The 72,089-nt window shown below is 37.6% G+C and overlaps 3 protein-coding genes, 1 non-coding gene and 2 pseudogenes across 5 annotated transcripts in view; 2 read left to right on the top strand and 4 right to left on the bottom strand.

Annotated features, from left to right (window-relative positions):
• Nucleotides 1–1,312: 1,312 nt before the first annotated feature.
• Nucleotides 1,313–1,423, top strand: LOC137746354 (small nucleolar RNA R71). Its single transcript, XR_011069825.1, has one exon. It is a non-coding gene; the product is annotated as a small nucleolar RNA R71 (small nucleolar RNA).
• A 23,742-nt stretch (nt 1,424–25,165) lies between these two features.
• Nucleotides 25,166–30,713, bottom strand: LOC137746114 (uncharacterized). 2 transcript variants are annotated; one of them, XM_068486183.2, is made up of 5 exons: nt 30,148–30,713; nt 29,335–29,423; nt 26,952–28,907; nt 26,421–26,607; nt 25,166–25,939 (listed from the first exon to the last, which is right to left on the bottom strand). In XM_068486183.2, exons 1-5 carry the CDS (start codon nt 30,245–30,247, stop codon nt 25,320–25,322), a joined length of 2,952 nt encoding a protein of 983 aa, XP_068342284.2. In that variant the 5' UTR covers nt 30,248–30,713; the 3' UTR covers nt 25,166–25,319. The 2 variants fall into 2 exon arrangements, with proteins under 2 accessions (XP_068342284.2, XP_088538188.1); XM_088682062.1 differs by having other exon boundaries at nt 26,964–28,907; nt 30,148–30,538.
• An 11,445-nt stretch (nt 30,714–42,158) lies between these two features.
• LOC137744099 (LRR receptor-like serine/threonine-protein kinase EFR) lies at nt 42,159–45,697 on the bottom strand. The gene is made up of 2 exons (XM_088681793.1): nt 42,932–45,697; nt 42,159–42,739 (listed from the first exon to the last, which is right to left on the bottom strand). Exons 1-2 carry the CDS (start codon nt 45,648–45,650, stop codon nt 42,318–42,320), a joined length of 3,141 nt encoding a protein of 1,046 aa, XP_088537919.1. The 5' UTR covers nt 45,651–45,697; the 3' UTR covers nt 42,159–42,317.
• Nucleotides 45,698–52,595: 6,898 nt separating this feature from the next.
• LOC137744339 (uncharacterized) lies at nt 52,596–60,852 on the bottom strand (annotated as a pseudogene).
• Nucleotides 60,853–61,840: 988 nt separating this feature from the next.
• LOC137744180 (uncharacterized) lies at nt 61,841–65,319 on the bottom strand (annotated as a pseudogene).
• A 5,369-nt stretch (nt 65,320–70,688) lies between these two features.
• Nucleotides 70,689–72,089, top strand: part of LOC148692295 (uncharacterized) — a 3,219-nt gene continuing 1,818 nt past the window's right edge. Inside the window, exons 1-2 of the mRNA XM_088680905.1 lie at nt 70,689–71,415; nt 71,630–71,819. Coding sequence (XP_088537031.1) covers nt 70,689–71,415; nt 71,630–71,819 — 917 coding nt within the window. The remainder of the gene's footprint in view (nt 71,416–71,629; nt 71,820–72,089) is intronic.

The following is a 72,089-nucleotide window of genomic DNA, read 5'->3' as shown; positions in this document are numbered from 1 at the left end:
CGAATCCCTAGCTTCATCTCCATTAGTACTATTCCATTTTATTAGTTGTTGATTCGTTTATTTGTGTTTACTTCATTTCCTTATGCTTTCAAGTTACAACAACAAATCTGCCTACATTGATTAGTTTTATTTCTCTAGTAAAGAGTTCTTGCAAAACAAGTGATTATATAGGTCCAATTAGTCCCTGTGGATTCGACACCCTTACTTGTGCCATTATACTAAACATATTCTAGCACTAGGAAGGAAGACAACAACCAAATTTGGCGTTTATATCAAAAATTTAACATTCATGCATTTAACATTCCTAATGACATCAAGCAAAGGTAAGTTAACATTCACCTTACTTAGAATATCAAAAATTTCCTTAAATGACTTATCCTGCTTACTCTTGGTAAGTCTTCCAGGGAATGGTATTGGTGGAGTGTAAGGTTTCTCGGCCTTATGAAGATTTGGTGCTTCAAATGAGGAGGTAGCATGGCTTGGTTCCTCATTTGGTTTCTCATTTTCTCCTTGAGTAACCCCTGCATTCACATGATCAGATTCATTAGTAACTTCATTGCCAACTCTATTATTGATAACCTTACCACTTCTAAGTGTAGTGATTGCTTTGGCTTGCTCTTGGTTCCTTTGGAGTATCACGGGTTGGCTTGGAAACTTTCCAACCTCTCTTTGGTTCAAGGCATCTGCAATCTGCCCCAATTGTGTCTCCATTTTGGTTAGAGCCGCCGAATGTTGTTGGAGAGTGCTATTTGTGGTATGTTGGAATTGCAAGGTATTCTGGGCTAACAACTTAACCGTATCCTCAAGAGTAGTGGCAGGTTTTGGTTGGAAATTTTGGAATTGATTGTTGTTCTTCCATGAAAGGTTGGGATGATCTCTCCAACTTGAGTTATATGTATTGGAATACACATCATTCCTTGGCCTTTGATTGTAAGAATTCATGAGGTTCACTTGCTCTTGAACATACTCGGGGTAAGCCTCCCTAGATGGACATTGATGAGTAGGATGGCTTGGTATGTTGCAAATGGCACACACTTCATTTGCTTTTGGCACCATGTTGAGCACGGATTCAAGCTTCCTTTCTAGGTTAGCAACCTGCAACAAAAGATCATGATTAGAGCTTGTTTCATAGACTCCAACTTTCTTACCCCTTAAATCTTTGTGTTGAGCATTAGACCCCAACATCTCATAAATGTTATATGACTCTTGAGCATTCTTTTTCTTCAAAGCTCCACCTGCTGCATTATCAACAGTTGATTGACATGTTTGGGTTAGTCCATCATAGAAAATTTGCATTTGTAAGTGAAAAGGTAACCCATGGTGTGGACATTGCAGCAAAAGGCCTTTAAAGCGCTCCCAACACTCATTGAAAGGTTCTCCATCATCTTGTTTGAAGTTGAAGATTTGTCCCCTTAATGTGGCTGTCTTTTGAGTGGAAAAGAACTTCTCCAAAAACTTCTTAGCCACGGCATCCCATGTGGTGAGGGAACCTGGTGTTAGAGTCATCAACCAACTTTTGGCCCTATCTTTCAAGGTGTAAGGAAACACTCTCATCCTCAAATTTGCTTCACTTACTCCCTGCAAAGGTAAACCACTCACAACATTGTAAAACTCTTTAATATGAGCTAAAGGGTCTTCATTAGGTAAGCCATAAAAAGAGGGAAACATATGGAAATGTGAAGATTTAAGATCATAGTTTCTAGCTTCTGTGGGCAGCAAGATGCATGAAGGTGAATTTGGTATGATTGGTTGAGCAAAGTCCTCCAAAGCTCGAAGCTCATCTTGGTTGCCCGCCATATCTTCTTCTCTTTCCCAATTAAAGTGCTCAGATCCTTTACTTGTTGAACTAGGTGAATTCTCTTCCTCTTCTTCACGGATAATGGAGAAACTTGATGGCACAAAGTTGTCCAAAGTGTTGCCCTTTAACTGTTCAATTATTTGGCCTAATTCAACAAGTCTATTTGACATATACTACAAGAAACAAAATAAAACAAGTTTGAATAAAAATTAGAAATCTACTTAAAATGAAAAGAACAAAGTTTAATAGCAAACAAGCAATTACAAGGGACTGAAATCAGTCCCCGGCAACGGTGCCATTTTGTTGTTGTCTTCCTTCCTAGTGCTAGAATATGTTTAGTATAATGGCACAAGTAAGGGTGTCGAATCCACAGGGACTAATTGGACCTATATAATCACTTGTTTTGCAAGAACTCTTTACTAGAGAAATAAAACTAATCAATGTAGGCAGATTTGTTGTTGTAACTTGAAAGCATAAGGAAATGAAGTAAACACAAATAAACGAATCAACAACTAATAAAATGGAATAGTACCAATGGAGATGAAGCTAGGGATTCGATTTAACCATTGCTAACCCAAGGCCATGTTTGTTAAATCAGTTTATACTCAGTCATCTACCTATTTCTTGAGTTTGTTTCACTTAGATATGATCAACCATATGATGTGTGGAGTTGATCAAATGTCTCTAATCATGAGCCTAATTTTGATGTGCAACTTTGGTTCCTAATTAAGAATATGTAGTGCACAAGAAACTTTCATAAAACCAAAGGGAACACTCGGCAGAATGTTTGCAAAACATTCCCTTCATTCATTCACATATCCACCAAGATTATGCATGATGTGTGCTTTAATCTTGGCTAAACAACCTGTGGTTAATTCAAATGATGATCAACCATTAAAATCAACACACTAAGTCACAATTAAATCGGAGAATGAAACAAGAAATAGATAGATTAAATGAGAATTCTGAATTAACTACATGGCACTCTTGCAAGGATACATCGAATCCCTAGAGAGAGATTAGTTACACTTCATGTTTACAAAAGGTTTGACATAAAAATATATAACATGAGTGAACATAGGATTAAAAAGAAGAAACCCTTGAAGCAAAACTGATGTCGAAATCCCTTAAGAGTGGTCTTCGGTGTTGGTTCTCCAAGTGTGATGTAAATGAAGGTAGATGGGCTATGGTTGAATGGTTTCTGCAAATGGGAGAGCAAATGGACAGAGATGGAGCGGCTATGTGTGTGAATAATGGGATGATGGGAGAGCAAATGGACAGAGATGGAGCGGTTATGTGTGTGAATAATGGGATGATGGGAGAGAGCCAGAGAAGTGATTTTGCATGGTTTTATATAAGGGGAATGTGGCTGCCAACATTAAGAATGGAGCTGGAAATGCAAATGTGAGCTGGAATGAGTGGGTTTCTGGGATGGTGAATGCACGGCACTAGGGCAATATGCATGCATATTGCTATTTAATTCAACATGCATGTGTATTGGCTGCAAGGATGAAATGGACAACCTGGAATTGGTTGTACAAATCTAGAAAGGGAATGAAAGTGCACGGCATGGTTGTGTTTGTTGGTGTAAATGTGGCTGAATGGTTTAATTAATGTGAGTGGATGTTTTTGGTGCAAAAGGGAGCTGGACAAGGCAAGGGAATACACGACACAAGTTGTGTGTTCCCTTGCCTTGTCCAGCTCCCTTTTGCACCAAAAACATCCACTCACATTAATTAAACCATTCAGCCACATTTACACCAACAAACACAACCATGCCGTGCACTTTCATTCCCTTTCTAGATTTGTACAACCAATTCCAGGTTGTCCATTTCTGGAAAGGGAATGAAAGTGCACGGCATGGTTGTTTGAATATGCATGTGAATGCATGTTTTGGTGTTGGAACCACCCAATCTGACTTCAATGTTTTTGCCTTGTTTAGATTCACCCAATATGGCCGAATTGCACCACTTTCCTTCCACATCATTTCATGAAATTCCAGCAGCCAAATGTCTCCTAGATTCTTCTTCAAATTAACTCCCTAGAATCCTCTCCACGCTTGGAATAATGCTCAACTACCAAAAGGAATGTTTTTCCTTCATTTGCCTTCCAATTGATCTTATTACACACGGCTGCACACTAACACCAAACAATGTAAAATGCAACTAGCTTAATCCAAAACATCACAAAGACGCCAAATATGGAAGATATAAATGCATGCAAAATGTGACTTATCAGTCTTAGAACCCCGAATATTCTAAACTTTGATGCTTATGGATGATTCATTCCTATAGCACCAATCACAATCTTGTTCCCTCCATTCAGTGGATTGTCGTACCATAACGAGTTTGATTTTCCTGATTTGGACATTTCTAATAGAAACCACTTTATGTGGGGTATAAGACGTGAATCTTCACTTGATTATCAAGGAAGCTAAGAAACCTTTGTAGCCAACAATGGCATGGAAGAGCTGAATAAGTCTCCACCATGATCTTCATTCGAAGACTTATGACCGAAGCACTACAAACGGAAATACCTCCTGAACGAGGATTCCATGGCTCATTTGGCTCGCTCCTACGGACCATTTAATCATGAAAGATATTGCGTGAAACACACCATGATTACGTCCATGAATGAGTACGATTCTGAAGTTTATAAATCCGATTGAATTTTGACTAGAGAATACTTTTCTCATCCTTCCTTGTTTCTAGCTCGCTCCTAAAATAACACTGTAGAAAGTGGAAGTTTATCAAATTCTCGGATTTGATTACTACCACAAATTTGAGAGAAAGGCATAAACTCAGCTTCGACTAGAGTTTACCGAATAGTACGACTCAGTTCGGCTGGAGTATACCAAATGGCTCAACTCAGCGTCGGTTGGAGTTTACCAAATGGTGGTACCCTGTTTAGGCAGGGATGTACCAAATGGCATGCTTTTCTTCGACACAAATTGAAGGAAAATTTGTGAAAAACAAGTTCATTTGAGCAACATCAACAACATGCAATTAACAATTAAAAGGCGGAATCATGTTTATATGCACTCAAAAACAAAACTTAACCCATGAACTTCAAAGCCTAGTAGATAGGTGAACCAAGACTCAACTCAAAACAAAGTGAGTTGAGAAATCAATACCTTTGTAGATTCCTCTTTGCATAAGCAAAGGCTAATCACCCAAAGAGAGGGCCTTCATTCCTTGCATCTTAGATCCATGGATTTGGATGGATGAAAAGGTTTCTCCAAGTTCCCAAAATTGAAAACCTCTAAGTCTCCACACCAAGGCATATTGTAGAAGAAATGAGTGACCTTGGAGGAGTTTGATTGCTAGATGATCCCTCCAAGGTGGCTGAAATTTTAGAGAGAAAGGAGAGCTTATGTTCTCATCCTTTCCCCAAAAATTACCCTTAATGAATTTTGGCTATAAAGTCATACTTATTCCTTAATTCATTTGAGTGGCAAACTTGTAAATAAGTCCAAAACCACTCATTCTTTAACATGGGATTTATTGGGCTATTTGGGCCTTTGTGAATCATTATTCATTAAGTTGTCACACAACTTAAGTCAATGGACTTGACGTTCGAAGCCCATTGGGCCTTAATGTCCAAAACTATCCCGTGGTTTTTTAACGAACTTATTCGTTTGATTAATAATCATATTAATTAATCATTGCCATAAATAATTAAACCATTTAATTATTCTAACTCATCTCCGTTGAATCTTCAATCTCTACCTTACACGGTGTACGATCCATTAGGTTCCTTTTAGCGAGGCAGTGGGCGATTCAAACTCTTTCAAATCAATTGTGAATTGAAACTTACTTTCAATTCTCCCGTTAGTGATAATACACTTTTAGGGCTTCCACAAACCATGGTTGACGCCTAGCAGCATGTCATGGTTACCCAAGCTAATCAGAAGAGGTGGAGAACCTATTCAGTTTTAGGATTACAAATGCAATACGGTCTTTCTCTAATACAATACTCTTGACCACATTGTTTGGTTTGATAGTTTATTCATGTCTACTATCCAATGTGAATCTTGTGCTTATATGATTACCTTGAATGTGATCTGGAACGCATTCCAACATCTCATTCATACTCTGGCCAGAGATTCTAAATCATATCATAGAGTATTCTCCCTCAAACAGTTTGAAGGTTAGAGATCCCTTGTTGCGCATTCACTTGCCTCCATGGCTAAGTGGCTTAACCCCAACGATGCCGTGGACACCCTCCTGATGGAGTGACTTTGACATAATCAAAGATTAAGGACCTAACCACAAGACAACTGTGATGCCTCAGGTCAAAAGACTAATTTGCATTATCCCAACCATGAGTTCTCATGTGACATGAATATGAGAACTCTTCGTTGATCGTGTTCAGTGAACTCATTCTCTATTGAGCACCTACGTACTTGTCTTGATGTCACACACACCAATGACTCGAGACTAGTCACTCTCCCTGAGAGAAGACATAGCACGTACTGATCTTAACGGACTGTCAATGCCCAATTGACAATCCTATGATCAGGAACGTTTAGGATGTGTCAACGAAAGAATGGTCTCATGAATCTAACTTCTTTAGATCGCATTCTTCCAATCACATATTCCTTGGACTTATCGTTTAAGCATATAACATTTATACGAGACGGCTCAAACAATAATGTTTGCCCTTAATATTAAACTATATTAGTTTAACATGTGAAATGTCCATAAAGTATCATCATATGATTGGTTTTAGGGCACATTTCCAACACAAATGCCTACCGAACAGACCTCTTCAGCTTCGACTGAAGTCTACCGAACCCAAGCCTGGGTCTGTCTCTCTCAAAATCCAATTTCGAGTTTGTTTTTACAACATATGATAAAATCAAGGCCTGCCAAGGCGTGGCATCATGCCCGAAGTATGATCCTTGGCACCTAAGACCTAAAACTTCAAGCATAAGGGATATTGTTCCCGAAAATAAGTTAATTGAATCATGTTTCTTGCATACATGTGACTGAATTCAATATGTGCTTAGGTACGAATATGGGAAAGTTAGTTGTTTGGATGAATGCGATACCACACACACTAACTTTACATCTAAATCACATCTCTAACAACGACTTCAGGTCTATCCAACTTGATTAAGAGCATTGGCACGCTCCTCGTTGTATGAATGGTACTAAATTACCATGTCAAAGACCTTATATTCTCCCCGTTCCGAAAGAATGTCGTTGAGTTTTAAGGATATTTGAGATGACAACGATCATAAATGAAACCACTTTGAAAATAGAGTTAAGTATCTTTGCACCATCTCCAAAAATGAGCCTGAAGCTTTGCTTTAGGGCCAATAGGCTATCTCCTAACTGGGAACATACTATATATGCCCAGCCTGAAAATGGGTGATTCGAGCAGTTTACTTGCTTTGGCATGACCATTTGGGACACTTTAGTCAAACAATGATGCCACAACGCATCTCCTTACTCCAAGTAAGGATCTTGTGTCTACAAGCACACTTTGCCAAATCTGCTCATTAGGAAATTGATTTTCTAAATCATCCCTAGCAAAGATACGAAACAACCCTCTTTTCACAGTGGATTCAAGGGAATATATGTGGACTAATCCAACCAAAATGTGGACCATATAAATATTTATGGTTTTAGTTAATGAATCGACAAACTAGTCACATGTTTGTCCACACACATTGCTGCTAAACCTCCTGGCCGATTTTAAGGGTTCACCACCCTACTTATCCCATAATGTCTGGGAAACTGGATAATGTGAGAGTTTATATCGACGGTTTTCGATAAAGTATTGCATGTCTCTTCAATTTATAATTGGACATCAAATTCCCATGTTCACCCCAAAACAACCTCGCAGAGCAATCATAAAGCACAATTTAATTGATCCCTGGACCTTGGTGGACGCACCAAGTTTTCGATTTTTACCGAGGGTTATGCAATCTTGTACGCAGCTATGTTGTTCCGCCTTGAGGCCCATTGCCACCCAACCTATTTGATGTTAAAGTTGGTTACTTGGTATGAACCTGACGCTTCGTATTTACGCATTTTGGGTGTGCATTCTATGTGCCAGGTTGCGCCGCCACAACGTACCAACATGGGTCCTCAAAGAAGGATGTGAATCTTTGTCGATTATGATTCTCCTTCACTAGCTCTCTTAGAGCTCTTTACAACTCATTTGCGAATTGTCACTTTAATGAGATAGTCTTCCCGCCGTTAGGGGGAGATAAGAACATCAACGTTTCTATAAAACGACACAAATTTGCGTGGATGTTACCTACTATGTCTCATCTCGATCCTTGTACCGCACAAGTGTGATAAGCAAGTGCTATGAATTCTAGCTTTCAAAACGTTGCTCTAGACGCATTCCTCTGATCTAGCTAAAGTGACAAAATCATATACCAACTACAAAGAAGCCTACATGGATAGATGTACTTAACGGACGTCGGGTAAACATTCTCGAAGGGTGCGCCGCCCCTGTTAAACAATTTGGCTGCCCTTGTTGGACGGTCCAGTACACCGGCGGATAGCCAATCAATCTATCTTGGCCTGGCGCACGACATATCACTTAATTCATAGGATTCACTTCCCTAGAAAAGGAAGGTCATGCTACAAAATGAATCCATACTCGAGCGTTGTCTCAAATCATTTTCATCTTATAAGATTAATTCGGATTACCCCCAAGACTTGAAGTTCTTGGTCCAGTCTACTAGTTTGGATGAGAAAATGGAGTTGAAATGAGATTACCATTGATGATGTTTTCACTTATATGGTAGCTACCAACATAAATGAAAAGTGATGTTATCGAACCGTGTTCCATTGATTAGTGACAACGTAAAACTGATTGGATAACTGAAATTACAATCCAGGATAAATTCCTTACCAGAGTGTGTTTACAACTATCGTTCCTACACTGCCTAAGGTAACCCTGTTGTGTTACAAGTGGGAAAGGAAGCGTAATGAGATGAATGAAGCAGTATGATATGATGCATGCCTTACGGTGCAAGATTTCTCTCAAATGCCATGCGATTGAATTCAGCATTATGAAATGTGGTTAGTGTTTCTCCATGGGGATATAGATATAGAGATTTACATGTAAGCTCCCGAAGAATTACATAGATTGGTTCAAAAAGTTCCAAACCATGGAACACCCTCTTAACTTGTTTGAGATGTTCACTTATGGATTAAAGAAATCCGGCGAATGTGGTATACCCGTCTAAGTGATTATTTGATCAGTTAAGGATATGAATTATGCCCTTGTGTGTTAAGCTATGAAGTCTTATTCCGAATTGCTAGAGTTACAGTTTATGTTAATGACATGCATCTCAGTAAGACTCTGGAAGAGCTTAAGAAAACTGTCTCGCACCTGAACATGAAATTTGAGATAAAGGATCTTGGGAAAACTCGTTTATGCCTTGACATAAAGTTCAAAGCGTTGTTTTGACGGTACTTTGGTCTACCAGTTGAACTACACCCCGAAGGTGTTACCTTTGAGTATACATATGATCTTTCATACGCTATATGCAAATGAGACCCTTAAAGAGGTTATGGAATCTGAAGTTCCATATCTGAGTTCAACTTTGCTCTTGTTATACTTAGCTCATTGTAATTAGAAATGACATCTCATTCACTGTTGATCTATTAGTAAAGATGTAGTACTGCGCCTACACGCAACCACTGAATTGGTATTAAAGACGTTTTCCGCCACCTTAAAGGTACTACGGATTTAGGCAAATCCCAATGCATCCAACCCCCATGATCCTCGAAATGATGCTTGCCTTGTTTGTTGTGCTCACGCAGGTTACTTATTAAACCCGCACAAGGTACGTCCCTAAATGGTTATATCTTTACCGTTAGGGATATCGTAATATCTTGGAGGTCCATGATATGACCTTAGTTGTGAAATCTTCGAATCGTTCCAAGACTCACCTCACTTCACTATACCACACGTGAGACATGATTGAGAGCTCTTATTGAGCATATTGTACCAACTTTGTTATTAATTAAATACTTTTTTTTAATATTCTCATATTAATATAATACTATTTAATTAATTATTACATTTGAAAAAAAATTATTTATATCTTGCCCGGCACCGTCGGGTAACAAAATCAAGCAAAACATTTAAAGGTCGACTAACCCTACGACAAGTCGTCGGGCAAAATTAAAAAAAAAAAAAAATCTATTTTCAAAATCAATTTAATTTTTGCACATCCACATGTTTTCGTCGAGTGAAACGCTTTCCTGGCCTCAACGGCCAACGCATACTTTACCGACGGAGGTTCGTCGCATGTTTTGTCGGGCATTGTGTTTTACCTGACGATTAATCTTACCCGTCGACAAAAACTTGTTACAATGGCTTTCACGCTACGACTATTACCCGACAAAATTGGCCGCACTGTACTTTTCGCGACAACTTTGATTCTAGGAGACAAATTCTGATCGGCTCCTAAGTTGTTTTTTTTTATATATATATTTTTATAGTGATAGGCTATTTGCCAATAAATTAATGAAATACTATGACATCAATGAAATTCGACAGTTGAAAATGAAACTTCTTCTTTGCTATCAAAGAATGCAGTGAAGAAAGACGCATGTACACAATCATGCATTATTTCCAAATTGACATTATTAAATGGTGGTTGAAATTGAAATTAAAAATTAGCAATTCCACAATTTGGGTGCCGTAGCAACATCATAATTTCATTCTTGCTGGTGGAAGATTGCCACCTCCCTTGCCAGGACTTGATGGTGGTTGATCATTACCTCCTTTACCAGGACCAGATGGTGGCATTGGAGTGGCCTTTGGCAACATACCAAAATAGATTCCTCTTGATGATATTTTGGGAAGAGGTGGTGAACTTACACCAATTCCCTGTTCTTCACCTGCTGCACCAGATGTCTGAATTGGAGAGCCCTTTGATAGGATGTGGCCAAATGTTGCCCATCTTCCATGCAATTGATTATACTTCTCTTTGCCATCTGATGAGGAAGAGGAGGCAATGCCAAAGGCTAGCACAAGCAGCAAGGCCAACCATGGCAAGTTTTGGTAGGAAAGTCCCATTCCCATATCGTATGCTTTTCTATGTTTTTTGGGTTTCTGAATGAAAATTGTGCTATGTTGTTGTGCTTTATATAAGAATTAGGTGAATCTTTGCTAGGAAACTGTTTACTAAACGGTTTCTGTGTTTTTCTCATATAGTTATATGCAATCATCTAGATTAATTATTTGGATACTGCAATTCTATGTAATTCCTTTCATGTATTATCACTATTTTATTGTTTTATTAAGCGGTGGAATAGTGTTCCTTTTGTATTCACATTGTCTGAGATTTGGTTTGATTTTGCTATATGGAGTAATTGATACTGTGATTTTAATACTTAATAGAAAATTTCTAGGATCTGTGATTTTGTTTTCTCATCTGTGTGTTCACTTTATAAGAAACGTTTTGTACCATTCTATAATAGGGAAGATAATCCAACCTGTTAAATCCGATAACCATAGATAACCATCCAAATAAGGTGAATTTGAGAATAAAGACGTTGCACAAATGGTAACAAGAATTGACCACAGATTTATGTATTTCAAGTAGTGGTGATGCAGGACTACTAGAGGATTTGTACAGAAAACAAAAAGGTAACATTGGATTTGAGCATAAACAAAAAAGACATTAATTGGATATCGCTTGATCTATATATGCAATATTATTAAAAAATATATGGTTTTTAAATTCCTAATGAAATATCATCTAGTTATTGTATAAGCCAAAAAGGAGAAGCATGAATAGGGAAAATGTGAAACCCCACCTTAAATTAATTGTAATTTCATATTAACAAATTTATGAAATTACCTTTTAGTCCTTGAGTTTATTTTATTTGACCGTCTCGATGAAACCCGAAGTTATAAATTAATTATGTTATTTGTATCGTACGCATCGCTGCGAATGCGTAAGCACGAACAGATTCGAATTCGGATTTATAACGAAGGTTTTACATTCGAACGTCAAATGTTTTCGAATATTTTTTACGTTTCATCTTTAGTGACATTTTTATGTGAGCCATTAAGGCCCACATGTCCCTTCCTTGTTCCCTTGCACCCGTAAGTCCCCTCCCCTTTTCTGAAAATATCAAGCTCTCCTTCTCTTTCTCTGAACACTCTCACTCTTTCAAACTCTCTCCCTCTCCTCTTGGCTCTTCTCTTCCCCACTGTTGAAAACTACCCTTCCCGAGGGTACTACACCAACAACCACAACAGACAACAACCTTGGCACCACCACCATCACCCATGTGTTTTCAGAAACGAAGGAAACCCCCCCCCCCAAACCTTCCTCTCCTTTTCGGTCGACATTATTCATCGTCTTCCTCAACGAGTTTCTTGATGTTCCGACGGGTAAGCTTCTAAAAACCCTTAGGATGTGTTTTAGGGTTAGATCGAAGCTTGTTTTAAGTTGTGCATACGTGTGAATTGTAGAAGATAGCTCGGGGTAGCTTTTCCAAACTTTCCGACAAGCACAGCCCTTTTCGAGGCGTTTTTCGACCAAACCATGGTGAGTTGACCATCGTGCAAGGTACCAATCTCTTCATCTCATCGAGTACTATAACTTTCATGTTTGAATCACTTGATTTGAATGAGTAACGAAGAAGTTATGAGCGTTTGAAAACTAGCCCAGAAACCGGCCAAAGTGTGGCCTAAAAACTGGTCAACCCGACCTGGGGTCCTGAGACCCAGATCCAAACCAACCCTAAACCCAACCCTAGCCTTGGGGCCAGGCTGCTGAGCCCAAAACCTTTTCAAAGTCCAAGCCCAACCCCCAGGAGCCCCTAACCTAAACCCTTATGACCCCAGGCCTTGGGCCTTAGAACTCAAGCCCAACCCACAAGCCTTCAACCCAACCCACTATAACCCAAAAACCCATTAAACCCTTAACCCAAAAGCCCTAGGCCGGAACCTTGGACCCTAGGCCTTTGGGCCGTGAGAACCTGGGCATTTGGCCTGTTGACCTTAGGCCCATAAGGCCCAAAACCTTTCAGCCTAAACCCAACCCAGAACCCAAGCCACGCTTGGGCCTGCTCGTTGGTGCGCGTAAGGCCAAGCTAGTGTTGATGCATGGAGCACACGCGCCACCATCCACGGCGATGCCGACGACTTTTTCAGCCAACTTTCCAATGACTTTTCCTGGCGCATGACTGTCGGAGCCGCCACTTTGCTGCGGAGCGTGGGGGTGCCTGAGGTCCCCCTTTATGTTTTTAGACGTTCTGAATCCGGTTATGACTTCTTTTTTTTTCTAAAATTCAATCGTTATGATAGAGTTTTATTAATTGGACCCTCTATGTGCTTAGGTGCAATTACTAGCGGCGTTTCTGTCCCTTCTTTTTCGTACGGCTCTTCTATGATGGAATATCTGTGAGTGGACCCTTCTAAAATGCATGTTTTAATAGTAGAAATGCATACATGAAAAGCATGATTTAATGGTTACATTTATGAAACGTTTTACGAGTAAATTAGATTTACACTTTATGATTATCATGTTTTACTGAGAATATTTTGGAATACAATACTTTATCAAATCTTTGTTCTTTGTAGTATATATGATGGATGGCTATATACCATGAGAGTTTTGAGATATATGTACTTATGTTTGGAAAGACTATATTCAATGTTTTAGTGCGTATCTAGTGGTCACTGTCCTGCCTTCGGGTGTATGTTTTGCCTTCAAGCGTATGTTCTGCCTTCGGGTGTATTTCCTGCCTACGGGCGTATGTCCTGCTTACAGGCGATGTTCTGCCTTGCGGGCGCGTGGTGTATGTTCTGCCTCCGGGCGCGTGGCTTATGTTCTGCCTTCGGGCGATTATGATACCACTAGTTAACACACTATACAATGTATGTTTAATGAAAGGTTTTATGGCATGCTAGGGTTTTCCGAAAAACCTATCACCTATTATGCTACTAGTTTTCATAAACTTTGGGGGTTAGTACGTTATTGAATAACTATGTTTGTACTACTTATATATCAACTTGGTCCACTCATGTTTGTTTTGCGCCCCCTCAAGACATAGGAACAAGGCTTACGATCCGAGCTACGAGACATTTCCCTACCAGTGACATCGTGCCATCCTCTCTACCTTGACATCCCTTGTAATAGCACATCCGCTTGTATTCTGTTTTAGTAGTATACTCTGAACATGTCATGCATTATCATAAATTTATTGTTGGCGGTTGAATATTTTTATATATTGGAAAGTTTGTATTTTGATAATACTTTGCGTAGTAACACGCAAAATTTATATGCATGTTTCATATGTTCTCGGCATATGCACTCATTAAATGGCTTGCGTCATCCTTGGGTGTCGGCCAGCACGTGGCCATCCTGTTGTCCTCCGGACATCGGGATCGGGGCGTGTCAGAAAAATTGCAATACTACTACTATTTTGTCACATTGGCTATCTCATGACAAAATTGTAGTTAGGGAAATTTTAATGACAAATGTAAAAGCCTAAAAGACAGCGTTATGAGATACACGTGAAAAGCCCACATATTGAAAGATGAAGAAACTAGGGGTGACTTCAAAAAATCAAAAACCGAAAAAATCCCGATCGAATACTAAAACGAAATCGAAAGAACAGAAGATCGAAAAAAAAGGAACCGAAAAAGGAAAAAAAACCAAACCGAACCAACTTTATTGGCTGGATTTCAGTTTTGGAGGTTTGGAAACTGAACCAAACTGAATCCTTTTACACTTTATGAATGTATATTTGTGATGTTTCTTTTGTGAAATTTTGTTGCAAACTACATATAAGGCTTTTTCAATGAGCATACTTGGTTCAATTAGGGAGGTTATTCCATTGGTTATAGAGGAAAGTTTTGGAAGGCGACTTTTGAGAAGCCAATTTATATTGAGTATACAAATGATGTGCTTGAGTCTAGTTTGGAACTTGTAATAGCTTCTCAATTTTTTTGCTTTCGGAATAGATAGGGTTATCATTTTTTTTTTTCGCAATTGAGGTTGTTGATGGACTAGGATTGGTTTATATAATCTTGTACCTTCCCACTTTTTCCAATTTTTTTATTCTTAGTCTACCAATGCAAGCCTTTTTCTAAATTTCATATTAAAAAAAAAAGGTTTTATACAATAAAAAAATTAAAAAAAAAAAAAAAAAAAACCGAACGGAAAAAAACCTAAAGAAAATCGAACCGAACCGAACCAAAATTTCGGTTCGATGTCGGTTGTGAAATCTCGTTCCTGGATTTCACTATTATAATCTATGTATTTGTATTATTGAGATTTTATATTATTTTTCGAGAAATTATAATAATTTATTTGGATTTAGATTTTAATTAAATTAGTTACAAAGTTTGAAGTTTGGAAAGTAATTATCTAAAACTCGTTGACCTTTCGAGGTCACAAGTAACGTTTTTCGAATAAATCTTGAAACTATGAGCGCACAGGTGAAAGTCGTTTGCGAGTCCGATTTATAACGGTATAAATACGGACATTTGAAGTTGTGTTACTAAACTATAGATTTTAAATTTATTTTAAACTCCCATCTTGTGGGAAAGAGGCCAATCACATTTATGTGAGTTAAGGGAACCAATCAGAAGGGGAAGAAGGAGGGAAAGGAGAGAAGGGAGTAAACACCCAAGCAACCTTGACCCGATTTCAAACTCCAACCCGGTTCCTTGATCCGGTTGTATCTCTTCCGTCCGACATTCGATTGAGGTGATTTTGGTGTCTGTGGAAAGCGCTCAGCGAACCCAACATCTTTGTGGTATTATATTTCTCAATTTCTAACCCAATTTTACAAACCGAAGCCACAAAGTCCATGGTTTTCCGGCGAGTTTTCTCATGTTACGTTGATTCCGACAATGATTACCATCGATCACCACCACCAATAGACTCCCCTAAACCCTTGAAGCAAGGTCCAAGCATGGGATGAGGCGTCGGAGTTCATTTTGGCGATGAATCGAGGAACACCCATTTCTAGGTTTTTCGGCAAGTTCGAGGGCAATTGGAGCTTTTCTCGGCCAAATTGGACTTGGCCACAGGTATGAAACTTGCTCCACTCACTGAGATATATTTGCCTGTAAAATTTGGTAATTTTTGGAAATAGTTGAATTTTCCGACGAGTCGGGGTGGCCGACCACCACCCGCGGCGGCGCATGGCCAATGGGCCGACGATGTCTTTTTAATTCCAATTAGATGCCCTGAATTCATAATTGATATCCGTATGAAGTGGTTTGATTGTTTGAATTTAGTTTCAATATGATACATCACTTGATCAAAATTTGAATCAATGATCCGACCGTTGGATTGTCACCAAACTTTAATGCGTTATAAAACGTAATATTTCAGGACAGCTGACACTGACAGATTGGGAATCCGACATACGGATCTTCCTAAATTAGATTTCTAAGTTAGTAAAATTAATTGTTAACCGCCACCTAATTCTAGCAATTGGCGGCGATCCGACCGTCAGATTGGGATGAGATTTTAGTATGTTGTTCTTTGAGCATAATGTGGACCTTAGGAAGTTACGGATCTAAATTATGATGTGCGAATCTTCCAGATTAAATTGCTAGGGTGTGGACCCCACTGTTGTTTTTTTGGTCAACATGTCTTGAACCATTTGAATTACTAAAATTAGTATTACTAGAGACTCAGTGAAGCTTTGTGGACTTGTCTCGGTGAGTGACTTTAATATATGTGATATGGTGATTACCCGATTCTTTATATTAATATCCTTTATGGATATGACATGGTTTTATAAATGTGTTTTCTGTTAAAATGTGATTCTTTTATAATTGGTCATCGATCTATTTTTATTAAATGTGACTTGATTCATGGATTGGTAATATTTGTGGAAAAGTGATTCGAATTGCATATTGAACTGTTTTGTAAATTGATGGCTAGTAGGGGACTATAACCCTGCTTGGTTAATCTGCATTGGGGGTCACTAGTGGTCCTACTTGGTTAATCCACATTGGGGGACCATACTATATATGAATCGCACTTGGTTAATCCGTGTTGGGCGATCCTTATGGCCATTTATACTTAGGGGTGATCATGCTTGGTTAATCCGCGTTGGGTGATCACTACCTAATAGTTCTACAGGTGTGACTCTGCTTGGTTAATCCACGTTGGGGGGTCACTACCTACCTACCTGATTATCTTGACCCTGCTTGGTTAATCCGCATTGGGGGGTCATTAGTGGTCATGCTTGGTTAATCCGCATTGGGGGACCATACTATGTATGGATCGCACTTGGTTAATTCGCGTTGGGCGATCCTTATGGCCATGTATGCTTAGGATTGATCACACTTGGTTAATCCACATTGGGTGATCACTTCCTAACAGCTGTAGGAGTGACTCTGCTTGGTTAATCCGCATTGGGGGGTCACTGCCTACTTGGTTACTTTCTCAGGGGTGGTCACTTCTTGTTTGGTTATTTATGTAGGCTTCGGCCTAACTGCATCCCTCTAGCCCTAGTTTTTAATATACATATGAACGATGGTTTTTGAGAATCATGTGGGTTGAATTAGAAAAGTTGTTGGATGTCTGGGTGACTTCTTCGAAGTTTTCAGCAGCTTGATTATGATTTCATAAAGCATGATTCTATACTTGATGTTTATAGATTGTGATCAATGGTCTGTTTTCATTGAATATCACATACTTGTATGATTATCACTCACCCGAGCTTCGCAGCTTATCCGAGTGTCTGATTTGCCTAGTGTGCCATCTCCTGGATGTAGGCATGATTGTACATATGACAGGTCTAGGTAGATTACAGGAAGCAACTTGGTATTTTAGTTCCGTTGAGTGGTCCGGAACCCGAGATTCTTGGATTCCGTTGAGTGGTCCAGAATCCTTACTCTTGCTCTTATCCATAAGGTTAGTCTAGAACCCTAGATTCGAGTGGATGGGAATTACCCCTAATAGACCTTGTGAATATAAATTAGAATTACCATGTTTATTACTCATAATCCAAGTAGGGAATTATATAGAATTCCTTAGTTAAATTCGTGAAATGATAAGTTATCGCATTGATTGATTAAAGTAAATAAATGCTAAGATCATGCATTTTTTATTCATGAATTGATTAATTGACGGGATTGCGGAATGACTTTGGATATGGATGTTATTATTATGATTATTCTAGTTGATCAATGTGGCTTGAGAAGAATATTGTTCTTCGTCATTGGTTCTTGAACATATTGCATGGTATGCATTGTGATATATTGTTGAGACATAGCGATTTATGTGATAAATGTTCGAGTATAGTGCAATGGTGAACTACGAATGGCTTGATCCCTATTGAGGGTACGTAGACAGTCTAACAAAGAGGTTAGATGCAGCCATAAAGTATATAAAAAATCACTACTCAATTTAAGGGTTGAGCGTGCTTGGTACATATTCTAGAGGCGGGGTTTGTTAGCTATACGAATACTTGGTGACATCACGTGTCAATCCTGGACGTATGTTGGGATCGGAGCGTGACATCGGTTTTAGCAAAAAATGGAACTGAATGAAACCAAACCCACCCCTAGAAGAAACAATGTTGTGGCTGTGAAAGTTCCAAACCAGAGTATATATTATTACTCTACATATGAGTGCACTGTAGTCTTTATTCCTCAGTACAATATTACCACATGGGATGTCCGCTACATACACACACACACTTATACATAATATATATATATATATATATATACATATATATATAATAAGTTTGACTAGAGTGAGAAAAAAAATTGGTATTGAACTCAACATCTACGAGATTTGAATCTAAAATTTTTCAGTTACAAGTGAAGAGAATTATCGCTAGACCGTAATACTAAGTAGCATGTTATAACAATTTAAACACACCAATTCTAATGAGTTTCTCTATGTGAGAGCAAGAGAGCTACACCCGAGCCCAAAGATCGATGAGAGAAAAATAGTGAGAGTATATACACTATACTTTGTACTCCTATCACTTCAAAGAAATAAACTATTTATGCCCGAGGACTTGGACACTCGTACCGAATTGAGTAAATATTTTCTCCAAGTTATTTTGTGGAGATTGGCTAGAGTACATACATGTATCTAATACATTCACATTTGATTTTGGATTAAGTACCAAAAGCCCCTCAACCTTTTAGTGTCATTGCAAATTGGTCTCAATCTTTTAAATATCACAAATAAGTACCCATCCTATTGAAAATGTCACTTCAATAAAGTCCCAAATAATTTTTCAAACATTTATTATATTCAAAACTCACCAACTCAGTATATCATGATCAACATTAATATTAGTTGCCTCCAAATCTAAATTTCAAACATAAATTATATAATATGGAACCTAATAATCAAATGGGTATTCAATTGAATCGAAAATGGACCCATTCTGAAATTACATCAGAAGGCAATATCTTAACTAAGAAAAGGGTTAAGAATAGGGTTTCAATGAGCTTGTTTTTGGACATGTGATTTCCTCACTCATCGACTCTAGGCTCGTAAAGCTTCTAGTTCTTCTTTGTGGGTGGTGAAAATGGTGGTGGTCGCATCATGGTAGTCCATACCATTTCAACAACCTCCATGTCTTCTTCTCGATGTTGGCGACTTAAGTTGTAGGGTGGAGTTGGTGGTTTGCGTTGGGTTTCGAGGTGATGGCCTAATGTGGGTGGTGTGACCGTTAGTTGGTGGAGGCTATGCTTCAATGATCTTCTATTGATTTTAAAGACAAAATAAGCCCTAGTTAATTGAACAGATTTTTAGCTGGGGCTTAACAAATGTGACATTTTCAATAGGTTGGATAATTATTTGGAATGTTTAAGGAGGCTAAGACCAATTTGGAATGATGCTAAAAGGTTGGGGGTCTTAGGTACTTAATCCTTTGGTTTTTAAATACCAATTACTGAAAATGTGTCTTTAACTCTTAAAATTTAATTTTCTCTATAGAAAACCTGACGTAAGTTTTTTTTACTCGAATAAAACTCATTGACTAGATTTCACATAAACAAATTCATTAATTATGTTTAACTTTACACATTTAAAAATTTTCAGATGTCTAAAATTCTCCCTTTTGAATGTTCAATATACACAATTAATTTCAAGCCAGTGGTAAGGGAGAATGAATGATTTTACAAAAAGAAGTATTTTCATTTCCTAAGGGGAACTCTTATTATAGCACTACATAAATCTCATCATTCACTGCTCACAAATGTATTTTTCTTTCTATTATAAAAACTTTGGAGGGCAAAATGAGATTTTTGGAGTGCCAATAATAATTCCCCTTCCTAATATAATAACAATAAGACAAGCCTAAATAATACATACTTAATTGTGGGACCATAATTTTCAAGGGTCAAAGAAAGGCGAATCGGAATACGATTACCTCAGAAGTCCGATCGTCGATTCAATAGCTTTTAAAGCGAAGTTGAACAGATGGAGTATTGATGCCAACATCACTTTGTTCCGGAACAAAGGGCAAAGTCCAACGACTTCGCTAAGATTGACCATCCTTGTTCCGCAAGACACAGAAGCCTACTCCAGTAAGGAATCAATAGGTTTTTTATATTCTTGGAGTCCTTATAATCTAAGAATTGGTGGGGCGCCACAAGTAATCACAGTCCTAAGAAGTTGCAATATCTACTACCTAGATATTATTTAGGATTGTCCCGGTTCAATACAGACTCCCTATCCTAAATGGTCTCTATCATGACTGGTACAAATACACCTTCTAGAGTTCATCTCTAGTAACGCAATTATCGTACACTTATTCTCTAGTTTACTGCTTGAGCCTCGTAATATTGTTTACTAATTTGACTGTTAGATAGCCTTTGACCTGCACACACCACATCCAATCTTTGCTACTTATTGTTGTTTGTTCTTTTATAGGTTATTCGAGTTTGTGCATCTCTATCCTTCATGGCGATGTCCGAATTGGGTTCCAACATTAATTAATGTACCAAAGTTATAGTTTGCATATAAATGTAAGTAGGAGTTGCAACGTCTATCTCTAAATAATCCTAAAAATTATATTAAAACTGGTTATTATAAAATTCTTTGTAGGTTGTAGATAAAAAAACATGCCATGCTAGAAACCACCCCAGTTATGAAGACAGTATGGCTTGTCTTCCTCCGTATCTCTTTTCCTCCGCTTTGAAACTGTAACGGAACTATCTTATTCCCTCACTGCCATAAATCCGATACTTTCATGCCGAACCTTGTAAGCTATTGGCATATAAATTTTCATCAAACATAAACCAATAAGTTAATACGACAACTCTTTATAAATAGTTGAACAGTTTTTGTAGGTGGTTCTGTTGATAAGATTATCTTAAATATGCAAATGATTGCATGTTTTCTAAGTTATATCAATTGATTTTAAATCACATATGTTGTATTATTGTCACTCACACAAGCTTCGCAGCTTATTCGAGTTTTTCTTTTCTTAGCCACTATTCCCACGGTGTAGAGACAGTGGCGGAGCCCGAAATCGCTCTCAGAAGAAACCTTTTAAGACATAAAAGAAATTAAACCAAATATAGCAATATAATTAATTGGAGAAATATTTAAGGTTTCTTTTTTTATTGGCATGAAATATTTGATGATTTGACACCCAAAAAAAGAAAAAGAGTGATGGGACGTTGAACTTTTTATGAAAATTTACTATTGAGATGATTATATCATAAAAATATAATTTGTTTACAAGCTTTAATATAAAAGGAAGATTTGAACAAAAATTAAGTTCATAACTCAAAATTATTACCATGAGATTTTCCTTTGAACATAATTGAATCTTCTTCTAGCCTTATTTTATATGAACTGAACTAAAAAATTAATTAATTTTTATATGATAAAATAGAACGCTAATTATAAGGTTTATATAAACTGAACACAAAAGGAATCAGTTTTTCTGTGGTAAAATAAAAGGGTAAGGTTTGTTGCCCTTTATTGTAGAGATATTTCTTGCGCAGTTGCATTCAAGAGTAGGGTTTGTTGCCCTTTATTGCAATTTCGTTCCCGCTTCATATCTTATGCATGTTATGTATGATTATATGTATCATTGTACCACTACTTTTTGCTGCCAATTCTAGGGAGCCGAAGTGTAACAAATAGTTTGTTCTGTTCCTCTTATTATAAGATATCAATGTCATTAAGTATAAATATAAACTCTAAAACTTCAGACAACACACTTTGCCACCATAGGAATGAGATATATGGTGTGTTAACTTATTTGAATCATGCTCAATCAGTTTGCCTATTGAACTTAGACTGGGATTTCCAATCAACTAAGTTAGGTTCTGCCCGACTGATTCATTGGTTATATTGGCTTTAGCCTCATTCTCCTCGATGATCAACTTACTCTCTAGGAAAACCCTTAATAAATGGATCCTGTAGGTTGACTATCTACAATTGTGTGCACATTCTATCTTATGACTTTATATTTCATACGAGAGTAGTTGTTTTGAATGTTAAGTCTCCATCACCTATATTGAGACTTAGTAAGTAATTTGCTATCACTTGAGCATGTTCGCCCACACTTGTGGTACTTGTAGAAAGGTCTATAACCTCTTCATGCCTTTAAAATATTATTATTATTATAATAAAGAACCATTGTTTACTATATCTTTTAAAATGTAAATGACTCTTTTCAATGTAGACATTGTGTCTTGGCCAAATCGACAAACTATCACATTATACCCAGGACTATATCCTCTAATATCTTTTGAAGCCAATATGCTTCCTCTATAGCCTTATTGTAGGCATGAATAAATTCCACTATTAATTACTTACGTCACTACGTATACATCCACCTATATACCCTGACACTAATTACCGAAATTCAATTAATTAGCATTATTGGATTTACCTAGTACATGTGGATCTTAATTGAGTAATTTAATACTAGAATACAATACAGTGGTAGAGTTAATATGGGATCATTGGTCTCCAACTTCTTCAAAAAATTATGTAGATTTGTATGTGAATTGTATTTGACCGTAGTATAAACAGTTAAGGCAAACTAAATTACAATCTCCTCCTCCTACTTCTATTTTTTTATTTTTTATCATCCATGTCTTGTTCTCTCTTCTTGTGTGCGACTCTATTGTGCCCATAAAATGATGAAATGCTTCAGTTGACAAGTCTTGGCGTATTCAATATTACTTTACAGTTTCCTGTAGCCACTGTTGACAAGCCTTGACATATTATAGTAGTTGTTGACATATGTTGGCATAAGCCTTCAGTAGATGTTGGCAAGAATCGACATGTTCCTACCAGGTGCTCAACGAAATGGTCCAATCAATTTTTTTGGTCGAAATCATGACCCTATTATTTGGAAATCCATAATCCTCCACTGCTAGAATAACACAACAACGACCATGGCCATTCATATGCTTACTTAATAAGCATCATCATGTCTAATAATACCGTTTTGCTAATTAAATACCACAAACTTTTCAGTGTCCTCATTTCATTCAACGTAGGTTTCTTGACCCCCGCAATTCCTTACTGATACACGAACTAGATTCAAATTTGAATCATGGTGGATGTTGTTTTTAAATGAGTTTGGCTATGGTAGCATGTTAAAACGAGAACATTTCCTTATGAACCAGTACTTTTATACGATCCATAGTATGATATTTATACAAGATGTTTAGGTCGGAGGTAAACACAATAAAAGCAACCTTTTTGCTGTTGTTGGGATTTCGTTCGATCGCCATTGACATGCATTCCGTTGCCTCAAGTATGCAAGAACATAATAAAGTTAGAAAAGTGGCTACTAAGTCTTTATCCGCCTCATTATGTACAATTTATATTATACAACGACACAATGTTTTTTGGCAGATCAAGAAAAATAAAATAAAATAAAATATAAAAAATGAACTACGTGGGTGCACAGTGCATCCATAGAGATTAGGGATATGCTTAAATTGATGCCTTCATCTTTCATAAGATCTCAAACAGCTAACACTATTATTTTATGAACAAGACGGTAGGAGTTGTAGTGCTCCTTTTTAGCACAAAAAAGTTCAATTTTCTGATGCTTATGTCTCAGGTGGGCCTGCATTGTGTGTTCTACCAGGAGCAGATGGCGGAATTGGAGTACCCTTTGGCAACATACCAAAATACAATCCTCTTGATGATATTTTGCGAAGAGGTGATGAAGTCACTCCAGTTCCATGTTCTTCACCTGCTGCACCAGGTTGAATTGAAGAGCCTTTTGGTAATTTACCAAAGCTTGATGGAAATGGACCAGGTGTTGGACTATATTGTCCCTTGCTAGGATCAGATGGTGCGATTGCAGAGCCCTTTGATATGATGCGGTCCGGTGTAACCCATATTCCAAGCAACCGGTTATACTTCTCTTCGCTGCCATCAGAGGAGGAAGAGGCGAAGCCTAGGGCTAGCATAAGGAGTAAGCTCGGCCATGAAAAGTTTTGGTAGGATAGTGACAGTCCAATGATATGCTTATCCTTCTCTCTCTTTGTTTTTGTTGTTTCTGAATGAAAATTATGCTATGCTGTTGTGCTCATATAAGAAATTAGGTTTAACCTTGATAGGAAATTTGTAAAAAATATTCTTCATTTTCCTTAAATGGTTATTTACTATTTATTAGCAATCTGAATCCATGTTAGGTTTGTGGTATATCAAGTTTTATTATATTTGTATTTGGCCTATGTAGCCAATAATATTTTTCCTTTTGAGGTTTACCAGCTATGGAATTTCACCAACCATATACCACGTATGGAAGGATAGGAGGAAATATTATAACCAACTAGCCTTTAAATTAATAGTACCAGATTCAATTCACTTGAATTAGCGGCGTATAGGAAGAAATATTATAACAAACTAACCTTTAGTTTGTCAGTACAAGCTTCCACTCACTTGAAGTTGCCGCGTATAGGAGGAAATATTATTATGAACTAGCATTTAGTTTTCTGCCGAATTCACATCATAAATTGACTGCATCAACACAAATGAAATAATAAATTCGGGGCAGTATAGCATAGGGTTTTTACTTTCATTGATAAAGCAACTCACATTCATTTGCACTGAGCCTTCAAAACTGGACACGTGTCACACAAATTTCGAGCAAGAGCTACCACTCATGCATTAACAAGGACTCACTAGTCTCAAGGGAGAAACTAAGACACCCTCTCCTAAATGAATTCTTATACGCTTAGAATATGCTACCGCTAGTCTAATTTGGTTGAAATTGGTATCAAATTCGCCTCACATAGATATATAGCAAATTCTATACTCAATGCGATTGACCCCATTGTGATGGGGAGACTATTGCGTGTGAGTTATCCCATTACAAATACCTCACAAAAACAAGGTAATTATGTTAGTCAATAAGCATTCTTTTCTACCTCATTAGTCATAACTACCAACAATTTTTGGTCTAACAAAGACCATCCCATTTATTCATCTTCTCATGAAACTACAATTTCAAGTCTTCATTTACATATTCTATTTAAACATATTGACCAAAATAAAAACAAAAGAAAAAACTTCGGTTGAAATTTTTGGCCTTCTACACTACATTACCACTACCTCTGCTACTAGCTCTTCTATCAACTTCCTCTCTACTTCCCTACCTATTACGTCTATTTCGTCTCCAAAATCCAACCACAGCGAGTCACGTTGCAGCTCTTTCTCCAGATTGTCCTCATTCGCATTCTCTTCTTGGCTTGCTAGCAACGTGCACAGAACATCTTCGACTGCACTTGTATTAATCCACTTGGGACCAATTCTTTTGCTCGCTGGCCTTACCCATGGGTGTGGATCAGTGAATTGCTCAAACATCTCCACGAGCCCTGAATTGATTCGATCGAACAGTAATTTCCTCTCGGGCTTTGGCCAAGAAGTCTGACCGTAGTACTTCTTCTCCAGTTCTTCAAATAGTAAAGGATTCACAGGACATTCTGGGGTGTGCCACATTGCCAAGAAGGTAGCCGGATCAGCATTGTTTAAACCAGATTCAGTTAAAGTATTGGCCAAGTATACAGACTCCCAGCTCTTTTCATCTTTACAAAATCCTCTTGCATCTGAAAACCCAGTAGATCCATCACCCACTTCATCATCACTCGACACTTCCATGTGTCCCTCTTCATATGGTTCTGACTCCAACTTCAGTAGCTTAAGCTGCATCCGAAGCCCTACAAACCAAATAAAAGATGAACATTAAAGCAAACAAAAGGAATAGGTCAATTAAATATACGAATGCACAACACAGTGGAAAGACAAGTGCATCATATTTGTAACAAAACTCAAAGCAGATTCAGTTCAAACAACAATTAAACTCCCACCAGTGACTAGAAGATAATGACTTAAGCATATCCTTTACCCAACACCTAATTGCGTGCTTCCTTATGTGTATTCATTAAAAAAAAATCAACTGACTTCTCACACACAATATGTTGCTATGTTTATACGAACATTTTACGTGGTTAGTAAGTATCATCTTACTATCGGGGCTTCATTACAACAATCTATATGCACATTAACACCAACATATTCTATGGATACTGGAAGAAGGCAATAGCTTTGCAACATTAGCACATTAGCACCCACACACTCATAGGGAACTGACACTAGAAACAAAAGAAATATAATCAATATAAATAGCCTTGCAATTACCTTGCAGGTCAGCATTGAGACTCTCAAAGCATTCAGAACTAGATGACACATCATCAGTAAAAGGAACTTCCAGAACTGAAACCGGACTGGGCTGCTCAGCCTCCTTGGAGCTTGCAGGAGATTCGATTCCAGGTACAGAGTGGTTAGAAGGGACTGCCTGTTCATCGGGTGGCCTGATTGATGGTTCCTGAAAATTTAATGAAAATATTTGAGACAAATTTTTTTAAATACAAAGCCCTGCTTCCAACTGAGCAGGGAAGGAATTTCAAACACGTCTAGAAGCGACATACGTTAACAGTATGATGAATTGATGCATCTACTTGTTTGTATAAACGGTTATGTGATAAAATAATGAACATCCCACAATAAGCAATTTGCAACATACACATGTTATTGGGAACAGCAAAGATGAAATCAGAGGAAATATCAACAGAAACAGGTCTCCAACAATTCTATATCATTGCAGTAGTGATATTACCATACTGCACAAATAAAAAAATAAAAAAACAAGCAGAAAACTTGAACACAAACCTGTGGAATTACATTATCCTGGTGTCCACCATATGAATAGCCTTCTACCGACATATGAGATGATAATTCTGGAAGGAACACATCAGGAGTTTCCGAATGCATGGATGCATCCACATCCACCAAATTTGCAGAAACTGGACTTGCATCCATAGCATTACTAGGTGGTGACTCAAATGCAACATTCTTCTGGGTTTGATTGTTCTCTTCCAAGTCAGTTCTATCTTTATTCTCAGTAGTATGAGTTTCAGGTGAAATGTCAATAGCTTCCCTACTTGAGGGAGACGAATAAGATGTTTTATTGCTGGATCTAGACTGTTTGCAAACAGCTTCTCTAAGATCAAGATTACCAGTTACTATACGGTGTCTTTTGTGCGGCACAGTATCCTTTGGCATCGGATACTTGTCACTATGTACAGTTTCACGCCGCATACTTGTTTTAAAACTTCCAAACACACTAGATGAAGAAGGAAGAGATTTTGATCTTGATAAACTATTGATGCATCCATCCTTCCAACCATCCCTACTGCTGATACCCAGAGGTCCACCCCCTTCAGTAGAAAATGTATCTCTGAATCCTGCCTCACCAATCATGGCATTCAAATTAGCAGCTCGCGCTTCCTTGTCTGGGACAGCAAGCATTTCACCAAGTGTGCTGCCCCTGCTAACAGGTCCCACTTCTTGGGACTTGTGTGTCAGTTTCCACCTCTCTGAGAGCCTCTTCTTGGCCTCTCTACTCACAGATGATTCAGTAGAGCACGATGATGAAGGCCTGGAGTGGTTACTTATATGAAAGGAATGCCTGGAAGCCACCGACATCCTCTCTGACTCATTTGCAGATTCATTCTCAGACATGCTACAGGAACTCTCATCACCAGCATATCCTTTCAAACCAGAGGAGGAAAGATGCACAGAATTACTGCTAAAGTTATTCCTCATTTTCCTTGTGATTTCCTTAGCAATTTCTCTAGATTCTCTAGACTTGTGTCTCAGATGCCCATCATTATCTTGGAAGTTTTTCCTTCCGCATGATTCTGCCTCCCTGTTTCTAATGCTCAGAAATTCAGCGTGTTTGCTACCATCTAACATAGAAGCATGAGGAGAACAAGGTGATGTTTTGGGAGCATTCAGCACCTTCCCAAGGTTTGGTTTCAGAACAACTATCCTTGTAGGATGAATGGCAGATTCAATTTTCACTTCTGGTCGGTTTAGTGATGATTTAAGAGGATTATGACCAGCATGTCTACTGTCAGAGTGGCTAGAAAAAGAATCCCGGTGCTTCTGAGGAGATTTACAGCGATGCTTCTGCTCTCTCGCTGATGTGAAGCCAAGGTCAATGTTTTCATACTTTTGAGCTTCTGATGGCTTCATAGATACTATGCGACCACAAAGGGATTGAGGACCACCTTGCAGATCATGGAGATGTTTTGCGAACAATGAGTCTGGTTGCTGAAGGAATTTCAATAGAATATCCTTGTTAGATTCCAGCACCTCAAGCGCATCATGGAACTCCTTTGAATCCTGTAGCCTCTCATCTGTTGAAAGGCGTTTTGCATCCATGAATTTCTGTCGAACAAAAGCCATTTCAGCATCACTGAGCTTTGGGTTAGCACTTCCTCGAGATGAGTAACTCCTTGAAGGTTCATTAACTTCAAACACATCCTTAAACTCCTGCTGCACCCTTGAGTTCTTCCTAGACGAATGGCGGTCATGAAACATACTGCTTCTGTGGTTTTTCTCTACCGATCTTGTCTTCTGAAGATAATTCTCTGAAATGCCTTTCGATTGTCTATCAGCAGGCTGCTGAGGTGGCAGCCCATCAAGACCCATCAATTTGGCAATTACGCTTGGTGATCTCCTTCTGGGTTCGGTTTCTCTCACCATCTCCTCAGCCAATAACTTCTTTATTGGAGTTCCAACACCTTGCTGTGAAGATCTCCAGCCCAATTCAGAGGGGAACTGCAAGAACATAATTAACACACTTCATCATGCATGTCACATTGTAATTGTTTTTCAATACCATTATAAATCCAAACGAGGCCAAAATTCAGAAAAAAAAAACAAAAACAAAGGAAGCGGAATCTTTTGGCTCATTACTCTGCTCAAGTTACAAAATGAACAGAAAGGCAAAATAAAGCCCGAGAACTCTAGGTTTTATAAAAAAAAACACTTCATGAACTCCATTGGAGAAAGACAAAGAAAAAGAAAAAACCATCCAAACAAAATCCTTCCCCATCATCAAGTGAATTGGGTTTATTTTTCTTAACTATTGTGTTCGAAGTGTTCTTTCTCTAAAGTATAACGTTATCAAGGGCTTACATGTACAAAACCCAAATAAAATCATGCAGCTCAATACACACAACTAGTAAATAGGAAATGAGATTACCGAGTCTTCGCCGGTAGAGCCACTACTGCAAGAACTCGAATCAGAGGCCAATTTCCGAAAGTGTCTCTGTTTCGGAACCTGCCTGTTTCCTGAAAACAAAACCTACAAACATCAGGATCACCATTTCAAACCACAGACAAACTGAGAAGAATGCACTGCACAAAATTTCCAAGTAATTAAACATCATCAAATGAATTAGAATCCAACCCAGTAAAACTAGATGAAATTTTAATTGTGCCCTTTTCACAAATCAAAAGGAAAGGAAACATGGCAATCAATGTCTTGAAAATAGCATGCAGAAAACAGAGGAAGCTTCAATTGTTCCCTTTGACTCATAAAAAGAAGCAAAGCAAATCATGGCAAATGCCACTGCAGAAAAAGTCACAAACTTTAGCAAAATTACAGAGACAACACCAAAATTAACCTGCATTGCATAAGTATTAGAGCAAAATTAAAAAAAAAAAAAAATTAATCAATTAATTAAAGCTGCTAATTAAATATAAATTGTTGTCTTTACTGGATAATTTGATAGAAGAAATTTTGAGAAAAATAGAAACTAGTTACTAAGTTTAGAAATTTGTAATTTTCTTCAAGTGAGCCGTATAGTTTAGCTTAATCTTTCCGTTTCGAAAAAACCATGGGGAAAAACTAACAACTTTCAGCAAAAAATAAAAACTGAGATTTTCTCTTCCACCTTTCCTTTTCTTTCCGTCCACTTTCTCGGCAACCAAACAGGGTCAGAAGTTCAGACAACTCACAAATCAAAAACCCACAAAAACAAAACAGAAAAAAGAATTTCAGAGAAAACCAGACCTCCTCTGTGAGCTCGCTCAGCGGAGGCGAACCGTCCTCCGACGGCGCTCCTGTCAGCAATGCTCGTCACCTTAGACCTCCGAGGCCGAAAGCTCTCCATTTTAACACATTTAAAATCCAAAAATTGAAAATTTAACAAAGTGCGGCAGATACGGAGATCGGAAACTCCGCAGTGACGCACGCGCAGCTAAGGTTCTCAGAAAATCACAGAAGAAAATTTAAAAAAAAAAACCCCAAATTTCAGCTCCCCACACTCTGAAGAGAGAATCAGAAAAAACCAGATCTTGAACCGAAACAGAAAGTGAGAGAAGCCAGCAGAAAACGGAGAGAGAGAGAGAGAGAGAGAGAGAGAGTGTGTAATAAAGAGGCGTCCGTTAGTGAGAACCGCTAGAGAGAGAGAGTGGAGTGAGACTGGGGATGTGGTGTTGGGTGTGAAGAGAGAGAAAGTGAGGAGAGAGAGTTTTGGGGTTTTGTTTTGTTTTGGGATTTTTTGAACTTTCAAATACCGATATACTGACGGGGGAGGCTGAGGCTCTACGCGGGCAAGTGGTTTGTGTGCGTGTTGTGGATGGACTACGGTAAGGATGGTGGGAGGTGAAACAGGGTATGACTCTGCCAATTTTCCAGGTGTCCTTCATTGGATGCGGCCACGTCACTATCTTGTTTGGTCTTCACCCTTTGTTTGCTTGGTCTTTTTATAACAATTTCATGGCTTTTATGGTGTTTCATTCCCATTTTGTTTGAATTGGCAAAATTTACACTTTGTTAGGTTGATTAATGTAACAATTCATGTAAGTCGACATTATGGACGTTTGAGCTATTTGGATCATGTTTGTTGTTTGCGTGACAACTTATTCATATGTAGCTCTGTCGATTGACGTCCGGCATAGTCAAAATTTCTTACTATTTCTAATATGGATTCGCCGTCCCCGGAAATGTCAAAATTGAGTTTGCTTAATTACAAAGATCTGTGTACTTACCTAAACGATCAATTTGCCGACATCAAAAAAGGCCAACTTTTTTTCCAACATCTCATCTCTCGACTTGCCTAAAAGATCAATTTGTTAGCGTCGAAAATGACTAAAATTTGGTGTATTTTCAACAACGCATCTTTATATTTGCCTAAATGATCAATTTGTCAATGTCGAAAATGGTAAAAACTTGACGTACTTCTCCAACGACAGCACATCTCTCTACGTACCTAAAAGATCAATTTGTTGCCATCGAAAATGGCTAAAATTTGATTCACTTCTATGAAACAACGTATCTTTGTACTTGCCTAAATGATCAATTTTGTCAGGCTCGAAAATGGCAAAAACTTGACGTATTTCCCCAGCAATAGCATATCTCTTTACTTACCTAAACGATTAATTTGTCGGCACCGAAAATGGCTAAATTTTGATTCACTTCTCTGACAACAGCGTATCTTTTTACTTGCCTAAATGATCAATTTGTCAGCGTCGAAAATGGAAAAAAAACTTGACGTACTTCTCCAACAATGGCACATCTCTCTACTTACCTAAAAGATCAATTTGTTGGCATCGAAAATGGCTAAAATTTTATTCACTTCTCATAAAACAATGTATCTCTATACTTGCCTAAATGATTAATTTTGTCAGCGTTGAATGATCAATTTGTCTACTTACCTAAAAGATCAATTTGTCGGCAACGAAAATGGCTAAATTTGATTCATTTCTCTGACAACAATGTATCTTTGTACTTGCCTAAATGATTAATTTTATCAATGCCAAAAATGGAAAAAACCTAATCTACTTCTCTACCAACAGCGTGTCTTTCTACTGAACTAAAAGATTAATTTATCAGTGTAAAAAAAATGGCTAAATTTTTTAGTGTGTTACTTGAGTACTAAATTGTAAAAACCTAATTGGAAGTTGTATGTGTTTTGTAGTCTCTCTAGGAGAGTTTCTAGTGTGCTTTTAGTTTGGATCAGTCACTGTGTTGTTTTGCGGTTGATTTGTCTTATCAGCTCAAGTAAGAGCAATTTTGGTGGTTGAATTAGGGGTTTTTATTTGTTGATTTGGATGTGATTCTCTTTACATCATTTCATCTTTGTTTTTGGATTCGTTATCAATTTGATGTTGACATTGGTCTCTGGAAATGTTTTGTTCATATTTAGTATCATGTTTGACTTTCATATGGATATTTTTTGCAATTGAGATTAATTGGGTATGTTCATGTTGTATTACTTAAGCATTGTAAAGTGAATAACAATATTAATAGACTGTTGTACTAGTTGCAAGCATTTTACATCCTAATTCAACGATATTATTTACACTAAAGAAATGAGGATTTACGCTTGCTATAATTTTATGGCAATCAAACTCGTCATTCATATGGTAATCGAACTCCTCATTTATGTAAATTAAACTTAAAACGTCTCATTTACTAGTAGAGAGAAATACCACAATTGATTGAATATAAGGTTAAATTATTAGATGATTTTATGAGTCCAAAAATGCTGGAAAAGGTTAAATTATCCACAATTGGTTGAGTATAAGGTTAAATTATTAGATGCGGTCGGGGACAAATACCATGTTATTGTGGAACTAACTTGGTAGAAATATGTAATTACGTATCACCCCTCCAAGATTCCACCAAACCTAAATTTATATCCTTTATTTTTACAAATAAATTTTTCAAACAAATTGTCACTCATTGGGAATCAATTTGTGCAGAGGGGGGAAATATGATATTGCTGTGTGCTGGCACAGTTACTCATCTTTCTTTTTTATTTTATTTTTTTTTTATATATTTTATTTCCAATTTTTTGGATGAATGTGGCTCTATCATCTTTATGATACGTAAAATAACACAAACCAAACAAGGAGGGAATCTTTAATTCTTAAAGAATTGAGCTAATTACGTGGATGAAATGTAAACTCTTGTAGTTGTGGGTTTTGTTTTGTCTGTGGAGTTAAGGCAATAGCCAACCCTTTTGTTTTGTTGTGGTGGGGAGGAAACAAATGTCATTCAATCATGGGTCTTGTGTTCTAACAAATTATATGAGCATCGAAAATGGGCATCTTCATCCAATATTTTATTTGGATCCATATTTTAACACATATGGTTCAATATTTTTTGAGGCAAAAATGTTTCATTAATTACCTAGAAGCATTATGGATCAGTAATATAATTTTATGTTTATAAGTGCAACAGAAAGACAAAACAAATCTTACCTCTTATAACCATGTCAAATAAAATGGAAAGATACGTTCACAAGGACAAAACCTTGCATCACTTTTTTATGAACTTGCAAAAGACAAAACGCTTCTTCAACAAAGAAGCCCTACCATGAGACATCACGAAGATATTCTCATAGTCCTTTGCCAGACAAACAAACAGCTAAACCACAACCAAAACAAAACAAAGGAAAAAAAAAGTGACACGACACAAAATAAAATCTTCAAAGGTACGATTCCTCAACCACGAGAGATCCACACCTAACCAACATGAAAGATAAGCTCACAAGGCCTAAACTCTAAGAGTCGGACCTAACACTGTTAAGACAGACAAAGTAATCACAGTACTATCACATGAAGGCTGTGTAACAACAAGAAAACATGATTGTGAATCCCCTAAAACACTATAACGACCCCATGACGGGAAGACTGCACCACTTGTTGATGATCTTGCAATCGTCGGCAAAAACTTTTCTATGAGTCACCTCCAACAAACGTTGAGCTTCCTCCGCATAATCCTTGCCAAGTGTACAAACCACAATCACCACCTCAGATTCAAACAGTAGTTGTTGCTCTAACTCTAAGGTCCGGAGTTGAGCAATAAGTCATAATCGCTACAAAAGCTCTCCTCCTCATAAAGAGAGAGTAACCACAACCACAAAAGGCTCCCTTCAACAAAGTAAAAAAGTGACCATACTAAAAACAAGAAAAGAAAAAAAAACCGGATCAAGAAGGATTGCCACCAACCCCAACTCTAAATGTTAGGTTTGGGGGCAAGTTTTTTTCTTTGGTTTTCTTCTCTCTAAAGACAAGGGTTTTTTTTTTTTTTTTTTTTTGTGCCCTTTTCCTTTCCTACATATGGTTCAATATTGAATGGATACACTAGTCACTAGTCGCACATATCATTTCCAATATTCACTAAAAGAAATCTCATTTGCAGTTAAGAATGTTGCTTCTATTCGATTAATACAAGACTCATTGACCCATATCAGTCAACCTTAAGCACTTGTCGGATGTACTAAAAAGAAACGTTCTAACTTTCTTCCTAATTTACTAGGATATCGTGTCTTAAATGAAAAAAAATATTGAATGTGGCAAGCATACTACAATGTGGTGTTATTAAATCAAATATTATAAATTTAGTCAACGACGAGTTTAAACTTTAAAAGTTAACATTAAGTAAGTTAAAAATCGATCCCGTCCAATGTAATAAAAGAGAAAAAACAAAAGTTCATGAAGTTACAACGTAATACTTAGATTTTGGATTGTTTGCTAGCTACCCTTTCATGCTTACTCAAACCATTAAACTTTGTGCTAGAAAATGTCAAGGATAATGAATCGTAAACAAAGAAAACTCAAAGCACCCATGATTGGGTTTAAGTTTATTTGATACGTATGATAGTGTGTTTTTGCATGCATATATGATTATCAAGTTAAAATATAAGGAAAACTAATGAAAATGGTTTGAAAACTTTGAGTTTTAATGATAAGGACAAAATAAAGGGTAAAGTAAATAGAACCAGGATTGACTTTTTAGTGTAAAAATATGATTTTTCGTTAAAATGAACAGTACCGTGAGTTTTTCGTTAAAACTCTTTTATATATACAAGTTGTGGGCAATAGAAGAAATAGCTAAGTTAATAATAAAAAAAATGGTGTCTTTTGTGTAGGAGCTAGGTGACCATAGACATGAAGATACGCGGGCAAAGCATTGGGTGTGCATTACGCTTTATATACAATTATGTGATGTGCTATCTACACTCCCCATTTTACTTCTTACATATCCTTTATTAATTTATGTCCATTGATTTTTTTCAATTTGTCCGATCCGACGGCCGAAAATTAGAAGAGTGTGTGAGAAGTAAAAAATGGTGTGTGGATATCACATCCCTACAATTATATATAGGGAAGTGTTATTGGCACTCCAAAAATCTCATTATACACTCTTCATAAGTGTATTTTTCTTTCCAAAAATAGAAAGTTAGGAGTGTAAAATGAAAAATTTAAAGTGCTAATAACAATACCCTATATATATATAATTGATCTGACCCTCCAACCAGCTTTGGGCCCCCAGAACTTGCATGATTTTTCTTGGTACCTTTATTTCTGTGTAATTATGGAATCCAAGCAAAAAGCATCATAACATGGAAATCATTGTGGTCTCCAAAACCCTACCCCATGGTTGACAAATAAAGCTAGTCATGCATTTACTTGTCCATTTGTTTGATCATGAAGACGTTCTCTATTTGTTTGATATCCATTTTCCACTTCATTTTTTTATTCTTTAGCTTATAATATTTTAGTTGAGGTTCTCAAAGATGCTATGCGCTAGTCTGGCGGCGGGCTGAGGTTTAGCGCCTAGGCGGCTAAGCAGGACCTAGCCGGGTGTTTATGTGGACTAGACGAATTTTATATTTCGTGTAAATAAGTGTTTGTTTATACTTAAAATATATATAATTTCATCAAGAACTACAAAATAGAATGACATATATATTATGAAGTATTGGAACATAATGAAAACATAGGGAAAAAACATATAATGTGCATTCATTTAAGTATTCAACAAGTATCTTACAATTTATTGAAAAAAATAAAATGCAAAATGAAAGTTATCTATTTTTTGTCTAAGTGTGTCACAAACGAGGTAGGTCTGGGTGGGCTAGCTGGGTGTCTAGATGGCCTCGACGAGCACCTCATCAGGTCTAGGCACCATTTCTTAATTTTCAAATGCCTAAGCAGTAATTGAGGCAATGTTCAGCAGCCTGGCACTTAGGCAGAGCCTAGCCTAGAAGGCACTAGGCAGGGCCTAGCCTAGAAGGCACTAGGCAGGGATTTTTAGAATAGTGATTTTAGCTAATGAGAAAAAACACTTCGACAATTATAAATTTTAAAGAAAAACACTTTAAGAGTTTAATTGTAGAAAAAAGAAAAAAAAAAAAAAGGTCTTATTTATCTACTTGTCATGCTCCAATTGATTTTTAGTTGTGAAATTATTTTCGTATCACAAAGTTAGTTGAGATGTTCTCTAAAATACTGAGTTCGAAGTTTTTTTCTTTAATGGTAATGTTGTAAAGAGTTTTCATGGCATCGTGTCAAAAGCAAGAGGATTCATAGTCCCACAAGCCCTAAAAAGATTAGTTTACTAACAAGTTGAGAGAGAAGAAAAAAAAGGGGCCGTTTTTTATTCTTGTGATGCTTAGAACATAGTTGCCAATTGCTGGAGTGTTCTATAATAATTAAAAGCGAAAGTTAAAAGCAAAAATTAACTTAGCTACCTTGACTGGACTAAAGCGTGATTATTTAGGTCGAAATCCACAATCATGGCTTTTGAAAGTCCGCAATTACCTGTTAAACTTTTGACAAATCACAAATTAATTAATTAATTAATTTGAACTGAACATATGCTAGAAGCACACTGGCTATGATTCTAAGATTAAAACACTAATTGGACTTCCTAGGCAGGCCTGCAGGCGTGATATAGATTTTGTTCATATACTAATTAACCATCAAAATCTCACCCCAAACTGCTTGCAAATAACTAGCTAGACACGTATAATTAAGTATATGATTAACCCTCAAGTCTTTGTCTTCCTTAATTTACAAACCTTGCAGCATTGTGCTAATTGGATTGGAATATCACGTACAGAAAACGATGGAGCTAAGATTAACAGAAGTCATATACTCTAGTCTTTAGCCGATTAATTTAATTAGAATGCCCACTAATCCGTTTCTAGAAAATGAGACCTGCTTTAGGTAGGTCTGCAATATTTAGCCTCTCATAGGCAGCTTGCTACTTTCAAATCTTTGTGTGCATGAATACTGCAATCAAATTTACTCACGCAATCGTATGCAGTTCATTTTCTACTCCTAGAGCTAAAAAATGTATACCTTTTAGGATAGAGTAAATCAGTTGAGGACGACCCTTTTCGATTAAAAAATCGGGTGTGCAACGACGTTATTTTGACATTGTTTGAAATGAATTGATAACACGTTGCTGTATTTTTTTATTGATATTATAGAATTATTGATGGCATGTCGACACTTTTTCAATGATAAATAATTAACGTACATTTCATAGTTGAACTGCAGAGTAATAGTCATGTATAAACCCCAGCTACTGTTCACCACAAATATCCGTAGAAGTTAACCATTGCTAGACTATCACTGTATTATTACTAAGTCTTCGCACATATATTAATATCGCTTGTATCAAAAACGAAGAACATGTACGTAGTATAATCCGAACAACTTGATTTTATTTTGTATTCTAACACATCAAGATAAAGTTTTCTTGTACGACAAGCGTTAATATGAACCGGGCAATTTGGGTGCACCTGGGACATGAAATTGGGAAGTTCTACAAAATCCATCAGACTAAGGGTCTGTTTGGTATTGATGTGTTTTAAAAAAAAGCTGTTTCTGCTGTGCTGTGAGAATAAGCAGCTGTGGAATAAAGCAGCAAAGTGTTTGGTAAACTTTTTTGTAAAAGTGCTTTTGAAAAAGAAAAAAAAAAGTAGTATTATAGTGTTTTGTAAACTTTTATATAAAATAGACGTGAAAAAAAGCCAGTTTTTCAAAGCTAGGTTTTGCAGCTTCTTGTTTTTGGATTTTTTCACCCAAAACTGTGAAAAAAAGCTGAAGTTGAATGTTTACCAAACACAAAAACAACTCCCAGCTTTTTTTTATACTAATTTTTTTCAAAATCACCTCAGTACCAAACCAGGCCTAAATCCACCGGACTCCTTTAATTGACCAAACTCAGAAACTATGTATGTTTACAAGTTTCATGAGGTCCACTTGAATTATTCAATGGCTAACCCTAAGCTGTAGCCATGACATTACACTGGCTGCATGGAGAGAATCCCCACGAAGAGCGGGTGCGACAGGCTCAAATCAACACCAAAACCCAAGAAAAAGAATCTTAAGATCGTATGGTGGGAAAGAAATTTAAAGAGGTAAAAAGGCCATAGATTTCGGACTTTGTCATCCATGGATGAGACAGCTACAATTCACAGCTATAAGATTTGGAACTAAAGATTTCAAGAAGAAGCTCCTCCATGGAGCGTTCCTTGTAGTTGTATGATTTGCTTCCTTGGCTCCCCAAAAGTACAAAGATTTCATGTGGGATGTGTCACATCTACTATATATATGCATTTATTTCAAAACAAACATTGTATGGAGCCTCCTAAGACAGAACATATATCTCTATGTCACTCATCATGTAATACTGTAGCAATTAACACATGAAGCCTCCTAAGGGAAAGAATATGCGGTTTAACAAAGTGTATTTATGTCTCTATCACACATTGAATATGCAGTTTAACAAAGTTTATTTAGGTCTAGATCACTCATCAAACAAGGGTTTGTATACATAGTAAAAATAGCTAAAATGCTCTACAGGAGAAGCGACTTTTCTCAAATTTCTCTATTAAGACATCCTATGCATTTTAAAGAGACACAATTAAACTGATCAACTTAGCTTAGTTCGTGTTTGACCGGTTTTTGTCAACTCTATTTTATTAATATCGATTTAGTTCGATTTTCAATTCATTGATTTTTTTGTCTACTCTTAAATCTTTATATCACTCATCAGTCATCACGCAACTAGTGATATGGAACGGTTTTTGTTAACTCTATTTTTTTTAATATTGATTTAGTTCGGTTTTCAATTCATTGATTTTATTGTCTACTCTTAATCTTTATATCATTCATCACGCAACTAGTGATATGGAGATGAGGGTTACTCGTCTCTCTCTTTTTATTTTATTTTTAAAAATAATGATGGGCAGGAATATGATGATGAACAAAACAAAGAGGGAAATGGCAGTACAATAATAAAATGGCAAGACAAGTGGGCATCACATGACTGTCACACAAGATATATTTATTTGTACTATGTCTGTCTCTTCCCTCCCTAGTACCATGCGGAACAGAGAGATTTTGTTGAAACCCCAACCATTTATTGTATTCAGACCCAAAATATGTATGACTAGAAAACATCGACTGAATAGTGAGACCCACAGCTTAAATTTCCGATCAAACTGCTAGGCCACTACATTCGAAAGTTTAGTATATATCTTAATAACATTTTTTTTTTTTTTTTTTTGTATTTATCAAAAAAGTGTAGATGACTAAACAATTACAAATTTAGTTGATTTTTTAAAAGTTGATCTTTAAAAGGCAACGTAAAGATAAACGATTTTGATCATTATGTACATTGCAGGATGAGAAAAATGATAAAAATGTAGAAAGAGAATGGGATCATTCTTCAACAAAAATTCAGATGCTGAAGAGCAACTAAAGCTTATGTTAGGCCTAGCTTTAGGAGTAGAAATTAAATTTGCAATAGTGGACAGAACTGGACCTCCCCAAATGGGCCAATTCAGCTTATAGCTTTGCCCTTTGAATGCTATCATTCTTTTTCCTGTGAATATGTCTAGCAACAGTATTACTGCTGGGTATTCTTGCCGATTCCAGATGCGTGCTCATGCATAAAAGAACGAACACGCGAAGGAATTTAAACACAATAGAACTACCATCAGTAGCCTTTGGAATCCCTTAACCCAGCTGACATAGTTTGCTTCCGGAGCGATCATTTGATGCTTCCAACAGCAGGAACCTTGCTAAACCGAAGTCACCAACATGGGTTTAGATCACAATGAACAAACGACGTTTAACAATGGTAGTGGCGATATTCTAATGCAGAAACAACATCAATTGCAATATTGAGTCTTTGAGTAAGGAAGGCTCAATCTTTTACTTTAACATTGAACTGAAGCCAATGCAGGAAGCTAATGTTGGTTGATTAAGGTCTAAACTGTCATTTTCTTTATTTTATCAAGCTGTTAGTCTTTGTGAAAATAAGTTGTTAGGAATCAATGGTTGAGATTAGCTCTAAATGTGCTAGGCTCAGATGTGAGCAAGTGGCAGGATCTCATAGGGTCTTGTAATCAAAGGTGATGAGCTCATAGGCTCTCCTAGATCCTCTCCTTCACCAACGGCTATTTTTGTATTCTTTCGAATGAATGAAAAGGCACACGCAGAAGAGCACATTGGCTCTCTCTGAGATTTTGATCACAATCCTTCTGTCTCATCATTTTCCTTCTCTCTAAGTTCTTCCTTCTCTGATTTGAATTGCTGCAATACTGCTAAACTTTTACAGATTCTAACAGCTAAAACATCTAGCCTGTCCTAGCCATATTAATGATTTTCTTAAATCTTTGCAATTGTTTCCTTCTCTTTTTATGTGCTTTTCTGCAACTACATATGAGCGTCTAATTCCATTCACTTTGTTGACAACAACGTCCACAAGCATTCACTGTCCTTGGGATGTTTCCGAGCATGAGGGTCCCATCTGCGTCATTGAAACCAAACATTCCTCCAATCTTTTTCCCTGGACTGGGCTGTGATCCTGATATCTTGTTATTGGTCTTCCTCGTGTGTCATTGTGATATCTGTCATCATAATCTGTATCGCCCCCTTCATAGAGCAATGCAGGATCAGCTATGTCCACAACATGGTCAGACATCGTCCTGGCTGTGAATTTGTGAATGCTTATACCATCTCCAAACGTGATATCTGCAGGTCTTTTTCCTATGAACTTTAATAGCTAGCAACAGTATTCCAATGATATAAACATCTCCTAGTACCGAGATTTGGCCTACCATGCCAAACTCTGGCATTCAATACTCACATTATGATGTCACAATCAAATATTTTGAATGCTTCTTTTTAAGGGCAAAGAGGAGTTTTCATTTTTTCTGTTTTCCATTTTAACATTAGAGACTTGAGTTGGCTACTAATAAGCTATTACGAAGGAAAAATGAGAATCCTAGAAAATCATACGTGGAGGAATGTAGTCTACATAGCCCTTCAGCCCGGTTGACATGGTTTGACTTTGGGAGGGACAGTCTAACGCTTCCAAATTGTGCTGATGACTGTTTTTATTCTTGTCATTCAACAAGCTGGAGATGTTCTTGCTTCGACGAGAGACTGCAAATCCTTGATGTTAACGAGCACGAGCCTAATTGCTTGCTCGGTGGAATAAAAAACAGGGAGAAGGGCTATCAGCCATGTTCAAAATGAATTGCTGTTTCCACAATCTCAATTTTTTGAGAAATTATGAGGTTTTTTGCGTAGAAATCGAATACATAGATTTTTATAATGAGATTATATCTAAGTTCTTGTGGTCTACCGCAATATTTCTGTGAATAAAAGTGATCATGTACAAGTTATTCGTTTCAAATTTACATCTTAGTAATGCTAGAGCAAGTGCACTGCTCCCTAAATCACCTCTTACTAACTTTTAAGACAAGGAATTGACTGTATGAACGCATGACAAACTCTGAGGAGTTCAGATGGACTATATTGAAAGTTAGATGAAGAAATATTATTTAGGATATATCAAGCAAATAAAAACAGACTGAAATAGTGCAGGATTACAACAGTCCCTTCTGCTGCAATTAGGATTATGTCATATATCGTCCTTGGATTTAAACCGAAACTAATACAAAAAATGTAAATATTTCAGCCATAGAACATCAAAAGTAATTTCAGCAGAAAAACTTAATAATAAATTTTTCTGATCAAAGTGCAAGCTAGCTCTTTAGTTGGATACTTTTACTACTCCTCTCAATTCCAAAAGTAAAAGTATGATCAGTATGATGACGAAGAGAGAACGACACTAAAAAAAGGCGAGACAAGGGGCATCACATGACTTTCACACAGATTATACTCGGCCTGGCTCTTCTCTAGCAGTAATACGATACAAAACAGAGAAATCGTTAACAGAACAAAACAATTTTCCCTTATTCTGGAATATAATTATAAAATGCCGGGATCAACTTTACATATTGTCATACACATTGGTACATGAACTATCTTTGGCAAATTATGTTAGGCATTATAAGAGCCGAGAGTGAGACTAAGAAAACAAACTTAGCCCAATATTGTATACTGCTAGCTTCATCTTCATAAATTCATAAATGAGTCTCTAATTGCCTTCATTTTGTTGACAACAACACCCATATGCATCCGCTCTCCAGGGGATATTGCAGAGCACACGAGTCCTATCTGCATCACTGAAACCAAACATTCATCCAATTTTCTTCCTTGGACTAGGCCACGGTCATGACGATTTGTAATAGGGTTTTCTTGTACCTCATTTTCGTATCTGTCATCATGAGCATCTGCATCTTCTCCTTCAATCAGCAATGAAGGGTCAACTATATCCATGACATGATCAGGAATTGCCATGGCTGTGAAATTGTGAATACTTTTACCTTCTCCAAGCATTCCATCTGTAGGTCTTTTTCCCGTGAACATTTCTAGCAACAATATTCCAAAGCTATAAACATCTCCTAGAATGGATACTTCGCCTCCCATGCCATACTCTGTCATTCAATACTCGCATTAGGATATCATAATCAAATTGTTATGAATCCAAATCTTATTTAAGAGTTCGCTGATGCTTTTTTCCAAAGAAAAGAGATCTTTTTCTATTTTCTTTCATACACAGAGACTTAAGTTGGCTACTAATAAGTTATTAGGAGAAAAAAAATATTGAGAATCACAAAAACGCATACCTGGAGGAATGTAGCCAATGGTACCCTTTAGCCCAGTTGACATGGTTTGACTTTGAGAGGGATTATCCGTCGCTTCCAAGAGGAACTTTGCTAGACCAAAGTCACCAATATGAGCCACCATATCTTCATCCAGAAGAACATTGCTTGGCTTTAGGTCACAATGAACAATCGACGTTTCACAATGGTGGTGGAGATATTCTAAAGCTGAACCAATATCAATTGCAATATTGAGTCTTTGTACAAGGCTCAATCTCTTCCTCTGAGACTGCTCATCATCTGTTGGATGCAGCCACACATCTAGACTTCCATTTACACTGTACTCATATACTAAACTTTTGAAGTCATTGCCCTGATTGTCAATGCTTGAACAAGTAGTTATGATCTTGAGAAGATTACGGTGCCTTACACTTCTTAAAGCTTCACATTCACGAATGAAACTATTGGAAGCTCCTTGTTGTTGAAGGTTTAATACCTTAACTGCAACTACAACTCCATCACTAGGGAGCACTCCTTTGTATACAGAACCAAAACTTCCTGAACCAATTAGATTTTCTCTAGAGAACCTGTTAGTTGATTCAACAAGTTCTTTGTAAGAGACACCTGATTTCCAATCCTTATAAGAACGTGAGCTTACAGGTGTACCTCTTGGCTTATTAGACATTGAACAAGCAATAATGAAGCATGACAGAGCAATTATGGATGCAAGTGCACAAGCTGCAGGGATTACTACTTTCGGGACAAGTAGTCCTCTAGATGAATGAGCCTTTATGTTGGAGCATGGAGGTAGACTTAATCGTGGGATGCCACCACAAAGCCTACCATTTCGAAGAATTGAGAGACCACTTGCATTTAGAAAGATCCCTTCTTTAGGCAATTCACCCTGGAAATTATTATTAGCAACATTGAGGTTCTTGAGAAAACTTAACTTGCCTATAAATTCAGGAATCTGCCCAGAAAAATTATTGCTCGAAATATCCATCTCTTCCAAGCTTCTTAAACTTTTAAGAGATTGAGGAATTGTTCCTTCAAATTTGTTATTTTCCAAGTACAAACGCTCCAACATAATACAATTGCCGAGTGTCGTGGGGATTTCACCCGATAAGTTGTTTCCGGACACATCTAGCTCCACTACCTTTACCAAATTACTCACTTTAGCTGGTAGTGAACCAGTCAAGTAATTGTTAGACAGGAGCAAATAAATTGAAAGAGATGAAATCCCAATGACCTCTTGAGGTATGGGGCCTGTTAGATTGTTTCGAGACAGGTCAAGCGCTAGTAGACGTTGGCAGTTCGCAAGAGTTGGAGGAATGCTTCCCTCAAACCTATTGCCGCTGACGTAGAGCTCTGTCAACGAAGTCAAGTTACCAAGGGAGGATGGAATTGGTCCATAAAACTTGTTGTCATTCAAATATAGTTCCCCCAACTTCTGAAGCCTCCCAATTTCTTCAGGGATCTTACCGATGAGAAAGTTATAACTTACTCCAAAAAGGGTCAAGTTTACAAGATTGCCGATGCCTCTGTCGATGCTTCCATATATCAAGTTTTTCTCCATTGTAAGAGATGTTAGTTGGGTTGAAAGGTTGGATATGGAGCTTGGCAATTCATCTCTGAATTGGTTATCGTAAAGAGCCAACCCCTCCAGACTTGTACAATTGGCCAAGAAGCTGATAAAATTCAGGTCCCCACTTTTCCCAGTTCCAAGTCTATTGGCACCAAAGTTTAGTCCAACTAAGCTTCGCAATCTTCCAAGGCTTTCACCAGGAACTGTTCCAGTGAGATCATTTTCAGGCAAATTGAGATAACGAAGTCTAGAAGCATTTGAGAACGACGCAGGAATATTTCCTGTGAATTTGTTGCCACCAGCATGAAATTGTTCAAGATTAGGAAGAATGAAGCCAACATTTGGCGGTAGCTCTCCGCGAAGCTGGTTCTGACTGACACCGAAAATGGATATGGAAGAAATATTATAGATTGAAGAAGGAACCATACCAGATAGATTATTTACCGCTACTGAGAATGCTTGCAAGCCTGTTAGACGCCCGAGCTCTTTAGGTATGCTTCCTTGAAAGTTGTTTCCGCCAATGTAAAGACTACACAGAGAAGAAAAGTTTCCTATCCAACTTGGAATAGTTCCAGTGAGATTGTTTTTATCAAGCAATAGAATATTTAAATCCAACAACGAACTGAGTTGGTCCGGAATTGGCCCAATAAGCTTATTGGAGTAAAGCTCGAGCACTCTCAGTTGTGTACAGTGAGATATATTAGTTGGAATTTTCCCGCTGAAGGAATTGACAGACAGGTTGAGGTGTTGTAGGCTTTGTAGACGACCCAATTCTTGAGGAAGTTCACCATGAAAATTGTTCCTTCTCAGATTGATTCCAGTAAGGAAAGTAAGATTTCCAATAGAAGGTGGTATGCAGCCTACCAATTTCTGAGACTCCAGCTCCAAAGTCAAGACTCTTTTTGTGATACGGTTGCATGTAACGCCAGCCCAACTGCAGAAATGAATGGAATCATTCCATGACCTCATGATATGAAAAGGATCTTCGGAGATTCTTTTCTTGAAGTCGAGCAGCACCATGCGATCCGTTTCATTTCCAAGACTAGTGCCACTGCTTGGCAGTGTCGCAGATTCCAGAACTGCGGCGCTCATGCACAAAAAAATGAAGCCATAAAAGAGTTTAAACAGCCTAACTTGAGTACTACTTGAATGCTCCATCCTTTCTGAAAACACAGAGCAAATAAGATACCAAGTTTCTTTCTAGTTTTTTCTTTTGGCTGTGAAAATAAGAAATCGATTGTCTATTACACAAACACATTAGAAAGAAAACTCACAGACACAGTGTCTAAGGCGGCTTTTTTGTTTAATTATAAGTCATGCAACAATAATTTCTACACACAGATGGCCCAGCAAGGTAAAATATTTCAAGGGCAGTTACAATGCCTTGAATTTTACAAGAGCAATGAATTAAAATATTTCAAGAGCAGTTCCGATGCCTTGAATTTTACAGGAACACCTAAATAATTGTTGGGAAAAATTTAGTAGATGAATTAAAAATTCAATCAAAATAAGAAAGTTCGTAACGTGGTACAAAAATTTGAGTGGAAGGACAAAGAATTCAAGCAATGATACAGTGTGCTGTGTGCATAAAGGAAGAAATCATATCCCCGGAAAAAAAATAAGAAGAAAAGAGAGAGCTTCATTGGGTTGGTGGTAGAAAATTTTGAGTGAATGGACAAAAAATTCAAACAATTATGCTACTATGTGATTCAATGAATCATGTAATCATTTTGTCTATTTAGTAGATGGTGAATCAATGAATCATGTAGTCACTTTTGGATCTTTTTCATAATAAAATAGACGATTAGGCAATATTAGCTCATCGAAGTATGACGATGGATGTAGGACGTGAAACGTGCCCCACATCAAAAAATTTGAATCAATTTGTCAATGAACCACAATTATTCAAAGACAATATTGTTGCTTGTTCATTGTGTTGAACTAAATAAAGGCAATGCAGCAGACTATGATTTCCTAGATCTCAATTCTCTGAGAGATAATTAGGTTGTTTGCGTAGAAATTAAAAGTTGGAAGCTCTGAATCATATTATTGGCTGTTGGAATATACATATTTTTGTAATTGTTTTCCATTAATTTATTTCGGGTACTAAGGTCATTTCCAATAGATTCGGTTAGAGGGTCATAGGGCTAAAAATAGCCCGAAATGACACGAAAATTGTCTCCAACCGAATGCTAGGCCGAAGGATTTGTGGGCCCCATCGGACCAAAACTAGCCAACCGGCTAGCCATCTCCAGCCAGCTAGCCAGCCTGCTTTTTTTTTTTTTTTATACAGCCTAACTTGAGTACCACTTGAAGAATGCTCCATCCTTTCTGAAAACAGAGAGCAAATAAGATACCAAGTTTCTTTCTTGTTTTTTCTTTTGGCTGTGAAAATAATAAATCAATTGTCTATTACACAAATACATTAGAAAGAAAACTCACCGGCGCCGTGTCTAAGGCGGCTTTTTTGTTTAATTCTAAGTCATGCAACAATACACACAGATGGCCCAGTAAGAGAAAAAAAATTCAAGCCTAGTTACAATGCCTTGAATTTTACAAGAGCAATGAATTAAAATATTTCAAGAGCAGTTACGATGACTTGAATTTTACAAGAACAAAAACAACAACAACAACAACAATAAAGCCTTATCTAACGAAGTGTGAGGTTGGCGGTATGAATCCTAGAACGCCACTGCACTGAGCCATGTTTTCCGTTAGATCCAAGTACTCCAAGTCTTTTCTTAGAGTCTATTTCCAAGTCTTCCTTGGTCTTCCTCTAACACTTCGGCCCTGAACTTCTGTCTCGTAATCTCATCTTCCAACCAGAACGTCTATAGGCCTTCGTTTCACATGTCCAAACCACCTTAACCTAGTTTCTCTCATCTTTCCTTCAATCTTGGCTACTCTTATTCTACCTCGGATATCCTCATTCCTAATTCTATCCTTTCTCGTGTGCCCACACATTCAATGAAACATTCTCATATCCGCTACACTCATTTTATGTACGTGTTGATGCTTCACCGGCCAACATTTCATGCCATAAAGCATTGCTGGCCTTATTGGCATCCTATAAAAAATTTCCTTGAGCTTTGGTGGCATACGACAGTCGCACAACACACCTGATGCACTCTTCCACTTCATCCATCTAGCTTGTATTCTATGGTTGATGTCTCCATCAAACTCTCCATTCTTTTGCAAGATAGATCCTAGGTAGCGAAAGAGTTCACTCTTTGGTAATTCCTGATCTCCAATCCTCACCCCTAACTCATTTAAACCTCCGTTTGCATTGAACTTGCACTCCATATACTTTGTCTTTGACCGACTTAGGCGAAGACCTTTAGATTCCAACACTTCTCTCCAAAGGTTAAGCTTCACATCTACTCCTTCCTAAGTTTCATCTATCAACACTATATCCTCTACGAAAAGCATACACCAAGAATATCATCTTGAATATGTCCACCATTGAATCATGTAACCTTACTTCGAATGGAATCTTAGCCCTGCTGAGCAAGACGCATTGCGATTCCTCTTTTGTGGATGCACTGGAATATGATTTGGGACGGGAAGGGAAAGACTTTTCTCTCCGGTGGGCTTTCTCTCGTAAAGCCAAAGATGCCCCAAGACACAAGGTGCTCCACTTCTAGAATATTAAGTAACTAATTGGTGAAGAATGAAGGTTAACTTAAAAGAAGTCATTCATTAGCGTCATCCATTACCAATGCAAAAAGGTAAGAACTTAAAAAATGAGCCTTAATGTAACCCTACAGTTATGGAAAAGCTTTTGGTTTGTCCTTCATAAGTTCTTAGGGCAATCCTTACTCCATCATACATACCCTTGACTTTTACAAGAACAACTAAATAATTATTGGGAAAAGTTTAATGAATTAAAAATTCAAGCAAAATAAGAAAGTTCGTAACATGGTCCAAAAATTTGAGTGGAAGGACAAAGATTCAAGCAATCGTAGCAGTGTGCATAATGGAAGAAATCTTAACCCCGGAAAAAAAAAAAAAGAAGAAAAGAGAGAGCTTCATTGAGTTAGTGGTGGAAAATTTTGAGTGGGTGGACAAAAAATTCAAACAATTATGCTACTCTGTGAATCAATGAATCATGTAATCATTCTGTCTAATTCTAGATGGTGAAACAATGAATGATTACATGTAATCATTCTGTCTAATTCTAGATGGTGAAACAATGAATCATGTAATCATTTTTGGATATTTTTCATAATAAAATAGACGATTAGGCGATATTTGCTCCTCAGAGTATGACGATGGATGTAGGACGTGGAACGTCCCCTACATCAAAACATTTGGATCAATTTGCCAATGAACCGCAATTATTCAAAGACAATATTGTTGCTTGTTCATTGTATTGAACTAATTAAAGCCAATGCAGCAGACTATGATTTCCTAAATCTTAATTCTTTGAGAGATAATGAGGTTGTTTGCGTAGAAATTAAAATTTGGAAGCTCTAAATCATATTATTGTCCGTTCGAATATACAGTTTTTTGTAATTGATATTCATTAGTTTATTTCGGGCACCAAGGACCTCTTACAGAATTCATTAACTACTACAATTTATAAGACACTTCATCAGTCTGTAATTCATTAGCTACGAACCAATAATAAATAGGAGATTAGGACATTCCAAGGAAATGAAATAGACTGAAATGATGACAGTCACTACTGCAATTAGGATTATGTCGTATATCGTCGAGCGCTATTTGGATATAAACAGAAAATAATGCAAAAAAAGGTAACTATTTCAGACCCAGAACATCAAAAGCAATTTTCTTCTATCTACAACTCCAATTACGGAGACAAAATTCGTTCAACAAAAAATTGAATTTCACATAAGCGCAAGATAGCTCTTCAGTCGGAATACTTTTACTACTACGGGTCAAAGGAATGATCGGTATGATGAACGAAGAGAGATTAATGAGAGTTCAAAAAAATGGCGCAACTAGGGCATCTCATCACTTCCACACAAATTCTAATGCACCTGGCTCTTCTCTAGTAGTACCATACAAAACAGAGAAAGCATAAAGAGAACAAACTTAAAGGAGTCTATGATGATTGAGATTACAAAACAAATTTATTCTCGTATACTACAAAGGTTCTTCTTCTTGAATTTTGATGAAAAATTCCATGATTGCTTGAGTATTGTGACATGTTGTTAGACATATATTCAGTGCCATTATCAATTCTTAAAGTGTGAATATGACAACCAAAATGAGTTGTTACACGCTTATGAAAATTCTTGAACACATTCATGACTTCAATCTTATACCTGAAAAGATTTAACCAAGTGATTCTTGAATAATCATCCACAAAGGTTATGAAATACTTATAGCCATCAAAAGATTGAATTTTTGGTTCCCAAATATCCTAGTGTACAAGCTCAAAAAGTTTACTAGCTCTACACAAAGAAGAATTGAAGGGCAATGTAGCTGATTTGGAGAAGTGACAAGAAGTCCGTCCGCCAACTACTCTGATTCACTTAGTAGTCCTCAAAAAACAATTAAGTTAGTTAAGCGCGTTATGCTAGGACGCAACAAGAATACAAGGACAGCAACACATGTATTAAGGAAAAGCAATACTGCAGTAGACGCCACAAAACAATAAGATGAAGCAGCAAACACCTGTGTTTATAGTATACAAAGACTGACCGAAATTTCATGGTTAAAGATCAAACAACCTGACTAACAAAACTGATCATTATTAACAACTTGCAATACAAAAATTGACCGCATAACCATATGAACAACATTGCAACCAATACTTTGGGTGTTACGAGAGACAATTGAACATTGCATGAAAGAATATATTAATTCGGACTTGCCAAGCAAGATCAAAAGCTCTAAAATGTGTTATATTCATTTTTGGAGGTATCATATGCAGCAGAGCGAGAAAACGGGAATTGAATACCGGAACTGTTGTGTAGCCTATATGCATCATACAGTTAGCCTTATGGGATAAATCATAACATGCTGCCATGCTGTTTAACCATCTCAGCTTCAAATAACACAAAACTTATTTTCCTGATTGATCTGCAAGATAGTTCTAGAGTATGAATACTTTTGCTACTGCTAATAAGCTACTCTTCTAAATCTAACATATAAAAAAACATAGTATAGGTATGATATGATGACCGTTAGCTGCCATTGAGTTGCCCTAGACAAACAAGGGCAAGAAAACGTTCTTAACTTTCTGCCATATAATTATAGAATGCCGAGTTCAACCTCACAAGTTGTTACACACACTGAAAAATAAATAACCTTAATTCAAATAATTTCTTGCTTACAGATGAGGCTATAGATTGAGAGTAAGTGACAAACCTAGTACAATCTTGTATGTTACTAGCTTCTTTTTTTTCTAAATATACGTCAGTGTCTAATTCCATTCACTTTGTTGACAACAACGTCTATAAGCATCCACTGTCCTCGGGATATATTTCAGAGCATGAGAGTCCTATCAGCATCACTGAAACCAAACATTCCTCCAATCTTTTTCCCCGGACTGCGCTGTGATCCTGATATCTTGTTATTGTTCTTCCTCGTGTGTCATTGCGGTATCTGTCATCATCAGAATCTGTATCGCCCCCTTCAATGAGCAATGCAGGGTCAGCTATGTCCACAACATGGTCAGGCATCGCCCTGGCTGTGAATTTGTGAATGCTTATACCATCTCCAAACATGGCATCTGTAGGTCTTTTCCTATGAATATTTCTATCTAGCAACAGTATTCCAACGCTATAAACATCTCCTAGGATTGAGATTTGGCCTCCCATGCCAAACTCTGGCATTCAATACTCACATGTGGATGTCACAGACTCACAATCAAATATTTTGAATGCTTCTTTTTAAGGACAAAGAGGAGTTATCCTTTTTCTTTGACCAAAAAACAAAAAAAGAAAAAAAAAGAGATCTTTTTTCTGTTTTCGTTTTTAACATTAGAGACTTAAGTTGGCTACTAAAATGCTATTAGGAAGGAAAAACGAGAATCCTCGAAAATCATAGGTGGAGGAATGTAGTCTATGGAACCCTCTGACCTGGTTGACCTGGTTTGACTTTGGGAGGGACGATCTAGTTTACATCCTAGTATAATGCTAGAGCAATTGCACTGCTCCCTAAATCACCTCATGCTAACTTTTCAGACAAAGAATTGACTGTATAAGCATATATATGACGAACTCTGAGGAGTTCTTGGTGTCTTCTAGGAATATGGAGATGTGCTGGAATACCTGGTTCAATAGACCCCCATCTTCGTTGGTCCACATTCTCAACAAAGATGGCTTACCCTGTCCTTAGTAATGTGTTTTGTACAGGTGGTGTGAGGGGATGACGCCTTTGCATTTTGTTGCAGTGCCTTATGATCTGTACCACATTACACTACTTCTAGTTTCTTTTATTTTGCTGCTTGCTTGCCTCTTCTGTGGGCTTTCTTTGTACTTATGGCTTTTGCCCTAGTAATGAAAACTCTGAGGAGTTCAGATAGACTATATCGAAAGTTAGATGAAGGAATATTATTTAGGATATATCAAGCAAATCAAAATAGACTGAAATAGTGCAGGGTTACAACAGTCCCTTCTGCTGCAATTAGGATTATGTCACATATCGTCGAAACTGGTTGGATTTAAACAGAAACTAATACAAAAATACAAATATTTTAGCCATACAACATAAGTAATTTCACAGATCAAAGTGCAAGCTATCTCCTTAGTCGTAATACTTTCACTACTCCTAGGCTACTAATCTCAATTCAAAAAGTAAAAGTAAAGTATGATGAAAGAAGAGAGAAATGACACTAAAAACAGAGATTATACTCGACCTAGGTGAGAAAAGGGGCATCACATGACTTTCACACAGATTATACTCGACCTGGCTCGTCTCTAGCAGTAATACGATAAAAAACAGAGAAATCGTTAACAGAACAAAACAATATTCCCTTATTCTGGAATATAATTATAAAATGCTGAGATCAACCTTACGTACTGTCATACACATTGGTATATATACCTATCTTTAGCAAATTATGTTCTGGCATATATGAGTCTAAAGAGTGAGATTAAGAAAACAAACTTAGCCCAATCTCGTATATTGTTATCTTCGTCTTCTAAAATTCATAAATGAGTCTCTAACTGCCTTCATTTCGTTGACAACAATATCCATATTCATCCGCTCTCCTGGGGATATTGTAGAGCATGCGAATCCTATCTGCATCACTGAAACTAAACATTCCTCCAATTTTCTTCCTTGGAGTAGGCCACGGTTATGACGACTTTTAATAGGTTTTTCTTGTACCTGCTTTTCGTACCTGTCATCAATATCATCTGCATCCTCTCCTTCAATGAGCAATGAAGGGTCAACTATGTCCGTGCGATGATCAGGCATCACCATGGCTGTGAAATTGTGAATACTTATACCATCTCCAAGCATTCCATCAGTAGGTCTTTTAACCGTGAACATTTCTAGTAGCAATATTCCAAAGCTATAAACATCTCCTAGTATGGATACTTCGCCTCCCATGCCATACTCTATCGTTCAACACTCACATTAGGATATAATAGTTATGAATCCAAATCTTATTTAAGAGTTCGCTGATGCTTTTCTTTCCAAGGAAAAGAGGTCATTTTCTATTTTCTTCCATACCAATGGAGACTTAATTCGGCTACTAATAAGTTATTAGGAGAAAAAAATATTGAGAATCACAAAACGCATACCCGGAGGAATGTAGCCAATGGAACCCTTTAGCCTAGCTGACATGGTTTGACTTTGGGAGGGATTGTACGCCGCTTCCAAGAGGAACCTTGCTAAACCAAAGTCACCAACATGAGCCACCATATCTTCGTCAAGGAGAACATTGCTTGGCTTTAGATTACAGTGAACAATTGCCGTATCGCAATGGTGGTGGAGATAATCCAATGCAGAAGCAATATCAATTGCAATATTGAATCTTTGGAAAGGCTCAACCTCTTGCTTTGAGATTCCTCATCATGCAACCACACGTCTAAACTTCCATTTACCATATACTCGAAAACTAGACTTTTGAAGTCATTGCGCTGATTGTCAATGCTTGAACAAGAAGTTATGATCTTGAGAAGATTACGGTGCCTTACACTTCTTAAAGCTTCACATTCACAAATGAAACTCTTGGAAGCTCCTTGTTGTTGAAGATTTAATACCTTAACTGTAACTACAGTTCCATCACTAGGGAGTACTCCTTTGTAAACAGAACCAAAACTTCCTGAACCAATCAGATTTTCTCTAGAGAACCTGTTAGTTGATTCAACAAGTTATGGGTAAGAGACACCTGATTTCCAATCCTTATAAGAATGTGAGCTTTCAGGTATACCTCTTGACTTCTTAAGCATTGAACGAGCAACAATAAAGCATGACATAGCAATTATGAAGGCAAGTGCACATGCTACAGGGACGACTACTTTTGGGGCAAGTAGTCCCCGAGATGAATGAGGCTGTATGTTGGGGCATGTAGGTAAAAGTAATTCTGATCTGCCACCACAGAGCTTAGGATTTCCAAAAATTGAGAGACCAGTTGCATTTGAAAAGATTCCTTCTTCAGGCATTTTACCATAAAATTATTATGAGAAAGATTGAGATGCTTGAGAAATTTGAACTTTTCCATAAATTTAGGAATTTGCCTAGAAAAGTTATTGCTCGAGAGATCCATTCCTTCCAAACTTCTCAAACTTTGAAGAGACTGAGGAAGTGTTTCTTCAAATTTGTTATCTTCCAGGTGCAGGAGCTGCAACATAATACAATTGCCGAGTGTCGTGGGGATCACACCAGATAAGTTGTTTCCCGATATATCTAGCTCCGCTAGATTTACCAAATTACCCACTTTAGATGGTAGTAGACCAGACAAATGATTGTTAGAAATGCGCAAATAAATTGAGAGGGACGAAAGTCCAATAAGCTCTTCAGGTATGGTGCATGTTAGATTGTTACTAGAAACGTCAAGCATGAGTAGGTGTTGTAGGTTTCCTATACTTGGAGGCATATTTCCCTCAAAACTATTATTGTTCACGAAGAGCTTTGTCAATGAAGTCAAGTTACCAAGGGAGGATGGAAATGACCTAGAAATTTTTTTGTCATCTAAATACAGTTTTTGTAAATTCTGAAGCCTCCCAATTTCTTCAGGGACATGACCAACGAAATGGTTAGAATTCATTTGAATAACGGTCAAGTTTACAAGATTCCCAATGCCTCTGGGGATGCTTCCATGTATCAAGTTTTTCTCCATTGTAAGAGATACAAGTTGGGTAGAAAGGTTGGATATGGATGCTGGCAATTCACCTCCAAGTTGATTATTGTAAAAACTAACACCTCCAGACTAGTACAATTGGCCAAGAAGCTGATAAAATTCAGATCGCCAGTGTTACTAGTTCCGAGTCTATTGGCACCAAAGTCTAGTCTGATTAAGCTTCGTAAGCTTCCAAGACTTTCGGCAGGGATTGTTCCATTGACACAATTTTCAGGCAAATCAATAATACGAAGTCTAGAAGCATTTGAGAACGATGCAGGAATATTTCCTGTGAATTTGTTGCCACCAACTTGAAATTATTCAAGAGTAGGAAGAATAACACCAACATTTGGCGGTAGCTCTCCGTGAAGCTGGTTCTCACTGACACCGAAAATGGTTATGGAAGAAATATTATAGATTGAAGGAGGGACCATACCAGACAGATTATTTGCTGCAACTGAGAATGCTTGCAAGCCTTTAAGACGCCTGAGCTCATTGGGTATACTTCCTTGAAAGTTGTTTCCACCAATATAAAGACTATACAAAGAAGAAAAGTTTCCTATCCAACTTGGGATAGTTCCAGTGAGATTGTTTGTATCAAACCATATAATATTTAAATCTAACAACGAACTGAGTTGGTCTGGAATCGGCCCAATAAGCGTATTGGAGTAAAGGTCAAGCACTCTCAGTTTTGTACAGTGAGATATATTAGTTGGAATTGTTGGAATGTAACCCTTTAGCTGAAGATTGGCGGCAGAGATCAATTTACATGCTTTATATTTCAGTTTGAATGTGAGCCATTGGATCATAGTCCACATGGTTGCTCAATGATGTATCTAGCTTAAGTAATAGAATAAGACAAGTTGCATCATCTCATAGGATGATACCAATGAATGGTTGAGATTGTATTGTGTGTTGAAGAGTGAAGGATCTCCCTTCCTTCCATGTATAACGGTAACAAATGTATGCGTGCATAGTGTGAGAAAGTTTAGAAGCATATTCCATCATCTTCTTCTCGACCATTTTATGGTTCTTAGCACATGTCCTCCATTGAAATACATATCAAAATCACACAAACACTAACATGGCCTCAAAGCCAGGTTTCATTGTCTAATTTGGGCGTGAAATTTGTGAGTGCGATTGAGCTACATCTTTGAGCTCAAATCGAATCTGGAAATTTACGATTTCTCGAATCCAAGTCTAATATGGTTGGATCCGGCAATGTTGAGCTTAGAGCTCCAGTTTTCAATAGAGAAAATTATGAGTTTTGGAGTATTCGAATGAAAACCATTCTGAAATCTCATGGTTTGTGGGAGTTGGTTGAAAATGGGTTTGAATCTTCAGATCCGAAGTCTAAGGATGCTACGGTCGACGAGACGAAGAAGGAGACGTCAGGTGAAGTGTCATTCAGTGAGATTCTGATGAAGGATGCTCGTGCGCTTGGGATGATTCAAGGCACAGTCTCGAACCAGATCTTTCCCAGAATCGTGAATGAAGAGACATCCAAAGGAGCTTGGGATGTTCTAAAGGGTGAATTCCGAGGTGATAAACAAGTAAGAAATGTAAAATTACAAGGGTTATGTAGAGATTTTGAATATACTCGTATGAAGGATAGTGAATCATTATCTGTATATCTCTCTCGATTGTTTGATATCATTAATCAAATGAAAAGCTATGGAGAAGAATTATCTAGGGAGAGAATTGTGCAGAAGTTACTGATTAGTCTTCCAAAAACATATGATGCAATCTGTTCTGTAATTGAGCACTCTAGAGACCTTGAAACTATTGAGGTTCAAGAGGTTGTGGCTTCTCTAAAAGGATTTGAGTAGAGGCTTGATTTACATGCTGAGTCTTCTACTGAGAAAGCATTTGCAAGTTTAACTGTTGCAACTAAGGGTGCTAGAAGTGGTGGATTTTCTGGGAATCAAAGGTCTCAAGAGAATTGGAAGTCAAGGGGAAAAGGTTGGGATCATAAGCCAAACTTTGTTCAGAAGCAAAATAACATTCAAAGAAGTTGGGATCACAAACCCAAGACAGAATACCACTCAAAGAAATTGGGATCATAGGCCTAATTATACTCAGAAACAAAACAATTCTCAAGGTGATTGCAAATGGTGTGATAGGTTACATTATGGGAAGTGTTGGTATGAAGGTAAACCAAAATGCATAGGCTGTGGGAAACCAGGTCATTCTGTAAAAGATTGTCATGAGAACAAGGGAATGCAGAAGGTTAATTATGCAACGCAGATGGGAGAAATAGGATCATTATTTTATGCCTGTAATGCAGTGACAGATGTGAAGGTAAATAACTCATGGTATATTGACAGTGGCTGTAGCAATCACATGACAGGTGATGAGAGATTGTTGGTTAATGTTCAAGGAAATTTGACCTCTAAAGTAAAGATGGGCACTGGAGAAATTGTGCAGGTGGTAGGAAAGGGAACCTTGGTGATTGAGACTAAACTGGGAAGAAAACATATACAAGAAGTGATGCCTGTTCCTGGACTTGAGGAAAATCTTCTCAATGTAGGACAGATGATGGAACACGGCTATTATTTGCTCTTTGGAGGTGCTGTAGTGAATGTCTTTGATGGTTGGTCACTTGACAACTTGGTAGTAAGAGTACATATGACTGCAAATAGATGCTTTCCTTTGACAATGATGCCTGTAACTCAGTGTGCTCTAAGAGCAAGTGTCACACACTGCTCTCAGATATGGCAAAAAAGATTGGGTCATTTGCATGAGAGAAGTCTCAAATTACTTGAAGAACAGAAGTTAGTGCATGGACTGCCTAAGTTAGAGATGTCCACAAATGTGTGTGAAGGGTGCATGTTAGGCAAACAACATAGAGACTCATTCCCTTTTAAATCGACTTGGAGAGCTAACGATCCACTAGAGGTGGTTCACACAGATATTTGTGGTCCAATGCAAGTTGAATCTCATTCTGGAAACAAGTACTTCTTGTTGTTCACAGATGACTGCACAAGGATGTTATGGGTGTATTTTCTGAGAAATAAGTCTGATGCATTTGGATGTTTTAAGAAGTTTAAGGCAACGACTAAGCTACAATGTGGATATAAGGTGAAATGTCTCAGAAGTGATAGAGGAGGAGAATTATTTTCTGTAGAATTTACTGAATACTGTAGTGATTTAGGAATCCAGAGACAATTAACTATGGCTTACACTCCTCAACAAAATGGAGTGTCAAAAAGGAAGAATAGGACTGTGGTGGAAATGGCAAAGTCAATGCTGCATGAGAAGAGCCTTCCATACATGTTCTGGGCAGAAGTAATCAATACTGCAGTCTAGTTGCTTAATAGATGTCCATCCAAATCTTTGAGAAAGACAACACCATTTGAGGTATATAGTGGAAGAAAACCTGGAATAGCTCATTTGAAGATATTTGGATCACTTTGCTATGTCCACATACCTTCTAATCTTAGACACAAGTTAGAAGAAAATAGTCATAAATGTATCTTTGTTGGCTATGGTGCAAGTGAGAAGGGCTACAGATTGTTTGATCCAATTTCAAGAAAGATTGTCCTCTCAAGAGATATCATATTTGATGAGAGTGCTTCTTGGGACTGAAACTGCAATGCAAATACTGGAGTGACATTTCCAGTTATCAATGAACATAAGGATGCTAATGAAATATGTGAGATTGGTGAAAACTCTCATTCTGAGGAATATACTGTTTCTTAAAGTGAGAGTGTGTCTGATAGATCTCAAGCACATGATGATACACCTAAGAAATGGAGAAGTATAAATAAGATCATGGCTCAATGCAACATGTGCGTTATTGAACCTAAAAATTATGATGATGCAGCCAAAGATGAGTCATGGAGGAGTGTAATGAGAGCTGAATTGGATATGATAGAGAAGAACAACGCATGGCAGCTTGTTGAGAGACCATATGACAAGCTTGTTATTGGTGTTAAGTGGGTCTATAAAACCAAACTTAATATGGATGGTACTGTGCAGAAGAACAAAGCTCGACTGGTGGTTAAAGGCTATTCATAAAAGCCTGGAATTGACTATAATGAAACCTTTTCCCCTGTGGCAAGGTTGGACACGATTAGAACCTTGATTGCCTTTGCTACATAGAAGAAATGGAACTTGTATCAATTAGATGTGAAGTCTGCATTTCTCAATAGAGTACTAAAAGAAGAAGTGTATGTTGAGCAACCTCAAGGTTTTGTGAAGGAAAGTGAAGAAACAAAGGTGTACAAGCTGAACAAGGCTCTATATGGTTTGAAACAGGCACCAAGGGCCTGGTATGATAAGATTAATGCATATTTCAATAGTGCAGGATTTGAGAAAAGTTCAAGTGAAGCAACCTTGTATGTTAAGACAAGGAAGGACTCAGGTATCATTATTATCTCCTTATATGTAGATGACATTGTATATACTGGTAGCAATCCACAAATGCTTGAAGAATTTAGAAATGACATGATGAAACATTATGAGATGACTGATTTGGGTTTATTACATCATTTTCTTGGAATGGGTGTGCTCCAAACTGAGAATAGTATTTTTTATACACCAAAAGAAATATGCACAGAAGCTAATTGAGAAGTTTGGTCTGAAAGACTGCAAACCAGTTGCTACTCCACTTGCCATGAATGAGAAATTGAACAAAATTGATGGAAGTGAAGTTGCAGATGAAGGAGAATATAGGCAGCTTGTTGGAAGTCTGCTATATTTGACTGCAACTAGACATGATGTGATGTTTGCAGCAAGTCTATTGGCACGTTTCATGCACAAACCCACCAAGAAACATATGGGAACAACCAAAAGGGTACTGAGGTACATCCAGGGAACTGTTGACTTTGGAATTATTTTCGACAGGGGCAAAGCAACTACTCTAATTGGTTACTGTGACAGTGACTGGGCTGGAAGTGAGGATGATATGAGAAGCACTTCAGGGTATGCATTTACACTAGGGTCTGGTATGTTCTCATGGGCTTCAATCAAACAAAACACTATGGCATTGTCTACTGCAGAAGCAGAACATGTTAGTGCTGTAGAAGCTACATCACAAGCAAAGTGGCTGAGATTTGTTGTAGAAGATTTTGGAGAAGAACAAGTGGAGGGAACTCAAATCATGTGTGATAACACATCAGCCATTGCTATGGCAAAGAATCCAGTCTTTCATCAAAAGACAAGACACATCAACAGGAAGTTTCACTTCATTCAAGAAGCAATTCAAGCCAGAGAAATTGAGTTGGTGTACTGCAGGACAGATGAGCAGATTGCAGATATCCTTACTAAGGCCTTGCCTAAAGATCGATTTGTGTATCTAAGGGAGCTACTTGGAGTTAAATCAGCTAAAGGGTTAGAAGGGAGTGTTGGAATGTAACCCTTCAGCTGAAGATTGGCGGCAGAGATCAATTTACATGCTTTATATTTTAGTTTGAATGTGAGCCATTGGATCATAGTCCACATGGTTGCTCAATGATGTATCTAGCTTAAGTAATAGAAAGACAAGTGGCATCATCTCATAGGATGATACCAATGAATGGTTGAGATTGTATTGTGTGTTGGAGAGTGAAGGATCTCCCTTCCTTCCATGTATAACGGTAACAAATGTATGCATGCATAGTGTGAGAAAGTTCAGAAGCATATTCCATCATCTTCCTGTCGACCATTTTCTGGTTCTTAGCACAGGTCCTCCATTGAAATACATATCAAAATCACACAAACACTAATAGGAATCTTCCCCCTGACAGACAGGTTGAGGTGTTGCAGGCTTTGTAGACGACACCATTCTTGAGGAAGTTCACCACGAAAATTGTTCCTTTTCAGATTGATTCCAATAAGATAAGTAAGATTTCCAATAGAAGGTGGTATGGAGCCGACCAATTTCTGAGACTGCAGTTCCAACGTCAAGACTCTTTTGGTGGAATTGTTGCATGTAACGCCTATCCAACTGCGGAAATGGACAGAATCATTCCATGAGCTCATGATAAGAAAAGAATCGTCAACGATCCTTTTCTTGAAGTCGATCAGCACCATGAGATCAGCTTCATTTCCAGGGGTAGTGCTACTGTTAGGGAGTGTCACAGACTCCAGACTTGCGGCACTCATGCACAAAAAAATGAAGCCATAAAAGAGTTAAAACAGCTTGACTTGAGTACTACTTGAATGCTCCATCCTTGCTGAAACATAGAGCAAATAAGATACCAAGTTTCTTTCTTGTTTTTATTTTTTTTGGCTGTGAAAATAAGAAATCAATTGACGATTACACAAATACATTAGAAAGAAAACTTACCGACGCCATGTCTAATAAGGCGGCTTTTTTGTTTAATTCTAAGTCATGCAACAATAATTTCAACACACAGATGGCCCAGCAAGATAAACTATTTCAAGAGCAGTTACGATGCCTTGAATTTTACAAGAGCAATAAATTAAAATATTTGAAGACCAGTTACGATGCCCTTTAAGTTTACAAGAGCAACTAAAGTTTAATTGTTGGGAAAAGTTTAGTCGATGAATTAAAAATTCAAGCAAAATAAGAAAGTAGGTAACGTGGTAAAAAATTTGAGTGGAAGGACAAAGAATTCAGGTAATGATAGCAGTGTGCATAAAGGAAGAAATCTCATCCCCGGAAAAAAAATAAGAAGAAAAGAGAGAGCTTCATTGAGTTAGTGGTAGAAAATTTTGAGTGGATGGACAAAAAATTCAAACCATTATGCTACTAAGTGAATCAATGAATCATGTAATCACTTTCGGATCTTTTTCATAATAAAATAGATGATTGTGCAATATTATTTCCTCGGAGTATGACGATGGATGTAGGACGTGGAACATCCCCCACATCAAAACATTTGGATCAATTTGTCAATGAACCGCAATTATTCAGAGACAATATTGTTGCTTGTTCGTTGTATTGAACTAATTAAAGCCAATACAGCAGACTAATGGGGTTGTTTGCGTAGAAATTAAGATTTGGAGGCTCTAAATCATATTATTGTATGTTCGAATATACAGATTCTTGTAATTGATTTCCATTCATTTATTTCGGGTACTTCATCAGTCTGTAATTCATTAGCTACGAACCAATTATAAATAGGAGTTTAGGACATTCGAAGCAAATCAAATAGACTGAAATGATCGATGAACGAAGAGAGAAACGATAGTTAAAAAAATGGCAAGACTAGGGGCATCTAATCAGTTTCACACAAATGTACTGCACCTGGCTTTTCTCTAGTAGTAGTACCATACAAAACAGAGAGAGCATAAACAGAACAAACTTATTCCTATCTCGTGTACTACAAAGCTTTTTCTTATTGAATTTTCAGATACGAGTCCCTTATTGCCTTCATTTTGTTGACGACGACGTCCATAAGCATCCGATCTCGTGGTGAAATTGCAGAGCAAGAGAGTCCTATCCGCACCACGATAACCAAGCATTCCTCCAAGCTTCTTCCTTGGACAGAGCTGCGGTCCACATATTTTATAATTGGTTTTTCATGTACATCATTTCTGCATCTGTCATCATTATCATCTGCTTCTGCTCTTTCAAAGAGTAATGCAGCGTCAACTATTTCACCGGCATTGTCGGGCATTGCCATGGCTGCGAATTGGTGAATGCTTAGACCATCTTTGAACATGTCATCTGTAGGTCTTTTTCCTGCAAACATTTCTAGCAACAGTATTCCAAACCTATAAACATCTCCTAGTGTGGAGACTTGGCCTCCCATGCCATACTCTGCCATTCACTACTCGCATTAGGATGTCAGTCAAATGTTTAGAATTCTAAATTTATTTCAGTGTTTTCTGATAATTCATTTTCAAGGCAAAGAATTATTTACGTTTTTCTGTTTTATTAAATACTAATACAGATACAACTAAGTTGGCTACGAATAAGTTAACGGGAAGAAAAAGGATAACCAAATAAATTCATAACAGGAGGAATGTAGCTATGGAACCCTTTAGCACGGTTGACATGGTTTGACTTGGGGAGGCGTTATTTGATGCTTCCAAGAGGAACCTTGCTAAACCAAAGTCACCAACATGAGCCACCATATCTTCATCAAGGAGAACATTGCTTGGTGAACAATTGTCGTATATGGTGGTGGAGGTAATCCAATGTAGAAGCAACATCAATTGCAATATTGAGTCTTTGGATAAGGCGCAACCTCTTGCTTAAAGATTCCTCATCATGCAACAACACATCTAGACTTCCATTTACCATGTACTTGAACACTAGACTTTTGAAGTCATTGCGCTGATTTTCAATGCTTGAACAAGCAGTTATGATCTTGAGAAGATTACAGTGCCTTATACTTCTTAAAGCTTCACATTCACGAATGAAACTCTTGGAAGCTCCTTGTTGTTGAACGTTTAATACCTTAAATGCAACTACAATTCCATCACTAGGGAGAACTCCTTTGTAAACAGAACCAAAACTTCATGAACCAATAAGATTTTCTCTAGAGAACCCTTTAGTTGATTCAACAAGTTCTTTGTAAGAGACACCTGATTTCCAATCCATATAAGAACGTGGGCTTGCCGGTATACCTCCTGGCTTCTTAAGCATTGAACGAGCAACAATAAAGCATGATAGAGCAATTATGAATGCAAGTGCACAAGCTGCAGGGATAACTACTTTTGGGGCATGTAATCTTCAAGATGAATGAGCCTTTATATTGGAGCATGGAGGTAGACTTAATTGTGGGATACCACCACAAAGCTTACCATTTCCAAGAATTGAGAGACGACTTGCATTTAGAAAGATCCCTTCTTTAGGCAATTCACCCTGGAAATTATTATTAGAAACATTGAGATTCTTGAGAAAACTTAACTTGCCTATAAATTCAGGAATTTGCCCAGAAAGATTATTGCTCGAAATATCCATCTCTTCCAAGCTTCTTAAACTTTTAAGAGATAGAGGAATTGTTCCTTCAAATTTGTTATTTGCCAAGTACAAGCGCTCCAACATAATACAACTGCCGAGTGTCGTAGGGATTTCACCGGACAAGTTGTTTACAGACACATCTAGCTCCACTACTTTTACTAAATCGCCCACTTTAGCTGGTAGTGAACCAGTCAAGTAATTGTTAGACAGGAGCAAATAAATTGAAAGAGATGAAATCCCAATAACCTCTTGAGGTATGGTGCCTGTTAGATTGTTTCGGGACAGGTCAAGCGCCAATGGACGTTGGCAGTTAGCAAGAGTTGGAGGAATGCTTCCCTCAAGCCTATTGCCGATGATGTAGAGCTCTGTCAATGATGTCAATGAAGTCAAGTTACCTAGGGAAGATGGAATTGGCCCATAAAACTTGTTGTCGTCCAAATATAGTTCCCCCAACTTCTGAAGCGTCCCAATTTCTTCAGGGATCTTACCGCTGAGAAAGTTATAATTTATTCCTAAAAGGGTCAAGTTTACAAGATTGATGATGCCTCTATCCATGCGTCCATATATCAAGTTTTGCTCCATTGTAAGAGAGGTTAGTTGGGTGGAAAGGTTGGGTATGGAGCTTGGCAATTCATCTCTGAAATAGTTACGGTGAAGACCCAACCCCTCCAGACTTGTACAATTGGGCAAGAAGCTGATAAAATTCAGGTCACCAATTTTCCCAGTTCCGAGTCTATTAGCACCAAAGTTTAGTCCAACTAAGCTTCGCAATCTTCAAAGGCTTTCACCAGGAACTGTTCCAGTGAGATCATTTTCAGGCAAATCAAGATAACGAAGTCTAGAAGCATTTGAGAACGATGCAGGAAAATTTCCTGTGAATTTGTTGCCACCAACATCATATTCTTCGAGATTAGGAAGAATAACGCCAACATTTGGCTGTAGCTTTCTGTGAAACCGGTTCTGACTAACACCAAAAATGGTTATGGAAGAAATATTATAGACTGGTGATGGGATCATACCAGACAGATAATTCAGAGTAACTGAGAATTATTGCAAGCCTCTTAGACGCCCGAACTCATTGGGTATACTTCCTTAAAAGTTGTTTCTACCAATATAAAGACTATGCAAAGAAGAAAAGTTTCCTATCCAACTTGGAATAGTTCCAGTGAGATTGTTGGTATCAAATCATAGAATATTTAAATCCAACAACAAACTTAGTTGGTCCGGAATCGGCCCAATAAGCTTATTGGAGTAAAGGAGCACTCTCAATTGTGTACAGTGAGATATATTAGTTGGAATTTTCCAGGCGATGGAATTGAAAGACAGGTTGAGGTGTTGCAGGCTTTGTAGACGATCCAATTCTTGAGGAAGTTCACCACGAAAATTGTTCTTTCTCAGATTGATTCCAGTAAGATAAGTAAGATTTCCAATAGAAGGTGGTATGGAATTGTTGCATGTAACGCCAACCCAACTGCAGAAATGGGCAAAATCATTCCAAGAGCTCATGACAAGAAAAGGATCGTCAACAATTCTTTTCTTGAAGTTGAACAGCACCATGCGAGCAATTTCATTTCCAAGGGCAGTGCTGCTACTAGGGGGTGACGCAGATTCCAGACGTGCGGCACTCATGCACAAAAGAATCAGGCCATATAAAAGAGTATAAACAAAAGCAGCTTGATTTGAGTAATAGTTGAATGCTCCATTCTTTTTTAAAACACAGAGCAAATAAGATACCAAGTTTCTTTCCTGTTTTTTCTGTTCGCTGTGAAAATAAGAAATCGAGTATCGATTACACAAATACGTAAGAAAGAAAACCCGCGGACGCTGGTGTCTAATAAGGAGTTGAATATTAGACCACATGACACGCCCCGATCCCGATATTTCCCGAATACCAAGATAGGCATGTGCTGGTTGACACCTGAGGGTGACGAAAGCCATTTATTGAGTGCAAATGCTGAAAACAAAGGGTAGATAAGGCTTATAAATTTAAAAGAATAATGAATATGCATTTAAGGAACGTGTTCAGAGCACACATCTAATCTAGAACACTAAAAGAAAATAATATAAAATTGAATGAAACAAAGGTGTGGGTCCTACGCCGAGAGGACTCGAAGATTCCAATGCGGAAGTGCATTGACGTTGGGATTGTACGCCTCGATTCTAAGTCCTGAAGGGGGCGTTAAACCAACATGAGTGGACCAAGTTGATATACATATAATAAAACAGTTATCAACGTACTAACCCCCAGGTTTTATGAAAACATATATATCATGATAAACATAGGTTTTCCGAAACCTAGCAGGTCGTGCAATGTTTCAAATCATAACTTGTATATATAATAATCACTAGTGAATGTCCGATAATCCCTAGGCCCCATGCCGGCTCCCCGTCCCTGTGCTAATAGCCAGAGGAAACACACTCCAGGCCTTATGCCAACACCAAACCGTCGCCCGGGACAGACCAGAATCTATCCCTACGTCTCGTAGCAGAAAGGACCACTAGGTAAGTACAAAACCAGTGAACATACATATATTGAAAAGCAACTTCATAGTATAAAGTCATCCATCATCAATACTATAAAGAGGTGTTCTAAACATGTTCTAAATATCATATCGTCATCCATCGGATATTCTATAAGAACACGGGTTATAGGAAACATAGTAATAATTCAAACTAGCCTCAGTAAACATGTTATCTCATAAAACATAGTCATCAAATCATGCTTTTCATGTATGCATTTCTACTATCAAAACATACATCTTTAGAAGGGGTCCACTCACAGTACTTAGCTGCCAAAAAGCCATGCAACTAGCGAAGACAAAAACGCCACAATTAATTGCCCCTAAGCACATAAATGGTACATTTAGCCAAATTCTACTCAAACAACGGAATTTGGGAAAACGAACATCGAAAACGGATTCAGGATGTCAAAATTAGCCTAGGACATGTCCCACACAAAAACCCAAAAAGTCAAAGTTCAAAGTCAACATTGACCGGTCAAAGTCAAGGTCAACGCTGACCGTTGACCGGGTCAACGATCAACGGTCAGTCCGGGTCAAAGTCAACAGGTCTGGGTCAACGGGTTAAACCAGGTCAACCGGGTTTGGGCTTAGGGTTGGATCCGGGTTGGGCCTAAAGGGTTTGGGTCTTGGGTTTGGGTTTTGATGGGTTTGGGTTTTAGAATGCACGGGCCTAAAGCCCTAAAGGGAAATGGCCCAAAAGCCTTTAAACTAACAAATAAAAAGAAAATAAAAAGGTTAGGTTGGGCTGCCCAGGGTTTTGGGCTTGACAGGAACGGCACGAAGGCCTGGGAGATTTCTTGGGCTGGGTTTCACGCAGGAGAGGAAGGCCGGATTTCGGCCGGAATTTAGACAAACTTTGAACATCCATAACTTTGTCAATACTCAATGAAATCAAGTGATTCAAAAATGAAAATCGAAGAGACGAAGAGAATGGTACCTCACATGATGTCTAACTCGCCGTGGTTTGGCCGGAAAATGCCTCGAAAGCCTCGGAGGTTGATTGAAATTAGGTAAGATTCAAATGGATATAACTTATTCAATACTCAATGAAATTAGATAAAACAAAAAGGTATGTTGTAGTGCTCAGCGAGACGAAGAGATTGATACCTAGAATACCGGCCAACTCACTGTGGTTTGGCCAGAAATTGGCTTGAAAACCGTCGGTTTCTCACTGGAAATCTGGGGAAGTCTCCCCGACGAGTTTCTTCGTGGTTTGACATCCAAAACACAACCACGAGGTCAGAGAAGAACTATAGGGATGAAAAGATAATCATTTGGAGTGTTTTAGGCTTACCCAAAACGGAAGGACGAGGAACTCACTGGAGTTTCTCTGTGCTCCACAGAGACGAAGAGAGAGAGAGAGAGCTAACGTGGTGTTGATGGTGATGTTGTTGTCGTTGATGAGGTGTGAGCACGGGTGTGTATGGGTTGTTTTCAAAGAGGAGGGGGACAGCGCAGAGAAGGGAGAGAGAGTTGCAGAGAGAGTTTCGAGTGAGAGAGAAAAGAGAAATGAGGGAGAGAGATGAGTCCAGGGGGAAAGGGGAAACCAGGGACACAAAACAGGGGTGGGCAACCTCGGGCACACCAATTAAGACCCAAAAACAATTTTAAAAAGGAAAGTATCCCCAAACTTAGTGAAAATACAAAAATACCCTTTTTGTTCCATAAATCCCAGGACGGGTTGTTACACCACAGCTCCTGCTGGGTCCTTCCATTACATTCAAGTTGTGTTGATTGTGACTACTTTTTCTGAAGAGAAAAATATGACAGTGATTTGATTATAGAACCATTATGATTTGATTATCATTTTTCTATACTTTGGCTAATTAATTTTTGTTTTATATATTGAGTATTGTCATTCTCTCCCTTTCAGGTAATTTGAAACTGTATATAAAAATAGGAAGAAAAATCCAAACAATTATGAGAGTAAAGAGAAATATGTATTAGTTGGAAGTTTGCTGCCCAAGGAACTAGGAGAGAGGTTCAGGTATTGCACGCTTAGTAAGTGGCCAATTTCTTGAGAAGTTTGACCATGAAAGTTGTAGTTTCTGTTGGTGTGTAACCCTTCAACTGAAGCTTGGCGGCAAAGATCAATTTAAATGTTTTTGTTTTTAGTTTGAATCTGAGCCATTGGATCATAGTCCATATGGCAGCTCAATCTTATATCTAGCTTAAGTAATAGATTAAGACAAGTGGCATCATCTCATAGGGTGATAGCAATTAAGGGTTGAGATTGTATCTTGGTTTGGTGAGTGAAGGATCTCTCTTCCTTTTCCATGTATAACGGTAACAAACACACACATGTTAGTAGAGTGAAAAATTAGAAATATATTCCATCATCTTCTCTCTAAAATTCTCTCTACATTCTCTGCCATTTTCAAAGGTTGTAGAAAAACCTCCATTGAAATACACACTAAACACACATACACACATGAAATTTATGAGTGCGATTAAGCTGTTTGAGCTCAAATTGAATCTGGAAATTGAGATTTCTTGAATCCAAGTCTAACATGGCTAGATCAAGTAGTGCCAAGCTTAGAGCCTCGTTTTTCAATGGAGAGAACTATGAATTTTGGAGGATTCGTATGACAACTATACTGAAATCGTATGGTTTGTGGGAGCTGGTTGAAAATGGGTTTAAACCTCCAAATTCAAAGACCGAGAAAGCTATGGTTAACGAGATGAAGAATGAGACGTTGGAGGTGGTGTCATTTAGTGAGATTTTGATGAAGGATGCTCGTGCGCTTGGAATGATTCAAGGCACTATCTCGGATTAGATCTTCCCCATAATCATGAATGAAGAGACATCCAAAGGAGCTTGGGATGTTTTGAAGGGTGAATTCCGAGGAGATAAACAAGTAAGAAATGTAAAATTGCAAGGGTTACGTAGAGATTTTGAGTATACTTGTATGATGGATAGTGAATCATTATCTGTATATCTCTTTAGATTGTTTGAAATTATTAATCAAATGAAAAGTTATGGAGAAGAACTATCTAGGGAGAGAATTGTGCAGAAAGTACTAATCAGTCTTCCAAAAACATATGATGCAATCTGTTATGTGATTAAGCATTCTAGAGATCTCGAAACTCTTAAGGTCCAAGAAGTTGTTGCTTCTCTCAAGGGATTCGAGCAGAGGCTTGATTTACATTTTGAGTCCTCTACTAAGAGAGCATTTGCAAGTTTAAATGTTACAACTAAGAGTTCCATAAGTGGTGGGTTCTCTGGGAATCAGAGATCTCAAGATAACTGGAAGCTAAGAAGGAGAGGTTGGGATCACAAGCCTAACTTTGTCCATATGCAGAATAACACTCAAAGAAATTGGGATCACAAGCCTAATTATGCTCAGAGGCAAAATAATGCTTAGAGAAATTGGGATCATAGGCCTAATTATGCTTAGAAACAAAACAACACTCAGGGAGGTTGCAAATGGTGTGACAGGTTCCACTACGGGAAGTGTTAGTATGAAGGAAAACCAAAGTGTACAGGGTGTGGGAAACCAGGTCATGCTGTGAAGGATTGTAATGAGAACAAGGGAGTGCAGAAGGTTAATTATGCAAGGCAAATGGAAGAGACAGAATCACTGTTTTATGTTTGTAATGCAATGACAGATGTGAAGGTTAATAACTCTTGGTATATTGATAATGGTTGCAGTAATCACATGACAAGTGATGAGAGGTTGTTAGTCAATATCCAGAGAAATTTGACTTCCAAAGTGAAAATAGGAACTGGAGAAATTGTTCAGGTAGCTAGAAAAGGAACTCTGGTGATAGAGACCAAATTGGGAAGAAAACATATACAAGAAGTGATGCTTGTTCCTGGACTCGAGGAGAATATTTTTAGTGTTGGACGGATGATGGAACATGGTTATTACTTGGTGTTTGGAAGAAATGTAGTGAATATTTTTTATGGCTGGTCACTTGACAATTTGGTAATAAGAGTACAAATGACTAATAATAGGTGTTTTCCTTTGACAATGATGCCTGCAACACAGTTTGCACTAAGAGCTAGTGTCACACATTGCTCTTAGATATGGCATAAGAGATTGGGACATTTGAATGAGAGCAGTCTCCAGTTCCTTGAAGAACAGGAAATGGTGCATGGATTGCCTCACTTGGAAATGTCCACAAGTGTATATGAGGGTTGTATGATGGGAAAACAACACAGGGACTCATTTCCCTCTAAATCAACCTGGAGAGCCAATGATCCACTAGAATTGATTCACACAGACATCTGTGGTCCAATGCAAGTTGAAACTCATTCTGGAAATAACTATTTTCTTTTATTCACATATGATTGCACCAGAATGACATGGGTGTCCTTTCTACGATATAAGTCTGATGCATTGGTGTGTTTTAAGCAATTTAAGGTAATGACTGAGTTGCAATGTGGATATAAGGTTAAATGTCTCAAAAGTGATAGAGAAGGAGAATTCCTTTCTGCAGAATTTGACAAGTACTGTAGTGAGCTAGGAATTCAAAGACAGTTGACTATGGCCTACACTCCCTAACAAAATGGAGTGTCAGAAAGAAAGAATAGGACTGTGGTGGAAATGGCAAAGTCAATGTTACATGAAAAGAATATTCCATATGTATTTTGGGCAGAAGCAGTGAACACTGTAGTTTATTTGCTTAATAGGTGTCTTGCCAAAGCATTGAAGAAAACAACTCCATTTGAAGCTTACAGTGGTAGAAAATCAGGGATAGCTCATTTGAAGGTCTTTGGTTCACTTTGTTATGTTCACATTCCTTCAAATCTCAGACACAAGTTGGAAGAAAATTGTCATAAGTGCATCTTTATAGGCTATGGTGCTAGCAAGAAAGGTTACAGATTGTATGATCCGATTTCAAGGAAGATCATTTTATCAAGAGATGTTACATTTGATAAGAATGCTTCCTGGGATTGGAACTACACTACCAGCAATGAAGTGAGATTTCCAGCTGCCACTAAGTATCAAAATGCTAATGAGATCTATGAAACTAGTGAAAGTTCTCATTCTGAGCAATTCGTTATTGCTCAAAGTGAAAGTGTGATTGACAGGTCTCAAGTATATGATTCTACACCTAAAAAGTGGAGAAGTGTGAATGAAATTATGGTTCAGTGCTACATGTGTATTATTGAACCTAAAAACTATGATGATGCAGCTAAAGATGAATCATGGAGAAAAGAAATGGAAGCTGAGTTGGAAATGATAGAGAAGAATAATACATGGCAGCTTGTTGAGAGACCATTTAACTTACACCACTTTCTTGGAATGAGAGTGTTACAAACTAAGAAGAGTATTTTCATACACCAAAAAAAGTATGCACAGAAGTTGATTGAGAGGTTTGGTTTAAAAGACTACAAAAAAAAAAAAAGTAGCTACTCCACTTGCAATGAATGAGAGATTGAGCAAGATTGATGGAAATGAAGCCGCAAATGAAGGAGAATACAGACAGATTGTGGGAAGCTTGCTCTATTTGACTACAACTAAACTTGATGTGATGTTTGCAGGAAGTCTATTGGCAAGGTTCATGCATAATCCTACCAAGAAACGTATAGGGACAACAAATAGGGTGTTGAGATACATTCAGGGAACAATTGATTTTGGAATTGTTTTTGAAAAAGGGAAGACAACCACTTTAATTGTTTACTGTGATAGTGACTGGGTAGGAAGTGAGGATGATATGATGAGCACTTCAGGGTTTGCATTTACATTAGGATCTAGTGTATTCTCATGGGCATCGATCAAAATATGTTATTGCTACAGAAGCAAAATATGTTAGTGCTGCAAAAGCTACTTCTCAAGCAAAATGGTTGAGGTTTGTACTTGAGGATTTTGGAGAAGAACAAGTGGAAGGAACTCAGATCATGTGTGATAACACATCAGCCATTGATATGGCAAAGAACCTTGTCCTTCATCAAAAGACAAGACACATCAGCAGAAAATTTCATTTCATCCGAGAAGTAATCC

Source organism: Pyrus communis, chromosome 12 (assembly GCF_041283825.1).
Source record: "Pyrus communis isolate YQ-2024b chromosome 12, ASM4128382v1, whole genome shotgun sequence".
Classification (NCBI taxonomy): domain Eukaryota; kingdom Viridiplantae; phylum Streptophyta; class Magnoliopsida; order Rosales; family Rosaceae; genus Pyrus; species Pyrus communis.
The sequence above is the reverse complement of the archived record's forward strand: the minus strand, read 5'-3'. Positions and strand labels throughout refer to the sequence as shown.

What these genes read in the sequence shown, in the direction of transcription:
- LOC137744099 (XM_088681793.1), bottom strand. Translation starts at nt 45,650, where the DNA reads ATGGAGCATTCAAGTAGTACTCAAGTTAGGCTGTTTAAACTCTTTTAT. An exon ending in CATTGGCTACATTCCTCCAG is followed by an intron (nt 42,740 to 42,931) that starts GTATGCGTTTTT and finishes ATTGAATGACAG; the next exon opens with AGTATGGCATGGGAGGCGAA.
- LOC137746114 (XM_068486183.2), bottom strand. Translation starts at nt 30,247, where the DNA reads ATGGAGAGCTTTCGGCCTCGGAGGTCTAAGGTGACGAGCATTGCTGAC. An exon ending in AGGATAATGTAATTCCACAG is followed by an intron (nt 26,608 to 26,951) that starts GTTTGTGTTCAA and finishes TTAAATTTTCAG; the next exon opens with GAACCATCAATCAGGCCACC. An exon ending in TCTCAATGCTGACCTGCAAG is followed by an intron (nt 25,940 to 26,420) that starts GTAATTGCAAGG and finishes TTTGGTTTGTAG; the next exon opens with GGCTTCGGATGCAGCTTAAG.